Source organism: Adiantum capillus-veneris, chromosome 14, assembly GCF_014529385.1.
Source record: "Adiantum capillus-veneris isolate H3 chromosome 14, ASM1452938v2, whole genome shotgun sequence".
Taxonomy (NCBI): domain Eukaryota; kingdom Viridiplantae; phylum Streptophyta; class Polypodiopsida; order Polypodiales; family Pteridaceae; genus Adiantum; species Adiantum capillus-veneris.
In genome coordinates, this window is record NC_140944.1 from 61,278,490 (window position 1) to 61,350,578 (window position 72,089).

The 72,089-nt window shown below is 44.5% G+C and overlaps 1 protein-coding gene across 1 annotated transcript; it reads right to left on the reverse strand.

The window, feature by feature from the left end:
- Positions 1–7,431: 7,431 nt before the first annotated feature.
- Positions 7,432–52,747, reverse strand: LOC147442474 (thiamine pyrophosphokinase 1-like). Its single transcript, XM_086528634.1, has 7 exons — positions 52,168–52,747; positions 10,645–10,803; positions 10,439–10,535; positions 9,152–9,224; positions 8,937–9,038; positions 8,454–8,703; positions 7,432–8,102 (listed from the first exon to the last, which is right to left on the reverse strand). Exons 1-7 carry the CDS (start codon positions 52,529–52,531, stop codon positions 7,939–7,941), a joined length of 1,209 nt encoding a protein of 402 aa, XP_086384760.1. The 5' UTR covers positions 52,532–52,747; the 3' UTR covers positions 7,432–7,938.
- Between the last annotated feature and the right edge of the window lie 19,342 nt (positions 52,748–72,089).

The following is a 72,089-nucleotide window of genomic DNA, read 5'->3' on the forward strand; positions in this document are numbered from 1 at the left end:
TTGTGGTATTGGTTCTAGTCTCCATTGTCTCGACTGAATCTGAATCATCCTCGAGGTCATTCATATACACGGGGTCATCTCCTGTTCCTATGTTTGTTTTGGAACTTGGCTTTGAATTTTCCGTATTCTGCGACTTCTTCCTTCGTGTCTTCTTTTTCTTTGCTTGGATAACTGACGCGGTATCTCTCTCTTCGAGGATATGTCCTGGCCCTTGAAGCATGGACCGTGTAATCGCATAAGCGGGTGCGACGGGTGGTATTGGCGATGTCACACTAGCAATTTCGACCAAATTTAGGGGTGTGATTTTAGGCGCATTTGGGTTATAGGGGCATTGGGCAATCAAGTGATCTATGCCACAACGATTACATGTGAGTATTGGCATTGCAGACGTGCTCCCTTGATTCACTTGCATCTGTGCAGCATTCTTTTGCAGCCTAATAGGGCACTCCGCTACTCGATGTGGTCCACCACACTCGTAGCATTGAAGAGGTGGCCTCCTAGCCTGGGTGTTGATATTTTGACCTCTGGATGCGAGAGCAGCAGCTTGATAAACCGGCTTGACTTGCCCCCAACAATCTTCCATGTAGTATATAGGACACTCTTCCAATGTATCAAGTCCGTAGGCAATACTAGTGTCTATTTCCTCCTCACAGCCATCTGCATAAGCATTTGATGGCTCGCAACCCACTTGGTTCATAGGGGCGACTCTTGGATGCGGGGGCTGCGGTCCTAGCACAGGAGGTGGTAGCGGTGTAGCTTGTACAACATTTTGAGATCTAGGGACCATGTGTTGCGGTAGTTGCTCAACAGGTGGAGTAGGCATCAATACAGGAGCTCGAGGCGCATCCGTCCAGGCTACAGGTGGTCTATTTGCCATCATACGTTTGATCATTAAACAATCCTTAGCTTGGTGACCATACCTACCACATGCGTTGCAAGTTCCATTAAATTTTACTCTAAACGTAGGGCACTCACTAGTGCTATGTGGACCTAAGCAAATGGAACACCATTGTTGCTCCCTTCTTGGATACATGTGACTATTTTGAGGGGGTCGATTATCCTTAAGAGACTCTTGGATTGCCTTGGTGAGGTCTGTCAAGAATGTCTCAAATACCTTTGGCTCATTGGCAATGGGCTTTGCAGTCATGGGTTCATACTCAATGGCTTGTGAGCTAGTGGATCTCGTGTCAGTAGACACCCTCATGCCTGCTATCATCAAGTTGTCCTCTAATTGGATTGCATTGGCAGTGACATCTTCCCAGGTTGTGATACCTCTAATCACTAGTCCATTATAGATTCCTTCATTCCTCAACCCTCGAATGAATCGATCAAGCAGTTGGTTATTGTTGAAGCGCTCATTTACAGGGCAGCGAGAGTTTAAGTGCTTTAGACGACTAATGAAGTCCCTTACTGACTCTCCTTCCTTACGTTCGGCCTTCTGTAGCTGAGATGCTACACCCCAAAGCACACCTTCTCGTATGTACTCCTTTAGAAACAACCTTCGAAGGGTAGGGTAGATTGTTTTCTCGTCCACCCTTAGGGTTCTATACCAATCTCCAGCCTTCCCACTTAATGTCAGGCTTAAGGCATTGCACTTATGTAGTTCGTTGCGTTCCCCTAAGGAATCACATACTTGTTCAAACACTTCAATGTGTTTTCTAGCATCTTCCTCCCCATTGAATTTTTGCGTGAGTTTGGCAATTTGTACTGCCTTACTTCTAAGCTCTCTATCAGATGCGTGACGCATATTTTCCGCGATAGATCGACCTATGGTTTGAGCAAACGCTGCCAAGTCACCTATGTGAGGAGGCAGGGCCGGTGGAGGTACTCTTGGAATCATATGTGGGAGAGGAACGGGTACCGGTCTTGGCATATGTGTGGATGATGCAGGATATGGAACATAACCGGGCATAGGTCCACTCGGATAAGAGCTAGGGAGCGGCACTCGAGGAGCATAAGCAAGTGGTACAATTGGAGGTGTGGGGGCCATGTGTGCATAAGGGGCTAGAGGCACATATGGTCGAGGCCCCATATTAGGTACTACAACACTAAGTAGTGGCACTGCGCTAAACGTAGATGTCATCGGTACATTCTCTGTTAGGCTTATCCCTGGAGTGAACACTGGGTTTTCCTTAATAGAGGGTTGAGCCAAGTTAGGGAAGCTAAAGTTGTCGCTCGGAGGCTCAGATTGCATAGAGACCCCATGTGAAATGATGTAAGATGGGTCCATGGGGCTCATTAGAGGAGTCTCCATTTGTGATAGAGTAGGCTGTTGAGCCTTGCTCGTATCCAGAAATCTCATGGGGCCAGTTGAGAGTATATTTACCCCTCGGTTTTGCCTTTCTGATTGAATAATGCCATGGATAACATTACAGATCATTTTCTGTTGATCTTCGATGCTCGTGGCACTAGAGGTGGATTGTACAATCTCTATCCATCCTACATGGTAGGCGTGGCCAGAGTGTAGATCCGTCAACACCTCAGTGTGGAGGTCGTATGTCCAATGATTATTAATGAACAATCCTTCTAGAGTCGACGTGTTAATGGTTTCTTGTGAGGTAGAAGCAATGTTGCTCCCCGTGGTTTTACTTGTCACCAACGGTACTCTAGAGGGAACTTCTGAAGGAGGCAGCTCAACAGGGCCTTCTTGGAAAGAAGTTGGTAGGATATCCACATGGACACTCTTTGGGGGTGTGGGGTCCACGTGCGATGTGAAAGGAGATTCCACTTCCCCACCCCCTTCGTGTGCTTCATTTGCATCAGGTTCCGAGCGAGTAGCTCTACCTAATGTTTCCATGAAACGGCTAAACATACTAGTACTAGGCTGTGGAGCTTCGGGAGGTGCATGGCCTTCTCTCTCAGTGTTTTGGTTAGGGTATGCTTCCATGATTTCTGAGTCGGAAGAGGAATCACTAGCGGCTATTTTAGGGTCTTGGGTGGTGCTACCTTGTGTCCCCGCTGAGGGTCTAGAGCTTATCGTGGATGGGTAATGGATGTCCGTATGAACAGAGGCACTACCAATGTGATCGTGCTCTAACACTCGTCCAGAGCGTAAGTGCATGTGCTTTTGATACCCTACGGTGTCAAAAAGCTGCTCTAGGAGGCCTTGTGACTAGTTTTTAGCGTGCTTTTTGTTTGTTTTTTTGCTAGATTTTTTAGAGCGTGTCGTGGAATGGGCCGTGTGATAGCTCGAAACGAGCGTATCGGTCAGAGGGTCGTGCCATGCTTTACAGCCCTCCGTTTGGTCACTCTATGCCCTCGGAATCCCTAAAACTGTCAATTTCCAGTAGGGAACTAGGCCCAAACTAGAAAGTCTAAGGGTGCAAGTGGGAAGAGAAAGGAGGAGAGTGGAGGACTTGTCCCACATGCTCTCATTCTCTCTTGAGGGAGTATGGTATATATATAAGAGTGAGTATAGTATATATCATAGAACTGAGGCTTGGGCTTGGGCTTGGGCTTGGGAAAATGATCCCGATCCCGATCTATCTTTTATACAAACCAACCCGTCCGTTTTAAGAGTCACGTTTTTTATTTTCAAAAAATTTCGCCGCCCGCTCACTCGCGTTTTTAATTTCCGATTTTTTTTTCTTTTTTTTTAAAATTAAAAATAAAAAAAATTCCTTTTTTTTTTTGGGTGCAGAAAATACAGGAATTGAAAACGCAGATATGCAAAAATTGCAGAAAGCGCAGATATGCAGAAATTTCAGAAAACGCAGAAATTGAAAAAACGCAGATACGCAGAAAATTGAAAAACGCAGAAATGCAGAAATTGCAGAAATCGCAGAAATGCAGGAATTGCAGAAAATGCAAAAATTGCAGAAAATTAAAAAAACGCAGAAATGCAAAAAATTGCAGAAATTGAAAACGCCGAACTTGAAAATGCAAAAATTGCAGAAATTGAAACTTGACAGCAATTGCAGAAAACGCAAAAAACAGAAATCTCCACACACTCCTTCCCTGTCTTTCCTATGATAGAAATTGCACCACAAGGAAGCGTAAAGTGCTAACCGAGCTTAGTGCAGTGCATATCCCCGGCAGCGGCGCCAAAAATGTGCGCTCCTTGCCGCACTGTCGAAGCAAGGGACTTGCCAATACACCGTGTGCGAGCCACAAACGGCTCCAAGCACACAACAAGCCTAAACTAGCAAGCTCAAGAGAACAAAGGGTGTGTCACTCACCGCTCTACGCTCGCCTTCGTGGTGGATTCCTCGCCGCGATGAAGAAGAAGCTGCAGTCGTGCCGCGCTCAACCGCCTCGCCGCCGCCGTGCCTTCGTAATGCTCGATCGTACACACACTCTCCCTCTCTCTCTCTCTCTCTCACACATACACACACACAAGGAGGTGAAGAAGAAGAAGATGGAGATGGAGCAAGAGCACTCTTCTATTGCACAAATGAGAGAATGAGTAAAAATTAGGTTTAGTTGGCTTTTATAGGAGCTCATCCCATTCACACTTGGGCGCCCATGCTTAGCCAACTAATCCCTTGAATGTCCAAGTTAAAGTGCGCCTCTCATCGACGATCACTCTACCTTTCCTTATTGGACCGACAAGCCCGATACCTGACTCTACCAAATACATAATACACGTCCGTCGTAGGTGATGGGTGTCCGTGTGCCGTGAGGGTTAACAATGCAGCGTGACCCACCGGATTTCTCCCAAGCCGTAATACATTGGCGTTGTAGAAAAGCTTCATTCACTTGAGAGTCAATTGAAGCATCATGTAGCAAGTGTAATGCATCCCATCTCCCAAACCACTTCTTTATGTCTTGCATCCATCCCGTGCTCAAGATCTTGCTTTTATGCGTCTTTTGAACTTTTTTGCTTGCTTCCCATGCAATTGTAGGAAGTCGATGTGAGGGGTTTTGACGCATCTTTATCATGTACTCCACAACCCTTTCCATGCCCATAACCTCAATTGGAAGAGATCCCGACTCAAGAAGTAGGAGCATATATGGTGTTTGTGTCTTAACTTGGAGAAAGTTTGTAAGAAAACGCTTTTGGACATTCTCAAACTCTTTCCAAGTAGACTTTGAGATGCTCCCGCCCCACACTTCAACTCCATAAAGAAGAACCGGTGTCACCAATGCATCAAAAAGATACTTCTTGAGAACCCAACACTTGATGTTTCCCGCATTACACATGTTCTCAAATGGATAATATGCTCTCTTTTCCGCTTTCAAACGACGCATAGCACATTCATGCCACTTGTGATTGGATGGAACCTCAAGGCCAAGGTACTTAAAGCTCTCAACAACTTCAAGTGTCGTTGTTGTACACAATGCATGGCTTCTTCTTATGGTTGGTTTTCACAAGCATAACCTTTGTTTTGGATTCATTTACAATCAGCCCACTATGCAAGCAAAAGTTCTCAAGGACAACCATAAGCTTTTGTGCATCTTCTAAAGTGTGTGCTAGAAGCACTACATCATCCGCATACAACAAAAGCATGATTACCGCATTGCAAATAGTGACCTCTTCAATGCCTTCTTCTTGCATAAAGTCAAGTACCATTTGTTCCAATTGATCGATGCATAGACCAAAGAGAGTTGGTGACAATGGACATCCTTGTTTAACCCCAATAGTGCTTACAAAAATTTCTGAAATTTCTCTTCTCATGCGCAATTGACAAATCACCTTCTCATAGATTCGAGAAACCGCAAGCATAAACTCACTTGGCACTTGGAGTTCTTCTATCCTTCTCCACAAATTGTTACGTGGAATCATATCAAAGGCTTTCTTAAAGTCCACAAAACAACAATACAATCGCTTGCCTTTCAACCGACTTTCCTCCATGAGAACACGAAGAGTGACAAGATGATCAATGGTGTTATGGCATCGACGAAAACCCGCTTGTCCCTTTGCACGCTTGTCATTCTCTTCAGCCCAATCACTCAATTTCATCTCCATTATGCACCCAAACAACTTTACCATAAGAGACCCAATCATTATAGTCTGGTAGTTGCTTACATTCTTTGCATCCGCTCCTTTATGCAAAGGCTTAACCCAATTAGTACTCCAATCATAAAACATACCATGTTGAAGTGCAAGGTTGAACATATCACACATTCACTCATGGGTAAAATCTCCCGTCCATTTGATCATCTCCGGCTTGATACCTTGAAGATCTCCCGCTTTGCGAGTGGCCAACTTTTCAAGCCCACCGCATACATCCTCAATAGTAAAAAAAGATGGCATACATGGGAGTGAACCATAAAATGGCATTTTTTCAGTATTTTCTTGCTCATATAATTGCCTACAATGTGTGTACATATCCACTAGACTCAAGTTACCAAAATTCTCAACCCGCTTACCTCTCAAGTTTCTCCAAAATCTTCCATATGCATGTGCCTTTTCTTAGACTTGAAATTCTTGTTGCTTTACTTCCCATCTTCTTCTCTTCTTTTGAATCAATGCCTTGTATGTATGCAAATGACTTCGATAGTTGTCTTTGTCCATAGAAGGGGGGGAGGGGGGGGGGCGTGCGGGGTGGGACGGCGGGAGGGACAACGCATGGGGTAGGGGAGAGAGAGAGAGAGAGAGAGAGAGAGAGAGAGAGAAGCAGCACAATAGAGTTAAAAACGATAGAGTTAGAAATTTAAAGGTTAAAATTAGAGAGAGCTATAGAGAGAGAGAGAGAATCAGCGCGATAGAGAGAGGGAGCGGGAGGGGGGGTAGGGGAGAGAGAGAGAGAGAGAGAGAGAGAGAGAGGGAGCGCAGGGGCAAGGGGTGCGGGTGCGCAAGGGCAACGGGTGCGGGGCGGGAGAGGGAGAGATTCACCTACGAATGTGGGTGGCGGGTGCGGAGCGAGAGGAAGCGGGAGCGCAAGGGCAACAACGGGGGAGAGAGAGAGAAGAAGAAGCAGAAGAAGATTGTTTTAACCTCGTAGGAAACTATCCCGAGAGAGAGAGAGAGAGAGAGAGAGAGAGAGAGAGAGAGAGAGAGACCCATATGAAGTATTTCAGGAATAAGTATGGATCTTCTCATAACAATTGTCATCAATTAAGAGTCTCCTCATGTGGCTAACATCCCTCATTGGTCTCCACACATAAGGAGATCACTCATCTCTCTGTATTACCAACACAAGGTGAAGGACATGGAGAGTGTCCTCAAATAATTTGTGAAAAGAGGTGATTGCAATGCTACGCAAAGTAGCTCCAAGTTATGCCCCCCAATTCAACTTCAGCTTATTTCCGGCTCTTACGGTCCACCCTTGAGGATGGGGATTCTATTCACAATTAATTAACCTTAATGGCATATATATGGTAACTAGTCATTCTAAGATGGACCCTAGCTTTCAAATGGGAGAATGTGGGCTTCCACATGCATTTTGAGATAATAGTAAAAGCAAAAATAATTTTGGCAATGACAGTCATATGATTTTGTTGTTTCCAACAGTGAATAAAAAGCAACACTCAAGGTGCACGCAAACGTCCGAACAGAACTGATGTCTTTCATGGCTATTAAAATCAGTAGAAAAGATAGACAAGGTATGGTATATATCCAGTCTTTAAGAATATTTTCTACAATTTGTATGTAGCCAATATGGCCGTGTATTGCAGGCATGAGAGTGAGATGGGTGTTTCTCATGACCGAATGACATGGCAATAGAGATTATTGTTCATGTATACCCACTCTAATTGATCTCCACTAATTTTCCAGCTCTTTTTTGAGGCCACAATTTCACTGTAAAAGGGTAATCTTCTGTTTGCAAATGTCTCCGCCAGTTGGCCTCGTCTCCACTTGGCATAACAATGTTGAATTCGGCAAGGTGTTCCTCAATCATGAAAGAATTTACAAATGCTTTGCATAAAACAACCCAAAAAAAAGGCTGCTTTGTATTAATCATGAAATGGTGAGCAATTTACTTCGATGGTGAATGTACTGGGTCTTTTTTCCACAGATGAATGCTTGAGACTCAGAGGCGGTAAAGTACATCACTAGGGAGCCAGGTTTGCGGAGCCCACATGCTCTTTCAATCGGGAATGTAATAGTCGAAGACTAACTGTCCACACCAAATCTGTATCTGATGATACCGTAACGCAATCACCCACAGGCATGTTCGATGTGCTGATGAGGCCTCCAAACTGCAGTGAAGTCTTATCTGCACATTCAAAAGGCAAATCAAGAAAACCATCATGATTTCAAGCATATTGTAGCTAAGTCTCCACGATCTACTTTTTTGAAACAATTTAGTATGCAAACGCTATGTCAGCGTTCCTTTGTGTGCATTGAGACTTTCCTAAATGTAATGATCTTGGACAAAAATCAGGTAACTCTGAGACTCTCTTCCACACACATGTATATGCATTGTAGCTTGAGCATAATCAAGCATATGCACATGAGGTGTTGTGTGACATAGTCCCACTCATTCTTAACTGTGCCCTTGTGACTTGAACTGCCCAACCCCAGTTTCTATCATGCACAAAGATACAAGAAGTGAGGCAAAACATACTTAAATCCCACTTCAGACCAGTTGTTGTTGTACATGAAGATGGCCCCCCCAATGGTAGAAGGCCACAGTAGGGACCTTCCACAGAAGAATTGATCGATATTTCGTGTCTGTACCCTTTAGCAAGAAGAAAGGCCATGCTTTCATCACTTAAGAGGACGATCCGCACTTCCCTGAACAAGTAGAGGGCGTTCAAATTTGCAAAAGTATGGTCTAACCTTCCTCCTATGGCTCCAAGGACAAGAAGCTTCATCTGTGCAATAACAAACAAATCCATCACTAATTAGAGGATCAACAAACATAAGCATGTACCAGAAGTACGAAAAAGTCGTGCAATTATTACAGAAAAACGAAGGACCCTTTCTTGCCCTGAATACAGTTCAAACAAAAGGGCTGTTTCCGTAACAATATTCAACTGCAATCCTTCGCTTTTAAGTAATGGCCTACAAGGATGAATTTGACAAAATCATGATCATAAAAGCCTACATGTCCTCTCTTGATGTCATGCAAGATATCAACAGCATAAGCAACACATTTCCATAGGTCAGTGGTGTCTTGATCTTCAGAATTATCCAGAATCGTAGTGCCCTGAACAACAAGTGGAAGATGTCAGTTATGATTGATAGCAGGATGCTCCGGGCATTACAGGTAAAATGTAATCGATTGAGAGGAAAAGAGAGTCGACATCCTCTAGTACATACAAGACTGAAGTAAAACTCCTTAACCTCCGGACGGATAGAGTCCAGATCTCCTTTGATGACATCTGGTTTGTATCTGGCATGCAGTCAGGAAAACACATGTCAATAGTAGCTTCTAAAACAAATCACCTAAAATTGACATTCTCGAAATGTAGAAACAAGACTTTAAAACTGACATCGACTTATTCTAGCATAAGGGTCTGCAAATGTTGGCCTCTATGACTTTATAGTGCATCCTGAGCTACACCTTTACAATCTTTTCTCAGATACGAAAATTCTTTTTGAAACTTAAGTACACTGCCAGAAACCTTGAAAATGATTGAAATAAATCAACAAATATATTTCTCTTTCTTTTTCCTTTCACCTCTTACACTACTATTTGGGGCTCGTGTAAATGACTTTGACATTATCACTAATCTATAAGAGTATATAGAACAATTGAATGTCCCTTTCATTCTACTTTGAAGTCTTTGCCACCCCGGAGCACAACACATATAGGGCTGATCTTGCCCTCCCCTCCCCTCATCCCAAGATGTCTTCGTGAAATGTGCATCTAGCACTCCGGTTTCTTCAAGAGAGAATCGGTAAGGCCATAGCTGTCTTCAACCACCTGAAAATGCGTACTTTAACCTAACCCCTGCCCCCCTGAATTTGAAGCCCTACTCTTTATGTGGAAAAAGAATCATCAAAGAAGAGGCTGCAAGCTTAAAAATTTGCCTCTTAAAATGTCATGCAGAACCTTGAATATATGCATTAAGCCCTCCCTTTTTCCCTCTCCATTTATAGATACATGCATGCTTTGGCACACATGTAAGCACACAGCTGCAGAAACGAATTTAAATGTATATGCACGTGTGGATGTATGTGTTTATCCATGTGCGCATGTGCCTGTACGCCACTCCAAGCGTGCGCAGATGCATGCTTGTGCGCGTGCAGACGTAAACCCAACTATGCATTCAACTCGTGTCATGTCCAAGGTGAATTATCCTGTCCAAAGGCATCTGCATACATACGCAAACTGACACCGAGAATGAATCAAACATGGATATCACCCCTTCCCTTTTCAAAGAACAATGCATCGGAAAGAATTGATGCATCTGATTTAAAGAGCTATTTTTGACCCAGGAAACCAGCAGTGCCACCAAAGACATGCCAGAAGCCAGATCAATTGCCACCTGTTATCCAACAGGTAATAAAGCAACTTTCTACCAATCATATTCGATCACTAGAAAAGCTAAACACTACCCTCCTTCACAATCACAGAGCATACAATATGTAAACAAACCTCACCGTTCTCGAACTCCGATGGGATCTTCATGTGGAAATAAACTAGGAATACAATCATACAAACGATTTGCTCCTCCATCAGCACATATACGACAGCATGCTGCAAAAACAAGGTTGAATTATTTATGGAAGAAAAAAAAGCACAAGCTACAGTAACCCTGTGTCTGAAGAAATAGCGAGAGCAACAACGCTCTTAGTACGTGGCTAACCTTTGCTCCATAGAAACAATGTCAGCAACGGCAAGTCATGGTTTAAAATCAGCAGTGCATAGGTACTGTTGGTTTCTAGTTTTTCATCTTCTGGCAAAAGCATTTGAAGGAAGGTAGACGAGTGAAGCAAAGTGGGATAAAACACCTCCGAAACATCTCCTGAATGAAAAACTTGGATTAAGACCAGAAAACAACAATGATAGATGGAAAAACAGAAATAACTGCAATCTACACACTCGGCAACACTTTTAGTACTTCAAAACAACTGTGAAAGGGAAAGAGAGAGAATCAATACGAAGACACGGAGTGGCGAAGTTCCACCCCTGGATGGCATTGGCCCCAAAGACTGGCGCCCCTTTCGGCATTACTTTATATTGCTTCCAAAAAGTACAAGCTTTGGGAACTCTGCTCTGCTTCTCCACACGGTAGAAAATGCGAGAGAGAGACCCCTAGTTACATATTTAAAGGCCCTTGGCCCAAACTCAAAAGTTGTAAATGAAAAGCACTGATGTCGAAAAGCATCTGCTTTATTTATGGTTTAGGTCCATCAACCGGCTTCTCTAAGTTGTTAGGGGCTAGGATTACTAATCCTAACCCGGTATTAGTTTGAGCCACTTTGCAAGACTTCATAAGTTCGAAGATCTTCTTCTTCTTCTGCTAGGGTTAGTTCCCTTGGCTGGGATCGATTCCATTGTTCAGAACTTGGTGGTGCCACGTCACTGACTTATCACACCATCCAACCGCCACCCCCGAAAGACGTCCAAGACCTTAAATGATGTCCGTTGGAGAAGAACCCAGCCCTAACAAGAATCTCCTAGACTCAACCGACTCACAAGTCGCATCACCAGCATTTGCAGAAGGTATTGTTGCTTACCGCTCCAAGAGATAGCATTAAAACTAAGGGTAAATATCCATATCATTTCCCGACTCACAAGTGCTCCACCCTCTGGGAAAAGGGTCAGAAACCTGTTCCTCCCGTCACATACCACATGCCGGAATCTCCAAGCTGCCATGGGAAGTCTAAAGAATGCGGACAACCAAGGCTACTGGAAAATCAACTATACAACGACGAAGAACCAAAGAACTGCACCAACCACCATATGCCATGAATGAACTGCGAACTGTGTCTAAAAGAGCTCCATCGAAACTGAGAGTGAAAACTGCAACTGATCTTCCTAAGTCTGAAACACTTCTCGAGAGAACATCACACCACTCTCAGAGTGAATCGGAAGCATACATCCAACAGAAAGGAACGCACATCAATAATGAGACTGTAGCTAATACGCCAAGAGCAAGAGACCCTGCACCCCTTCGCAGGAGAAGAACCAGGCGTTGTAGAACGCCATTGAATAGATTGTCAATCATGTCCATTGCACATGAAACCACTAGAACTGAAAAGGAGTAGTCTCCGAGACTGACTCCCAAGCTGGCTCCACATCCCCCCTCTCAAGAGAGAGCACCCAGACCATCTATAGTGGCCATGACTCTCCAACAGTCCCTATCTGTTGTGCAACTGGAACAGTGAAGGTAGGTGACTTTGAAAGAAAATAAAATACCTCTGGAACCCAAAACCAAAGCTTGGAGAATTGAGAAGATTATCTCCTCACTTTGAAAAATACTCGAGCTAACTCTAACCGGCTCCTAGTCCAACAAGGACCAGTATCCACCTATACAAAACTACATGCCAGTCTAGGGATAAGGGAAGTAGGTGTGTCCTAAGTGGTACAGTCTCCAAATATTAATCTCCAAGGGTCAATCTAGGATATAAAACATAGGAACTACTGCGGTTGCACTCGGAAGAGCAACCATCACAACACAAATCCGAAAGATGAAGCACCCCCCGAAGTGGCTCAAGAAAACATATGCCAAGCGTAGCAAGGCTACACTGTCACTTGCACAAGACAGGCAGTTAGTTACGATTGGTCTAAATTTCAAACTGGACGAACTCTCGCCTGGGCAGAGACACGGGTGGTGGTCTAGTGGACATCGTGGCCAGTTCACCACCACCACAGTTTGCATATATATATATGATTGGTTCTAGATCAAGCGTCTTGAGTCTTGTATATAATTTTATTGGTTCTAGTTCAAGCGTCTTGAGTCTTGTGTCTTGTGTCCAGCACCGCACATCTGCACTCTCCCTGCACATTGGCGCCTCGACACCCCCATTGTACCTGTGAGTCCTGGGCTTGGAGCTGAGTGTGCTGCTAGCTAGAGTCTGCACTGGTTCAATGAGTTAGTCGAGTTCCATGGTGTTTTGAGTCTTTTGTTGTGTCTTTGAGTTGCTCGTTTCATTGCTGTGTTGTGTTTTCTTTCTGTTGGAGTGAGGTTTCACGCATATTGCACCGTAGTAGAGAGCACGACACACTTTCCTGCTACAGGTGCTCTCATTTTTGGCACGCCCGGTGGGACCTCAATTGGACCTCAACTGAAGTCTCACTCCACTCCACTCCACTCCACTAAGCATATATGGTTGAGGTCCAAGGAGCTAGTTGGTTCAGCCCTTGCTTGGTATAGTCTGCTAGTGTGGTCCAACTTGGTCTAGACCAACTTCGCCCTCAACCAGCTTGGTCTAGTCCTTCTCCGTCTGTCTAGTCGGGTCTGGTCCACTGGGTCTAGACTATCCAGCAAGTTCAAGGGTCTTCGCGCCCACAGCTTGGGTGGGTTGTTGCTAATGCATGACACATACAAGGCAGTCTAAAGATCGACAAAGCCCCACTACCCCTACCCTCCAAAGCATCTACCACCATTCCCTCAGTTCTAAAACTTCCGGGTCACCTTCCCCCGTACACTTCTCAGCAGCTATGTTATAGCAAGCTCTTGGGCAACAAGCTCCTAAGCAGGCATCCACGAAGGAGCTGACACGCGTTCTGGCTAAGATGAAAATAGAGTTTCCAACTTTCACTCCATGAGGATGTAGACGACCAGCTAGGAGATTTGTATCCCTCTGCAAGCGTCGTGGCCTCAATAGAGAAGACGCCTACTGTCACAAGGAGCGCACACGAATAATCAATAAGTTGAAAATGAATAAACTCTCGACCAAAAGAGACGAAGTACAATTCTCAAGCACAGATGCAATGCAGACATAGATTCCTCGTGGGAAAGTGTCTACTTTCCCCAAAAGCACTTGAAAAATGTTTTTTTTTGTTTTTTTTTTTGGACAAAGCTTCTCAAAACCCATCTTTATTCTTGTGCTGGCGTCTTTACGCGTATTCCTTTTTCCATTTCAAATTTCCTCCCAGACAAATGGAATATTCCTTGTCCGATGCTCCCGTTACCCACCATGTGATGCATCAGGAATACCCATTTCCCGGTCTCTTCCACCTAACCAACTGTACAACTCTTTCGCGATGCTTAATGTCACCCATCATATGACAAATCAAAGTTGTCCTTCCTAACGGCTTTTATCAATTCCATTAGATCTATAGTTCCTAACTTTTACAATTCACGTGTACACATTTGAATATCCTAATTTCAATAAATAGAAATTACTAAAAAAAAAACAAACGAGTCCATATAGCAACATCCCTCTAGCTTCTAAACAGTTGTCCTCAACTGTAGTGCTTGTACATATCCTTCGAGAATCTCGGGATAAGATGTTAATTCCTGCTCAGTCATCCACTAAGCGTATAGAGTAGAATAATTCTTGAACTTTACCAAATACTTCCATGTAATCTTTCCGAACTTTAGTGGCCGCTCCTAATGATGAATGATTTGCTCCGGATGGAGTTTCTTCCGTTTCCTCAACCTCAAGAGGTTCCCCAACCAATAGGCTGACTTGGAGGCAGTCCCACATATGGCCAGAGTAAACTAGCATGGAAAGCATTATGGATTCTCCAATTAGGCGGTAGCTCATAGACAGTGTCCATATCTCGGACAAATTCATTTGCTGCAAATATCTTATCCTTAGTTAAAAGGATCGGTGGAAACAAAGGCTTACCATGAAGAATCTCAAAGGATGCCTTCCCCGTAGACAAATGTACGGTATTGTTATACATAATACATGTCCTCGACAAGGAGAAAATACTTCTCTCAGTCATATTGTCTGTCCAACACATAGGATTTCAACATATTCAATACTGTAGAGTTGGCAATCTCACTCAGTCCATCCGTTTGGGGATTGTATGCAAAAGCAAAGTTCAACTTCGTGCCAAGATTATTGAACAAGGCACGCCAAAAATTTCCTGTCATGCGAGGATAATGTTTGCCCATCGCATATGCTTTTCGGATAACTTTGACTGTGTCAAGAAGTATCGCAAGGTCTGATGATCTGTTTGGACAACAAAATCAGCACCTAAGAGGTAGTGCTTCCAGCTAGAAAGCGCATGAATCACGGCCAAGAGCTCTTTCTCATAGACTTGCATAGTCCTCTCTGGCCCTTGCAAAATTCAGCTTTCATAAGCGACTACCCGTCCATCTTGCATTAGCACTGCTCCGATGCTACTGCCACACGCGTCACACTGGACCACAAATGACTTCCTGAGATCTGGCAGAACAATAACTGGATCTGAAGTCAACTTTTCCTTTAAGAGACTAAAAGCTGAAATCTCTTTTTGGGTCCATCTGAAAGTGACTTCTTTCTTTTGCAATGCGTGAAGAGGCGATGCTATCTCTGCAAAATTTTTAATAAACCTTCTATAGTAGGAACACAATCCCAAGAAGCTTCTGACATCGTGCACAGCCTTCAAGTCTGGCCATGTCTTGATAGCTTCGACCTTTGCGGGATCCATTCTAACACCATCCTTTGAGACTATGTGGCCCAGAAAGTGGATCTCTTCAAGGAAGAATTCACTTTTCTTAGGATTGACAAGTAACATGTGACTGCGCAGACAAGTAACCTATGACTGCGCAGCTCTTCGAACACAATGGTCAAGTGACGCCTATGCTCCTCTTCATTCTTCGAATACACAATCATGTCATCGAAGAATGTTCCAACAAACTATTGATGCGAGCGGAAAATCCGGTCCATCATTCTGTTGAACGTGGCAGGAGCATTTGTTAGCCCAAACGGCATCACTAGAAACTCATAAAGACCAAATGTCGTTCTAAACGCAGTCTTGTGCACATCCTCTGGCCTTATACGAATCTGATGGTACCCACTCTTCAGGTCTATCCTGCTGAAAATTGCAGCACCCTCTAAACGATCGAGAATATCATCAATGCGAGGAATAGGAAACCTATTCTTGATGGTATTCTTATTCAACGCACGGTAATCAATAGACATGCGCCATGAGCCATCCTTCTTCTGCACTAGGAGCACTGGGGAGCAAAAGGGTGAAGAACTAGGCTGAATCAGCCCCTTCTCTAATAACTCCTCAATTTGGCCCATAATCTCTTTCTGCTGCGTCGCACTAACCCTGTAGGGAGGTCTATTTGGTGGGCTACACCCTGGCACCAAATCTATCCGATGGTCCTCAGGTCTCTCTGGCGGCAATTGCGACGGTAATGAATCAGAAAAACAGTCACTAAACTTTTGCAAAAATGCTGACCTTTCTTTATCTAACACAGATAAATTTGACTGATCACTATCTGAGACATCACGTGCAAAAATCAAGTACACAGAAAGATGATTCTTTATTACAGAAGTGATAGCAGAAGCAGATACAATAGGGACTGACTCTCCTTTAAGCTTTACATCCAAGATGTGAGTTTTGCCCCTATGCTGTACAGTGATCTTTTTGTTGTAGGCATCCAAGACTCCATGCACTCGGAACATCCACGGGATCCCCAACAAGGCGTCACAACCTTCCAGCGGCATGATGTAAAACTCTTCAGTGTCCACATACGACTGAATATGCAGACGCAGTTTTCCAATGATGGGAGTAACACACTCTGAGTGGCCAGGACATGCCAACCCTGCCTCTGTTGTGTACCCCATCTCTTCAGCTTTGATGCCGAGCTTCATAGCTAACTCTGGTGAGATAAAGTTGGCTTTGGCACCTGGATCAAAGAAGATGAGTGCCGTCTGATCCCTAACTTTATCCCATGCCCTGCATAACTCACTGGCATCTGTGCTGGGCTTGTCACCCACCATGTCTGGCACTAAACCTGCCGTGGGTTTTGGCTTCTTGCCTTTCTGGTCTTCTTTATCCTTTGAGTCAGCTGGCCTTTTTCTTTGTGGACAATTGATAGAAATATGACCAGGCTGCTCGCATATAAAGCATTTGTTCTCAGCCATTAGGACCTTCTTTTCCTCGAGCGACTTGCGCACAAAAGGCTTCCTTTTTTGTTTCTTTGCCTGCGCTCCAGAAGTCCCAGCTGAATCCTTGTCTTTGGTGGCCTGTTCTGAGCCCTGTGACGCATCAGGAGCCGTTTTCACAAAGGGCTTCTTCGCCGAATTTTTCTTTTGCTGCCCTCCTTTATCACTGCTCGGAAATCCACTGTCCTCTCCTTTCAACAGGGCAAGACCAGTGTTCGCAACTTCCATAAGCTGAGTAAGGATAGCCACTCTGTTCTTTGTACAGTAATCACGAAGCCCTTTTGGCAGCCCACAACAATACTTCTCTATCTGCTCTGTCAGTGGCACAAATCTGTAGGAGGTCACTGAGAGTAACGCTTTACAAAACCTCCTATTGTACTCCAGCAAGCTCTTGCACGAAGCTGAAGTAAGCTGGTGCCAATCTGTCGGGACATCGGCTTCAAATTCATTTGATAGCCAAGCAGATGCAAACATTTGCTTGAAGTAAACCCAAGTGGCGGGTGCCTGTCCTTGCATTAACAATGTCGTCCACCATGTCAGCGCATTGTCCTTTAAGAAAGTGGCAGCTTTCCTAACCTTCGAGGCCTCTGTAAAATTCCCTCCCGCATAAGCTGTATCAAACTGCTGGAGGAAAGTGAGTGCCTTTGTCTTGTCCTCGAAACCACTGAAGGTACTGAACTTTACCGCTGCACCACCTTTGTAAGCCTTCGGCTTCTCTAGTTCCCCCAAGTTGTCATACGGAATGGTCTGCAACATGGGCACTGTACTAGGCATGATCGGCACGTGTTGGCCATTCACATTTTGCGTCAGAGATGCGATATCTAGCTACTCTCCAGAAAAACCAGCCATGCCAAAATGACCCTGTGGCACCCCAAACTGGCCCTGGTTGCCGTGGAAACCTTGCTGCATGCCGATAGTACCATACATGGGGTTTGGCATGATGCCTTGCATACCCCCGAACACTGTTCCTGGCATGTACGGCTGACTTCCAGACGCATAACCAGCCATACTTTGGAACACTGATCCACCCCCGAAATACCCAGGATGTACCATGGGTGGTGGAAAAACTGAGTGCATAGCCTGGTATCCAGCTCCCTGTCCATTCAAGACAGCATGCTGGCTCTGAAAGGTGGCGGGCTGAACTGGCATAACCTGTGGAATAGGCGTTCTAGCCACCTGTTCAAGCACGGGAGGAACCTGCTTTGGAGCCCCCGACTCCGCAACATGCGAGTGTTCCCTTTCCTCCTGCGCCTCATGAAGTACCTGGGCTTGAGCTTCAACAAGCTCTGTAGGCGGCGTAGGTTGCCTATTTTGCTGTTGCACTGGTAGCGCTTGCAAGAATTCCATAAACCTCGGATTCTGCACCAGCTGCGAAAAGACATTCACCGCGGCAACTAACTGAGTCTTAAACGCATCATCCTCAAGTTGCCCTGTCATAAAGCCCTGTACTACTGGAGGGACATTCACGTTGACAGGAGGTACAGACTGACGTGGCCGTCAGCTCTCGCCAATCTCAAAAACCATAGGAATCTCCTGCCTGTCCTTTGGAGAGGAACCCTCTTCCATAATTCCCTTCCCCTTGTCGGCCATAGTGTAATCCCCGTGTTCTTGCACTGTGTGTCTTTACCCTGAACAATCTAGGCTAACTCTTTAAGGAAAAAGTGATTGATGTCCCGGCAATGGAACCATGAAACCGGCCCGTAGGGCGGTAGGCGTTGGCTTTCACCCGAAATTCTTTACTTTATACACACACAGAGCACTTTGAAAAGAGAACCTGCGACGGGAGTTAACACTTGAATACACACACGGCTCGGAAGCTAGAATGCTCCGAGCAGACGCCGACAACCAGTAGGCCCCAAAATTGGCGCCCCTTTCGGTATTTCTTTATTCTTTAGGAGGGTAAATTACAAGGTAAGATCCTGGGAATCCTTCACGTGTATCCACCTAGATACCATTTGATTTGGCCAAATTTCGGCAGCATAACAGCCCCAAAACTTGCGCGAAACCAATTCCCCTGCTGGAACTCGCTTGCACTGTCGTATACCCTCTGATTCCTGTCCAAAAACAGTAAATTCAGCACGCTGTATTTACTGGTTTTTGCCCTGTTTTCAACCCCAAACAGTCCCCTAACTATCCTCTGCCAGTGGGGCACGATTCCCAATGGTCCTGGAGTCCGTATGGCTGAAAAACAGTGAATTTACAGCGCATACACAGCGCTGATTTTGCACCTGTACGGTGAGGTTATGACCCTCACCAGTGCCTGCTTTGGAGCAGTAGTTAGCTACCCCTGTTCCTGCTCAAGGAGGCTCTTGCCTCAGCACAAAAGCATGAACCCACACAACTGTACATCAGTCAAATGAGTAGCCCTCTTGTGGGGCATCACATAACTGCACGTAGGGGAGAGAGAGAGCAGTGTGTAGTGTGCAGGGCATCACTCCTAGCACCACACTGTACATGAGAGGGAAAGAAAGCACTCCATAGCTCTTAACCTATGACAGGTTGCAAATGAGGCCTCTCCCAACATAAAAATCAGCGCCCATTTTTCTGCATGAGGCAAGTTCATGAGTTTTTGCCACTTGGCGCATTTACAAGCATTTGCCCGTTTCGGGTTTGCCGCTTAAAAATATCCTGATCGGTTGCCCAGTTGACTTCGCGGCAGAGTTGTAAAATGTTCCCCTAGTCATACCGGAGGTAATGACGCGAACACATTTCACGGCCCAAAATAGCAATTCCCTAAATTTTAGGAGATGCTTCCGTTGGGCTCCCATTGGTCTTCTGACCATCTATCCTCATTGGGACCGCATCCAAAATTGCAATGTGGCCCAACTGTCGGATACTTTTTGTTGGTAGTCCCACCTTGACTTTACGCCTTAATTGAGTTCACTTCCTAGTATCCACCAACTTGCTAAGTGCGACGGGGGGACCTATATGATCCTGCTCTGAGCCTAGACATCCTCTTACCATACGAATTCCAGTGCCGACCACTTCCCGTCTGCGGGTGAATCTACCGTTCACACTGGCCATACAATGTCCGACCGTTTGCTACTTCAAAAAGAGGGTCTCAAAACAAATAAAATAAACCCCATTGGAAAGAAACCAACAACCAAGGTTAGCAGTTGCCACATCTCTGTGACATGGTTAATAACTGCCACGTCCTCGTGACACAGACCCACATCACTCTCGCAGGAGATCTAGTGGCCAATCTACCACCGTGAGACCTCTCCCTATCTCATCGTGGTTCATACTTGCAAACCCTAAAAACGCAGCAGAAAATCAGCCCTAATTTGACCACCTTTTGACAGGCGAACATGCGGAATTTCCTGTCTGTCCTGTGAAGAGAAACCCTCTTCCATAACGCCCTTCCCTTTGTCGGCCATAGTATAATCCAGCGTTCCTGTACTCTGTGTCTTTACCCAAAACAACGGAGGCTCACTTCTTTTCTATCCCGGCAATGAAACCTTGCGCCTGTGGGGCGGTAGGCGTTGGCTTTCACCCTCAATTCTTTACTTTAAACACACACAGAGAGAACGTGCAAAGGAAACCTGTAACGGGAATTAACACTTAAGCACACACACGGCTCGAAAGCTAGAATGCTTTGAGCAGACGTCGACAATCTGTAGGCCCCAAAATTGGCGCCCCTTTCGGTACTTCGTTATTCTTTAGGAGGGTAAATTACAAAGAAGAGTCCTGGGAATCCTTCACTTGTATCTAGCTAGATACCATTTGTTTTGGCCAAATTTAGGCAACATAACAACCCCAACACTTGCGCGAAACCAATTCCCTTGCTAGAACTCACTTCTACTGGCGTATACCCTCTGATTCCTGCCCAAAAACAGTAAATTCAGCACGTTGTATTTACTGATTTTTGCCTTGTTTCAGCCCCAAATAGTCCCCTAGCTGTCCTCTGCCAGTGGGGCACGATTCTCAAGGGTTTTGGCGTCCGTATGGCTCAAAAGCAGTCAACACCTGTACGGTGAGGTTATGACCCTCACCGGTGCCTGCTTTGGAGTAGCAGTTAGCTACCCATGTTCCTGCTCAAGGAGGCTCTTGCCTCAGCACAAAAGCATGAACCCACACAGTTGTACATCAGTCAAATGAAGAGCCCTCTTGTGGGGCATCACATAACTGCACGTAGGGGAGAGAGAGCAGTGTGTAGTGTGCAGGGCATCACTCCTAGCACCACATTGTACATGAGAGGGAAAGAAAGCACTCCATAGCTCTTAACTTGTGACAGGTTCTCAATGAAGCATCCCCATAGCATAAATCGAGCGCCCCCTCTTTTGTGCTTGACCTGTAATGCATCTGTGAACAAATAGATGCAAAGAGGGGAAGATTTCCATGGCTGCCAAAACCTGCGTATCGCTGAAAAAGTAGCAAAACAGCCTTGTAAACACGCATTTGATGCCTTCCAATGCTAAAAATGAGCTCCTTAGTCTTAGGTAAAGTCACGGGAAGCTCAAGAATGGACAGAGATGGCTGAAAATCACAGCTATCAGCCTCCAAAACTGCTCCAAAAAGTCAGTTACGAGTTCTGTTCTCCCCCGCATTGGGCTTCCTGCTTAAAAATCTCTCAACCGGTGCATCAGTTGACTTTGAAGCAGAGTAATAAAATGTTCCCCTGGTCATACCGAAGGTAATGTCGCGAACACATTTCACGGCCCAAAATAGCAGTTCCCTAATTTTTACGAGAAGCTTCCGTTGGGCTCCCACTGGTCATCTGACCATCTATCCCCATTGGGCCCGCACCCAAAAGTGCAATGTGGCCCAACAGTCGGATACTTTCTGTTGGTGATCCCACCTTGACTTTATGCCTTTATTGAGTTCACTTCCTAGTATCCACCAACTTGCTAAGTGCGACCGGGGAACCTACATGATCTTGAACTGAGCCTAGACATCCTTTTAATTTACGAGTTCCAATGCCAACCAACTTCCCGTCTGCGGGTGAAACTACCGTTCACATTGACCATATAATGTCCGACCATTTGCAACTTCAAAAAGAGGATCTCAAAAATTAAACAAAAAAGAAACCAACAACTAAGGTTAGCAGTTGCCACGTCCTCGTGACATCGAGGGGCTGAAAACAGAGAAAAAAACGGCAAGTTATAGATGCCAAAATAGTGTCGATTTCGGGGATACCTGACGATAGGTGTAAATCTGCAAGTTCCTGGCAGTCGAAGACACTTCAGGCAAATGAAAGCCACTTCCTCAGGTGCACAAGCTCGGCGTTGTACTGAAAATGCAGCAGGTCTTCAAAAAACACAAGCAAGTCCAAAACGCCAGCAGGTCCAAAAAACAGAGATGATGCCAGAGAACGTAAGGCTGTTCTGGGGCTAGTTTGCTGCGATCTGCTGCTCAGGAGGAAGTGCTGCCCGTAGGGGATGCAGATCAAGGCTGCAAGAGTAAAAACACTGGCTGAATCTGCAAAAATGCAATGGTTCCAAAAAACGCTAGGCTGATTTTGCAGTTTTCTGCAATGGTAAGGGCCAGAGATGCAGGCGCTAGGCCTTGGTTGGGAGATCGATGCAAATAATCCAAGTTCTGGCAACTGATACCATGTGAGAGTGAGCAGCGGAGAGGGTGTGAGCCACGCGCGCTGAAAACACTTGAGAGAGAGAGAGAGAGAGAGAGAGAGAGAGAGAGAGAGAGAGAGAGAGAGAACACAAGTGCTCTGCAAAATGATGCTCTCAATACACAATGTATGACTACAAGACCCTAACCATTCTATATATAGAATGTTAGGTTGAGGTAGGGCAAAATGTGTACGTGGTGCAAAAAACATAAAAGCCCAAAAATGACTAAAAATGTGTGCACCCAGCCAGGCTCAGAAAATGACCGGCTAGACACATGCTAAAAGTGTCCGCCCATGCAATCTACATGATGTGTGATGGCTGGCCAACCCGGGACAATCACTAGCCGTACAAAATGGCGAAGCAACGATGGTGTAACTCTAACAAGGGTAAGCTTCATTAAGCCTCCAAAGGATAGTGCAAAAGTCTTACAAGAAAAGCTATACTAGGTTGAGCAAGCCGGTAGCAGGCCTACTAGCTCAAGCGGGTAGGGTGTCTACTAGCTTACCCAAGTTTTACTATGAGCTTAAGAAAATTACTCTCATCATCCTTGACCCAGTAACTAAAGCAGCTTAGCTTTAGGAGAATATTGTCCCAAGTAATTGTCACAAACTGTTGGCATGTCACGCCACTAAACAGCCAAAGGGTTAGGGCTCCCCGAGCCTAACACTAGCCAACCTGCAGATCCGCCGGAGGGACCGAACTCCTAACAGAAGCAAAAAAACCAAGACTTATAGCTTTTCATGTAGCTGCTTTTCATAGGCCAAGGGCCTTTAAATATGTGTTCATGGGCTCATGCGTGAAGGTGCAGAGGATGGAGTACTAGCAATGTACTAAGTTCAAGCAATATAAAGAAATACCGAAAGGGGTGCCAAGGTTTGGGGCAGTGCTCTCTTGGGTGGAACTCCGCCACTCCCCGTCTCCTGGCATGCATCTCTTTCAGTTCAATTGTTATTTGCAGTGCTTAAAGTTGTTCAGTCTGTTCTTTTCTGTTGGCACGTGGTGCCCGTCTTGTTACAACTCTATACAATTGTGCATAGCTTTCTTAGCTTACTTTTTCCCGTCTTTTTTAAAGCTTTAAAGTGAGTTTTTCTTTAAAAACTTACGAAAAATGGAAAAGAACCAAAATCAAAAGCAACCTGAAACCGACACCAATCAAGATCAAAACATGTATTGGATTGAGGATATAGGGAAAGAGTGGGATGTGCCATCCCGTAAGCAGCATATACTGAAAGCACACAGTAGAAAACATTGAAATACAATTGCAGACTTCCTTGTAGAGTACATGCAGAAAGAAAGCAGCCGATGACGAAGTTTTTTGTGCCATCTGATCCAAATATGCCTTCCGCGTCGAGACCTAGAGAAAACCCTATCCTCAAAAGACATGAAACCTCCTCAAATCAATGGTGAAAAAAAGGATAGAAATAAAGATGCTATCTATACCTTCCTACAGAAATGGTAAAACCTTCTTAGGTTAAAAAATACCCCACCTGAGTACCAACCACGTGACGCTAGTCTGTCATTGGAGCCAAAAGCCTACAAATGGTGGACGAGTCTCAAGGCATTAGGCAAGATTCAAGGGGATTGGGCTCAATTTGAGAATATTGTTGTGAAAGAATTTCTCCCTGAAAATAAACCAGAAAGAAACTCGGAAGATTGGAACAAAGCTATGCAACAAGGTAGGCTTTTGCTTACTTACATTGCAGAGTATAGAGAAATAATCCTCAGGCTTCAGTGAATAGATGATTTTCACAAAACAAGAGGGTTTATACGGGAATAATATAGACATTTTAAGCGAAAGGTGAAAAGAAGTGCACCTAAAACGTTGCAAGAAGCAATTAAATTTGCACAAATTTATGAAGATCATATTCGCTTGACGGCTTTTAATCCCACTCCGACTAAGCCCAAGTCCACAGAAACGAGGGTACAATGGCCTTTTCTAAAAGAGAAAAGGAAATTTCCATTTAACGAGGGCAAACCACTATTTTAAAGGAGGGTTGCACCAAGACTTAGGCTGAACCAAGAGGACTTTGCAAAGGCTAAAAAAGAAAACTTGTGCTTCACTTGTTTGTCATCCGACCATTCTCAATGGAAGTGTCCAAAAAACTAAAGAAAAAAAGACGATGACAAGGGTAAAGGTCCCGATATTATTCATAAAAATAGGCAAATCCATGTGGTCCAAACACTTCCGATAAATGGTAACGAAAAGTATAAATCCATAAAAGTGTTGCGTGAGGACAGAGAGCATCACTGTTGTTTATCAACCAGCATGTGGAAATCGAGCTTTGGTCCACACAAACTGGTGAAAATGCATGGGTTTGTAGATGGGAAAAGGGTTTTCATCATGATAGATGACTTTGCCACACATAACTTTGTGAACTATGCTCTTGTCAAGAATTTAAAACTTTCTCAACAACCAAGTGCTCACCAATATGTTGTCTCCATGATGCATGGTGAATACAAAACAATATGGGATACACTGGTATCCAATTTGGAAGTTGAGATACAAGGGTATAAAGACATGCTTGACTTCCAAATTATGAATATGGATAATGGAGACTTGGTTTTGAAAAGGGAATGGTTGTGGAGACTCTGACCTTCTTTGAAGCAAAGTTGCCAGCAAAACTCACTAAAATTTGAAAAAGAAGGTAAATGAAACCGGCCTGTTCAATCCAAAAAGGGCGGTAGACTTTACTTTAAACCTTGATTTAGCTTTCACCCATTATTAGTCGTCTATTTTACCTGTACTTTCAAGACACAACAAAGGGGAGAGGGATACAGGCTGCTAGATTGCACCTGTATGAGTAGACAGACACCAGATTGGCCCCTAACTTAGGCGCCCCTTTCGGTATTTCTTTATTGTTCAAAAGAGGGAATAAACGCTGTGGTTCCTACAAGCTGCCCCGCACAAACTCGGCTGAATTTCCACTGTTCCAGCCCGATTTCGGTAGCATAACTGTACTAGAACCCTTCACGGTCAGTATTCCCACGCATTGACTGACTTTCCCGACGCATACGAGCACTTTCCAAAACCTGGCGAGAATCTGCAGCACGCTGAATTCTCTGTTTTCAGCCCTGAAAATGCGCCAGATCGCCTGTACAACGGTCCCCTTGCGTCCCCGAACCTCCTGGGGGTATTAGGGTCCGTTTAGGGCCAAAACCCTAAACCTGCAAAAATACACAGCAGGCTGTAATTCACTGTTTCGGGCTCCGTTTCGCGTGCCGGTCGCATCCCTAGCAAGTCCTCGAGCTCCCGCACCTGTAGGGCTACTTGCCCTTTGAATCGGACGAGATTTCTGGCGTGAAACCTCTCCGAATTCACCTGTACCTGCGGGGGGATTAGCCGCTAGCTAATCCAGTACCTGTGCAAGAGGCTCTTGCCTCGGCAATCGCGCATGAACCCACACAACTGTACATTGGTCAAATGAAGAGCCCACTAGAGGGGCATAACATACTGCCAAAGGGGAGAGAGAGGGCAGTGCGTAGCGTGCAGGGCATCACTCCTGGCACCGCACTGTGCATAAGAGGGAAAGCAAGCACTCCATAGCTCTTAACCTGTGACAGAGACTTGCAAAATGAGCCTCCCAACTATAAATCACGTTTTTGCCTTCTCTATAAGTAGTAAACTGGCCTCAAAGTGCCAAGTGTCACTCATTTGTGCATTTTCCCGCTTTAGACCCTCGGGTCTAAAAATATCTCACCTGCAGCCTCTGTTGACTTGGCCACAGAGTAACAAAATGATCCCCATGTCAAACTGCACGTAATGACGCGAAGACATTTTCAGGTCCCAAAATAGCAGTTCCCTAAATTTTAGGAGATGCTGCCATTGTATCTTTCTAGGTCATCCGACCCTCTTTGTACACTGCGGCCACATCCAAAACTGAAATGTAGCCTCTGTAGCAAAGGATTCCACTTTGGCTAGTCAATGACCCCACTTGGCTAACCATAGTCCTTGTCCAACCTTAGTGCTCTCTTGCCCTCAGGCCCGGACTCCCTCTGGACAGTTCCACACTAGCTATGCAATGCAGGGCAGTTAGATTTCCCGAGGGGTGTTTCCAAAAAGTGAAAGTAAATAGATAATAAGAAAGAAATCAACAAAAAGGATAGATAGTAGTCACACACTGGTGACATACCCCCCTCCTGAAATCTCAAACGTCCTCGTTTGCATCTATGTCGTACATGCTTACTGTCAACACTGATGTATTCAACACCTGTCGACACATATACGACACATACATGCTCATTGTCAACCCTGGTGTATTCAACACCTCGTCGACTCATGTATTGCCTGCGTGTGAACCCTGTCCCAATGACATAGTGGTAGCTTCGCACTCTGCCATTGCTTTGAGTCACGAACTTTCCAATGACAAAATGGTAGCTGCACATTTTGCCACTGTCTTATAGTACACGTTGGATCCCGTAACACTTTCGAGCATATCCAAACCGACAGTTTAAGAATGCAGTTACACATGTACTCTTCAATAGAAGCAATCACTGTATCCTTGACAAACTGACAAGAAATACTCACTTCTATAGCACTAATCAAACTTTTGGACATTCCATAAGAGCAATTGCCAAACTGACAATCTGTACAGCTCTAACATTCATGTAACAGGTATTTGATTTGAGCTCACTTTAAATACCATGTACATCATTTGTTTCAAAAGCCATTGTCACACTGACAATCCATGTAGCTCTGAAACTCAAGGGGTCAAGGTAGGTTGCAAATCGAAGGCTTCCAGGTAAAGTGATAACACAGTTGGTGACTCTGCAAGTTCACCTTCTTCCATCCATTTAGCATCCATTGGTGGATAGTTTCTGAACTTTACCAAGTAACGCCTAGCAACCTTGCCTTTTACTTTCCTTTCTTTGTGTGCCAAAATCTGTTCAGGGACCAAGATCTCGTCAAGTTCCTCGACTTCCGGCTGATCTTCAGCTGGCATATCTTCTGGCACATCACCCACATAGGGTCTGAGAAGACTCACATGAAACGCATTGTGAATCTTCCAACTGTCAGGCAATTTCAGCCTATATGCAACATCACTGATTATGTCGCACACTTGAAAAGGCCCATAGTAACGCATGCTGAGCTTTGGAAACAGTCTTTCCTTGCCCTTCATCTTCTTTAACCTTGCCTTTTCAAACCGTAGAAGCACCCAATCACCAAGTGAATATACCACTTCACGACGGTGACGATCAGCTGCTTTCTTTTGCTTTGCCTGAGTCCTTTCTAAGGCCACTTTGACCTTCTTGTACATTTCATCCATGTCCTGAACATACTTATCTGCTTCAAATATCTTGTCCTTTGTATGCAGTATGGGAGGAACTTTCTTGCCACCTTCAACTATCTCAAAGGGTGCCTTGCCAGTTGATGAATGCACTGTATTATTGTATGCATACTCCACCAATGGCAAATACTGCTCCCACTTTCCTTTATGCTCTGACACGTAGCAGTTCAACAGATCTAGGACAGTAGAATTTGCCTCTTCTGACTGCCCATCTGTTTGAGGATGAAATGACGAAGAGAATTTGAGCGTGGTACCCATATTCTCAAACAAGCCTCTCCAGAACAAACTAGTCATGCGTGGATCACGGTCGCTAATAATCGACTGTGGCATGCCATGATACTTGAAAATATTGCTCATAAACAAGCGTGCCATCTGATCTGGTTTTATCTTCTTCCTGACAGGAATAAAATGAGCCTGTTTGCTGAATCTGCAAATAATGGTCCAAATACCATCGTTTCCTGTCTGCGTTTTCGGAAGATCAAAGATAAAATCCATAGCAATACTTTCCCATGGTTTATATGGAATAGGTAGTGGTTGCAATAGCCCTGGTGCCTTTTGCCTGTCAAACTTGACCTTTTGGCATATTAGGCATTCTCGCACAAAGGCATCCACATCCCTTCTCAATGTAGGCCAATAGAAGAATGTCTCTACCGCTTTAACTGTAGCATCGATACCACGATGCCCTGCATACGGTGGGACATGACTCTCTTCCATAACTTTGCGTCGCAATGGCTTTGTGACACACAATCTGCCATGCATCATCATGAACCCGTCTTTAAGAAGATAGTGTTCATGACGTTGTCCATCCATTAGTTGCTCGAAGACCCTTGCAAAATCTTCATCATTTGCATACTGTTCTCTCATATCATCAAGTTCATGATGATAAGGAATCGACACAGCTGAAATTTGTGGCTTTCTTGACAAGGCATCAGGCACAACGTTCTTCTTGCCTTCCACATGCACAATCTGAAAATGGAACATGGACAAGATATTTGCCCATCGCATATGCTTCTCAGATAACTTTGTTTGTGTCAAGAAGTATCGCAAGGTCTGATGGTCCGTTTGGACAACGAAATCTGCACCTAGCAGGTAGTGTTTCCAACTTAAGAGCGCATGAATCACAGCCAGTAACTCTTTCTCATAGACCTGCATGGTCATCTCTGGCCCTTGCAAAATTCTGCTCTCATAGGCTACTACCCTGCCATCTTGCATTAGCACAGCACCAATGCTACTACCACAGGCATCACATTGGACCACAAATGACTTCCTAAGATCTGGCAACACAATGACTGGATCCGAAGTCATCTTTTCCTTTAAGAGATTAAAAGCTGAAATCTCTTTTCCATTTCTTTGCTAGTCCTTTTTCTGATTCAGCCGTAGCTTTGTCTTTCCCTGCGTTGGCCGACTCCTGAGTCCCTTTAGGAGCCTCATTGGGAACGTGCTTCTTGGCTGAATTTTTCTTGCCTGATCCTGCCTTGACGCCAGTGTTAAATTCACAATCTTCTCCCTTGAGCAAACCATTGCCAGTGTTTGCTACCTCGATGAGCTGCGTCAAAGTAGTGACTTTTGTCTTCGTACAGTACTTTCTCAATCCTTTAGGTAGGCCACAACAGTATTTTTCAATCTGTTCTGTCAATGGCACAAACCTATAGGAAGTTACTGGAAGTAGAGCTTTCCAAAACTTCCGATTGTAATCATCCAGATTTCTGCAAGTGGCAGCATTTAGCTGGTGCCATTCTGTCATGACATCTGCTTCGAAATCATCAGATAACCATGCTGCTGCAAAAATCTGCTTGAAGTAAATCCATGTGGACGGAGCTTGCCCTTGAAGCAATAAAGTTGTCCACCATTGTCCCGCATTCCCTGTCAAGAAAGTGGCTGCCTTGCGGACCTTTGAAGCCTCTGTAAAGTTTCCCCCTGCATAGGCCTTGTCAAACTGCTGGAGGAATGAGAGAGCCTTCTTCCTGTCATCAAACCCTGTAAAGGTCGTGAATGACACTCCTTTGCCACCTTCTTTGTACGGAGTTGGCCTCTCCAGCGGCGTTAAATTGTCATATGGAAGTGACTGAAACATGGGAACACTAATAGGGTTCATCTGTGTTCCTTGGCCGCTATTAACTTGACCTGGAAATGCCATATTTGGCTGCTGATTTGTAATTCCAGCCATACCAAAATTTGCTTGTGGCATCCCAAATTGTCCCTGAGTGCTTTGAAACCCTGGTTGCATACCCATGACACTGTACATGGGGTTAGGCATCATCGTTTGAGCACCCCCAAACACTGTTCCTGGCGTATAAAACTGATTTCCAGGTGCATGACCAGCCATGCTCTGAAATACCGATCCACCTCCAAAATAGCCAGGGTGTACTGAAGGTGGTGGGAAGACCTGATGCATAGCCTGTAAGTTGCTTCCCTGCCCATTAGAACCAGCTATAGGCGGTTGAAAGGTGGCGGGCTGAATTGGTACAGCTTGAAAAACTGGCATCTCAGCCACCTGTTCTTGCACCTTAGGCATACGTTGTGGAGACTGCATGTTCTCCGTCAAGTGTACAGGTGTTTCCATTGACTGTGCGGTATGAATCACCTGTGTTCGAGCCTTAACAGGCTTTTGAATATGATCCAGTGACCCAACTTGCTGAGACGGAACCGGAGGTTGCAGAAAGGCTAAAAACCTCGGATTCTGCATTACTTGTGTGAACATAGCCACAGCAGTAGCCAACTGGGTCCTGAATATATCATCATCAGTCTGTGGTGGTCTTGAGGACTCACCCACTTCATGTGTCTGTTGACCCTGTGAAGAGGAAACCTCTTCAGTCACATCATCTGGTCTGTCAGCCATAATTGCAATTCCCTGTGTCTGGTCTATGATCCCCTGTGTGTTCAAGTCCAAAACTGACCAAGGCTCACTTCTATAGGAAAAAGTGATTTAATCCCGTCGATGGAACCATGTAACCGGCCTGTTCAATCCAAAAAGGGCGGTAGACTTTACTTTAAACCTTGATTTAGCTTTCACCCATTATTAGTCGTCTATTTTACCTGTACTTTCAAGACACAACAAAGGGGAGAGGGATACAGGCTGCTAGATTGCACCTGTATGAGTAGACAGACACCAGATTGGCCCCTAACTTAGGCGCCCCTTTCGGTATTTCTTTATTGTTCAAAAGAGGGAATAAACGCTGTGGTTCCTACAAGCTGCCCCGCACAAACTCGGCTGAATTTCCACTGTTCCAGCCCGATTTCGGTAGCATAACTGTACTAGAACCCTTCACGGTCAGTATTCCCACGCATTGACTGACTTTCCCGACGCATACGAGCACTTTCCAAAACCTGGCGAGAATCTGCAGCACGCTGAATTCTCTGTTTTCAGCCCTGAAAATGCGCCAGATCGCCTGTACAACGGTCCCCTTGCGTCCCCGAACCTCCTGGGGGTATTAGGGTCCGTTTAGGGCCAAAACCCTAAACCTGCAAAAATACACAGCAGGCTGTAATTCACTGTTTCGGGCTCCGTTTCGCGTGCCGGTCGCATCCCTAGCAAGTCCTCGAGCTCCCGCACCTGTAGGGCTACTTGCCCTTTGAATCGGACGAGATTTCTGGCGTGAAACCTCTCCGAATTCACCTGTACCTGCGGGGGGATTAGCCGCTAGCTAATCCAGTACCTGTGCAAGAGGCTCTTGCCTCGGCAATCGCGCATGAACCCACACAACTGTACATTGGTCAAATGAAGAGCCCACTAGAGGGGCATAACATACTGCCAAAGGGGAGAGAGAGGGCAGTGCGTAGCGTGCAGGGCATCACTCCTGGCACCGCACTGTGCATAAGAGGGAAAGCAAGCACTCCATAGCTCTTAACCTGTGACAGAGACTTGCAAAATGAGCCTCCCAACTATAAATCACGTTTTTGCCTTCTCTATAAGTAGTAAACTGGCCTCAAAGTGCCAAGTGTCACTCATTTGTGCATTTTCCCGCTTTAGACCCTCGGGTCTAAAAATATCTCACCTGCAGCCTCTGTTGACTTGGCCACAGAGTAACAAAATGATCCCCATGTCAAACTGCACGTAATGACGCGAAGACATTTTCAGGTCCCAAAATAGCAGTTCCCTAAATTTTAGGAGATGCTGCCATTGTATCTTTCTAGGTCATCCGACCCTCTTTGTACACTGCGGCCACATCCAAAACTGAAATGTAGCCTCTGTAGCAAAGGATTCCACTTTGGCTAGTCAATGACCCCACTTGGCTAACCATAGTCCTTGTCCAACCTTAGTGCTCTCTTGCCCTCAGGCCCGGACTCCCTCTGGACAGTTCCACACTAGCTATGCAATGCAGGGCAGTTAGATTTCCCGAGGGGTGTTTCCAAAAAGTGAAAGTAAATAGATAATAAGAAAGAAATCAACAAAAAGGATAGATAGTAGTCACACACTGGTGACAGTAAAAGTTTGTTATACAAGGTTAGATGTATAGAATAGTCCTTTGATATGTTCTCTTGAGTTACAAAAGCTTGTAAATAAAAGGTCTTGAGATGTATATATTCCTTAGTGTTGATCTGTTGTAAATAAGGACTCTGATGTGGAAATGAAAGATCACGTTTCCTATTCGTCTTTGTCTTCCCATAATGATTATGAAAGTGATTTGAAAGTCTTGCTAGAAGAAATTAAAGATGTTTTTCCTATTGATTTACCAAAGGGTTTACCTCTTGAAAGGAGGTGATGTTATTGATTTAGTTAAAGATGCAAAGCCTGTCTACAAACCACCTTATAGATTAGGCCAAGCACAACAGTAATCCTCCATGGGGAGTTGGCTTGAGCAAGAGACTGGAGGATCGCTTCGCTGTGAGTTTCCTCCGATCTTGGGAGCAACTGCGGCGAGGCCTAGAGCAGCGTCAGCCTACTTGCACGGAGGAGCGCCTGAGACAGCCCCTTGTTTGGAACCCCATGGTTAGCACTCAGAGAGGCCACTTGGTTGGTAGTCGGCCACATGTTTCTTGGGGTCCCATGACAGAGGGTCCAACACACTCTTTAGGTGACTGATATTAGTTTTCACGCTTGTCAGAGGAGCTTCAGGGCTTTCAGCTCCGGGGCATGAGAGGGGTGCAGAGCATGTGAAGTACCAGCTGAGTGGCTCACACCTCTCGAGTCAGCAGCGCCCAGATGGATGGGAGCCTTCACGCGACTGGAGGTTCTCATCTCAGTTCGGGCTTGCTTAGAGACTGTACCCTCCTTTTTTTTCGAGCTACAAGGTGAGGGACGCTTACACCGAGTTGCAGTAGAGGCCCCGCAGGTAGCAGAGTGCTGTTTTCAAAGGATCCGAGTGGTGGGCATCTGTGGGAGGACTTGTGTCATAGACCCCGACCCAGCAGCTCTTGAGTCTAGCCACTGGAGACTGTGGGCTTGGGAGAGCTCTCCACTGGCACGTGTACAGTGGGGTCTTGGAGAATGGCTTTGGAGGGACCCTTTCTCCTCTGCACACCACCCAGGCGTCCCTTTCTTTCAGTACACTGTTCGACTCGGACGTCACATACTGGCAGCATAGAGAGAGGCTCATCCTGCTGCAACACCTCATTGGGAGGAGGAGAGTCTCATAGCTGAGTTCTTGGCAGCTTTTTGGGAGAGGTTGTGACTCTCCAGACAGCCGAGACGAGTCACTTTGTTCCAGTGGCTGGTTGCACACAGAGCTACAGCAATTGGGAGCTGGTTGGTACATAGTGGTCTCTCGGTAGCATGTGCAGCTTGTGACCATCTTGTGGAGAGTCAACGCCATTGCCTTTGGGACTGTCCTTTGGCACAGCAGGTGTGGCTTTGGGTTCTTCGGCTGATGCCAGCTCTCTCCACAACTCGGCATTACACTTGGGGGGGCAGCTTCTTGGTCCACTCTCACGGACCTAGCACTTCAGTTTGAGCTATCTTCCACCAGTAGGATGATAGTGATGCAGGGGGGTCGACCTACACTCCAGCCTACCACAGAGCTTACTCCACAGGAGTGGTGCAGTGAGAGAGAGGAGTGCTAGGAGCTCATCAATGGCCTGACACTTTGGTTCATCTAGCGGGCCCGCTGCTTCCGCATCTTCGAGGCTCGCCTTGTACCACCGATAGAGACTGTTCGCGATCTTTGGCTAGAGCTGATCCATACTCTCAGAGGACAACTCGAGAGGCTCCACGGCAGCTCCGACCACATGCGGGAGCGCAGAGAGGCTTTCCTTCAACTCTGGCGTCCTGGGCCTTTTTTCACCATGGTCCAGGGTGTACTCAGATGGCATTACCGTCCACCTGTGTGGCTTTTCCCTCCTCCCATTTCTTGATTTAGCCTCAGTACATATGTTGTTTTTTCATTGGGAGAGTCCCCATCATGATTGTTGTAGCCCTGTCTTGTAGAGGTGGTTGTAGCCCTATGGGTAGTTTCATTAACTAATAGAAGGATCTTTTTCTCGGAAAAAGAAAAAAAATCTCCATGGGCTTCACCAATCTTATTGGTGAAGAAAAAAGATGGTTCTGGGCGACTTTGCGTCGATTATAGAGCACTGAACAATCTCACAATCAAGAATAGGTTCCCTATGCCTAGAATGGAAGATCTTTTTGATCAATTACAGGGAGCCAAGTATTTTACAAAGATCGACTTACAATCTGGTTATCATCAAGTCGGAATAAGAGCTGAAGATGTTGCAAAAAAAGCCTTTAGGACTCGATAAGGACATTTTAAGATTTTGGTAATGCCCTTTGGGCTTACCAATGCACCAGCTACCTTTATGAAGCTAATGAACAGTGTTCAACGGCCCTATCTAGGTAAATTTGTATTAGTCTTTATCGATGATATCCTCATCTATAGTCGTATTCGAGAGGAGCATTTAGAACATCTCAGAAAAGTGTTCCAATTTCTCAGAGAAAATTCCCTTTATGCAAAGGAGTTCAAATGTGAATTCTTTGTTGAAGAAGTCAAATATCTTGGTCGTATCATTTCTAAAGATAGAATCGGGATGGATTCAGAGAAAGTTCAAGCTATTTTGCAAGACACCTGATGGGGTCCCAACCGACCCTCTCAAGGGGCCCCCATACCGTTGTCGATGTGATTCGCTTTTAATTGCGTAAATGGAATGTACACACATGCAATACTTCAATTCAGACTCTACTTACTCGAATGGGAATGTCACCGTGGTAACTCTTCAAAATAAAGCACCTCCAGGGCTAATTTGATGCACCTTCGGATCCGTCTCGATGGGGGGTTGTTGATGGCGACCATGTCAAAGTCGACGACGCGGAAGCGTGGAGACCAAGGAGAGTGAGCAAGAGAGAGAGAGAGAGAGAGAGAGAGAGAGAGAGAGAGAGAGAGAGAGAGAGAGAGAGAGAGAGAGAGTCTCCTGAACCAATCAACCTTGGCAATGAATAACTGAATGTGTATACAATGGAGGCAAGGGGTTGCTTATAACACATCAACCAAGGCATTGCTAAGCATGGCATTTGTGTCCCATTAGCCGATTGGCAAGCAAATTTAACTAAAGCACTGTCAAGCATGATATCTTTCTCTTATCGGTCCCCTCTTAATCAATTGAGTGCTCTTTGTTGTGGCCCTTATGAGCAGCTATCTTGAAAGTAGCTCATATTTGTCTAATGTTGCTAAATTGGCTTTATCTGACATAAAAAAACAATTCTAAATGAATTATTGGATTTATAAGTGACAGGGTTTTCTCGCTTGGAAAACCAAGGAAAAATAATTCTAAATGAATTACTGGAATAATAAGTGAGGGTTTTTCTCACTGGAGACATCCGAGTACAGAGTATTCCTAGTGCGTCATTCAAAGTAATGACGGGAGCATTGAGAATGGGAATATCTATAAGGCCACCAAGAACAGGTACTTCTGATGCGTCACATCGGATGGGTGGCAGGGAGCATCGGGAAGAAGTATCCGACCATCCGGGAGCGGACATCTCTGATGCGTCATAGGAAGGGTGACATAGAGCATCACGAAGGAGATTGTACCGTAAGTTCGGCAAGAAAGGACTAGGTGATGGGTATTCCTGATGCGTCACAAGGTGGGTGACGAATGCATTGGAAAGGGGATATCCATAGTCAAGAGGAAATTCCAAACTGTGTTAGAATTGTGCACAAGGAAAAAGCAAGCACTTGAATGAAGATGGGTTCAAAGGAAACTTTGAGGAAAAATAGATGCTTTCTGAGAAAGCGGGGTTGCTTTTCGGGAAAGCAGATGCTTTCCTGCGAGGAAGTCTATGTCTGCATTGCAACTATGCATGTGATTGCATCCAGGAACGCTTGGAAAGTGCTGTCAAAGCATTGTTTTTAACTTATAAGGTTTTATTGAGTTTTTGGACAGATTTAGACCATTTTTAAAGGTGACAAACCGCCCACTTAATAAGGTGGCAGCCTATGATTAAATAAAGCAATATAAACCAGCCAATGATTTTTCTCTCTTTTCCTGGCAGAATAGAAGGAAAAAAAAAAACATAAAACAGCCGCTATCTCTACGCGAGCAGCCAATGCTCTGCTATCTTTGCCGTGGCCAAGGAGCTATAAAAGCATCACACACCCTCTCCCAGAGGGAAGATCAGTTTTCGCAAGGAGGAGATGCTGCTGCAGATTTCAGCCGCAAAGAAGACGTTTGCCGGTGATGCCCATGGCTGCCCCAAGTGTACCCGATGTCGCCGGGACCCAGTGCACGAGTTCCCTCGCGAAGAAGTGCCTACGGAGCGTGTTTCCATCGCGACAAGTTGCTGTTTTTCTCTGTTTTCAGCCCATAAACGTTGTAGATGGGGCTGATTTACGAGAAGGAACCCGAGAACACGCCTCCTTTGTGTGTAGGATTGGAAGAGAGGATTTTCTATGTAGAGATCTCTTCTGGGGAATTGTTTTTTCGAAAACAGAGTTGCGTTTCGAGCGTCGAGACTTTGAAGGTAACGATTTTCATGTTATGATCTTTAAGTATTTGTTTGCAGGTGTACTTCCTCTTAGTGAGGGAGTAGGAGCAGAGGAAGGCTGAGCCTCTACTAGAAAAAGCGCTCTAAGGAACTAGAGCCAAATCAGCCCAAGGGTTTCATACCCAAGTTTGGGAAGCAGATTCACGGATCGAAGAGAGGTAGACTCTAGAGATGTGATCCAGAAGTTGAAATTCCCAAGGGAGGAGTTCGTGTCCAGGAAAGCGGAGTTATTCTGCAGGAAGAGGACTCTGGAAACAGAGTTAGAAAAGAGTTGCAGGGATGCCATGCTCGGAGTCTCGAAGGAGAGATCCAAAGGCAAGAACCTTGATTCTCGAGGATTTGGAATAAGAAACGGAAGTTCCTTGGAATAGGGTTTTGCCCTAGGAATAGGAAGCCGAGGCTTCCGAGAACCATCAAGTCTTATTCTAGAACGAACGTGGTGATACGTTCGGTTCTTACCACGTTCGGTTCAAGTGCTTGTATAGACTTCTTCTCGGTAATAAAGATACTATTACGGGGGGAACCAGCCCATCTTCTGGTCCCCAGTACTGTGTCGATCTTCTCACTCTATCTCTCTTCCTCCCTCTATCTATTTCCCTCTATATCCTTTGGCTTCAGCATTAAGTGAAAATTCTATTTATCCAAGTATATTCTATATTGGTATGCGCTCCCGGTGTCAGGAGTTTTTTGGAGCAAGGGATTGCGCATATGTGCATACACATGCATGGTGCATCGAATAAAGGATTGCCCATTTTCCAGAGCCAGGTGGTTACGTGGGGCCCACATGTGTACAGGTAGGACAGCATGTACATAGTGCATCGATTTTCACTGTTACCAGTACCAGTGTGTTTTTTCTACAATAATGAGGAGTTGGTAGCGCGTAAAACTTCTCGAGGAAGCTATCCGCGGGCCGACGACATGAGGTAAGCAGGTGCGTCAGATGGCATCTAGTGGCATCAGGAGGCCGAATGGGATCAGTACTTGAACGCAGAGAAGTATGGACACAACGTGGGTGTTTGCTTGTGAGAATTATGCAGAAAGGTCATAATGAGGACCTTTTTTTGGGGCCACTTCACGTGGTGGCGAGATGCATTATTGGAAAAAAGCTGAGTGTCAGGTGTGCGAATGATGCAAAAAGGTGACAACTATGCACTGCGACGTCAGTTTTTGGCTTGTTCGAGGTCCGTTTGAGGTCATCTAAAAGGCCAAGGGTGCCCAACTAATAAAACTAAGTGTGGGAATTGAAAAAACAGAGAGAAGACCAGAAAAAACGTGGAGAAGAGAGGAGGAACAGCCGCAACTGTGTTTTTGGGGTTTTTGGAGCCTGTTTTGGCCGTAACTGCTCATCCGAGGTCGGATTTGAGCACTTTGACATTGTAGACTGGGGTTTTGGGCCGTTCCGGACGCGATGGCGCTGTCCATTTTGCCAAATTCCTCACTCTTTTTCTACTGTTTTTGCTGTGTAAGTTTCTCCTATGAGCGAAGCTTCTGCTCCAATTTGTGATTGTATCTAGTGTATTTTACCCATTTTGTGTGAGCTATTTGCCCCATTGGTGTTGGCCTAAGCTCATTTGTATCTAAACATCAGAATTTCTCCTCTTTTGAGCTGAGTTTTTTGGGTGTGTGTGTGTGTGTGTCTCTGTGTGGAGTGGGCAAGTGGATAGTTTCTCTCCTCTCACTCCATAGGTGTGTTTCCTATCTCGGCCAGGTGTGTTGTGTAAGCCGAGTGGTGTCCCCTAGTGTATGTGTGTATCTTCCCAAGAGTGTGTGTCGGGTCGTTATAGAGGCGCTGTGTGTGTTTCCATCCCGCTCACATTCTTTTGGTGCCCCCACTGAGGATCTTCTTCGAGTACCTTCTGCTTCGAGCTTCAAGCTTCGAGATTCGGGATTACAGGTTGCAGGTTGCAGATTACAGGTTACAGGGACAGGTACAGGTACAGGTGATTCACACAGGTACAGGTAGCTGGAGTACAGTGATATACTAGCAGTGATGTCACTTGCAGTTGTTGTGAGTATGCATCACTTGGCGCCTGTTTGAGCGCATTTTCTGTTGGATTGTACGTTACTTGTGGAAACTGCCATGGTACGCCTTTGTGGAGCCATATATGGTTTTATTTGGCAGTCCCAACCATTTCTGAGACTTGGTTTGGAAGATAGTGATTTCTGAGACTTGACCATACGCAATGTGCATTAGCCTTCGTGTGAGGGTCGATAGCGTGAGGTTTTATTGAGCTGGGGGATTCTCAAATGTGGAGATCCTTTCGGTGATAGAGGTAGCTGGAGCACCCTTTTCGTGACCTCGCCATAGGCTATGTACTAGTGATTCCTATTTGATGCTCGGGTTCTATTGTTGACAGTTTATGCATACATATATGGTCTATATTTTGGGTTCCTACTGCTCTACTTCTGGGGAAACTTTGTCAAAATTTTTCCAAGTTATGATGGCTGGTTTCTTGGTCTTTTGAGCCATTTATGATGTTATGCTGCTGAAATTTTGGCAAAATCAGAGGTTAAGACAGGTGTGCCTTCTTGGGAGCTTCATGGTTGGCTTTAATGGATGATCAAAATGGCCCTCAATTCACTCCTTTTCATTTAACTCAAAGAATCCAGATAAATGTTCATGTGTCCAGGAAGATTTTTTTCCAACAACGCATAGTCTTTATGTTCGGGCAAGAAGATTACGAGAGATCCTGGAATGTCGTTTGCCTGTTGTAATTCCGATGATCAACTATGAAAACTCATTTGATGTGCATGTGTTTGTCCTTATTTAAAGCTGAGCTCCATTGAAGTTTCTGGGGATTGGGTAGTCAAAAGTCTTGGATTCTTGCACGTGTGTTCGAAGGGGTTCTCAAAGCATTGTAACTTGGGTAGCCATGGCTTTCTCTTATCCGGAATTTCATGGAGGAAGTGGTGAAGATGCGGAAGACTTTCTGGAGCAAGTCGAGGTGGCATGCATAAGCAACAATATGTGTGATGAGGAGAAGATTTTGAGGCTATTTGGATTGCTTTTGAAAGATGAGGCCCGTGTTTGGTTCATGGATTTGAGAGCTAAAGAAGCAGTGACTTCTTCTTATGGTTTGAGTCTTGACAAGTTTATAGAAGCTTTTTTAGAGCGTTTCCAGGTTGTGGAAGATGCAAATGCAGTATGGAATGAGCTCAATGCTCTTAAGCAAGGTTCTTGTCAAGGTGTTGATGCCTATGTACAAGGTTTTACAGATTTATGGACTCGTTGGTGTGTTGCTCTTAAGGATGAGACCCCCCCTTGTTCATTGAAGAAAAGTTCTTTTCTTGATGGTTTGTCACCTTGGTTGCGGTTCGAGGTTGAGTTGAAGAGGCCCGAGTCTTTTGAAGATGCAGTATGCATTGCAAAGCACAAGGAATGGAAGTTTAAGCGTCTTGAGGAACATGGTATCAGTACAGGTACGCATCAAGATGGATTTGACATGGAAGATGAAGTTAAGCCTAAGCAGGTGAAAAGTAGCCTAGCCTATGATGTTTCTCGTTTCTTCCCAAGGTCTATTGTGAAGCGTAAAGCGGTCTTGCAGGTTGACAGGTTTATGGAAGAGCCTAAAGAGGTGAGTAACGCTTTGGATACAAGATTGAAAAGTCTTGAAGAGGATGCATTGGCTACTTGTGTACCTTGTGATTCTGGGTGTGAGTGTGAGGTTGAGGTTATTGATGATGAGCACATATCTTTGGATACTAGTTCCTTGGAAATTAGGGAAGAGGGCAAGGTTGAGAGCCATTTTGTGGATTTGTTGGATGTGGAGCCTGTTTTGAAGCCATATTTTGATGTATGTGCAGTGATTGAACTTATTTGTGAGCATGATTGTGGTTTAGAGCAAGGATCTGTATTCTTGGAGACTGATGAACCCATGCTAGAAGCTATGGATAGTGGTGCTAGCCATGATTATGATGTGGATAAAGTTATGTGTGATGATGAGTATGCTTATGATGATGAGAAGGGGTTTGGCATATATAAGTCCAACCTCAGCTATCTGGATGCCTATGCTAGGGATATGTGTGCTGCGGGGATACTTTTGTGCTTTGGATATCAACAACTTTACCTTCACACAATGCTTTTAGCTACTTTGGTGCATGATTTGCAAGTTGTTGCTATGGCTGGTGAAGCCAAGATGCCAGGTGATGAGTCACTAGAGTTGTCTCTATCGGTTGGGTTGAATGTGGCATGCAATATTTATGCTTTTGGAACTCCAGACAGGGCGGATGTGTTAGTTGGATATGCCTATGGTGCATTTTGGTTGATTGTTGACAAATGTAGGTGTGGTGTTATGATGCTTCTTGTGAATCACGCGATATGCCTTTGGCCTTTTGATCCAGGTGGAATGAGCATCTACTAGTGCTGTTGCTGCTGAGCATGAATGCTCTAGCAGGCTAGGGGGTGGGCAAATTATGTCAGGAGTTTTTTGAAGCAAGGGATTGCGCATATGTACATACACATGCATGGTGCATCGAATAAAGGATTGCCCATTTTCCAGAGCCAGGTGGTTACGTGGGGCCCACATGTGTACAGGTAGGACAGCATGTACATAGTGCATCGATTTTCATTGTTACCAGTACCAGTGTGTTTTTTCTACAATAATGAGGAGTTGATAGCGTGTAAAACTTCTCGAGGAAGCTATCCACGGGCCGACGACATGAGGTAAGCAGGTGCGTCAGATGGCATCTAGTGGCGTCAGGAGGCCGAATGGGATCAGTACTTGCACGCGGAGAAGTATGGACACAACGTGGGTGTTTGCTTGTGAGAATTATGCAAAAAGGTCATCATGAGGACCTTTTTTTGGGGCCACTTCACATGGTGGCGAGATGCATTATTGGAAAAAAGCTGAGTGCCAGGTGTGCGAATGATGCAAAAAGGTGACAACTATGCACTGCGACGTCAGTTTTTTGCTTGTTCGGGGTCCGTTTGAGGTCATCTAAAAGGCCAAGGGTGCCCAACTAATAAAGCTAAGTGTGGGAACTGAAAAAACAGAGAGAAGACCAGAAAAAACGTGGAGAAGAGAGGAGGAACAGCCACAACTGTGTTTTTGGGGTTTTTGGAGCCTGTTTTGGCCGTAAACTGCTCATCTGAGGTCGGATTTGAGCACTTTGACATTGTAGACTGAGGTTTTGGGCCGTTCTGGACGCGATGGCGCTGTCCATTTTGCCAAATTCCTTACTCTTTTTCTACTGTTTTTGCTGTGTAAGTTTCTCCTATGAGCGAAGCTTCTGCTCCAATTTGTGATTGTATCTGGTGTATTTTACCCATTTTGTGTGAGCTATTTGCCCCATTGGTGTTGGCCCAAGCTCATTTGTATCTAAACATCAGAATTTCTCCTCTTTTGAGCTGAGTTTTTTGGGTGTGTGTGTGTGTGTGTCTCTGTGTGGAGTGGGCAAGTGGATAGTTTCTCTCCTCTCACTCCATAGGTGTGTTTCCTGTCTCGGCCAGGTGTGTTGTGTAAGCCGAGTGGTGCCCCCTAGTGTGTGTGTGTATCTTCCCAAGAGTGTGTGTCGGGTCGTTATAGAGGCGCTGTGTGTGTTTCCATCCCGCTCACACCGGTTGTGACATCTAAAGCTTCACCGAGCATATAGCAACCTCAGTAAATTGCCCTACCCAAACTTTGACAAATAAGTAAAATAAATACTTAAAAGCTAGAATAAATAATGCGATCACGTTGGGCAGTTCACTTGAGATGCCAAAACTCTAACACCCTCTTTGCAACTCATAGTGGACATAAATAGTGAGACCAAGTTGATGAAGAAGCTACCATGAACATCCTAGAAGTGGCCACCAATTGGATACACCTTAGTTTTGCTACCCTCAACTTTGTACCTAAGAATAATGCCATCTTGAGCATCAATTTTGTGGGCACCTTTTGGCAGCAAGTTGGCTGGCCACTTGGGGAGTGAAAGTGTTTATTGGAGTACTTCTTGGGCTACAGAGAGGGAGAAGGTGGCATTGCCTTGGTGGCATGTGAGAGGTGGATTTTGGAGTGGTTTGGAGTTCCGAACTTCAAAGAGGGATAGCAAACTATGTGGAGCCGCTTGGGAATAGCTGAGGACTGGATCAGCTTGAAGATTTTTGAGGCTTGGTTCGTGCGGCCACCTTTGGAGTGCGAGAAGGTTCCCGGATTACCGAATCTTGCAACTTCAACATGGTCCCCCCTTGCTCGAGCGCCAGTGACAAATTGAACGGTAATAACTGCGCTCATTGGAATTTGATCATGTGACTCTGGTTCTCACGGAAAGGCTTATGGGATATTGTCGACGGCTCGGAGCCCCGTCCCATGAGGGATCCCAACAAAAAGATGACGAATATCTCAAATCGTGTCAATTGGGCTGCGGCTAATGCGAAGGCAATGTCGGTCATTGTGGAAATTTTTACAAAGGACCTTTCTCCAACCATTCAGACTTTGAAGACTGCCAACGATATGTGGTTCAAGCTCGTTGGAATGTTTGATCGGGATTCTACGATGCGAGCAGTCAGCCTTCTTGGACAGTTATTTGCCATCCAGTTTCCATGAGGAAGTTCCATGCAATCATTTCTTATGAAGACTAAAGTTATTCATGATCAACTATCAACTATGAAAAGTGCATTGACGAGTACTCAGTTAGCTGTTTTGGTTCTCACGAAGCTGCCTAAGGAGTATGGAACGGTGTCTAGGACAGTTTGGCTACAAGTTATCAAGGAAAAGCTGGAATTTGATGAGCTCAGCTCTTTTCTCATCGAGGAGGAAGCCGTGCTGATAACTAAAGGCACAATTCAGATTTTTGAGGCAGGTGGGGAAGCACTTGCTGCTTCGGATTCCAGAAAGAGGACCAAGAACCGTTGTTACAATGGTGGAAAGCGTGGCCAAGGATTGCAGATCCAAAGGCAAAGACAGAGATGCTACGAAGGACAAAGGTAAAAGCAAGCACAAGGAGGAAAGCAATGATAGTGACTTAGGGAAGGACATCAAAGCGGCTTCAGGTGTAGTGAGTCTACACTGGCAAGATCTCTCGCCTTCTAGTCACATGGAGATCAGTGTCGCCACTGAGTCTACACTGGCAAGGTCTCCTGCCTTTTAGTCACATGGAGATCAGTGTCGCTACTAGCTTCAGCCAGAGAGAGGCTTGTGAGTGGCAGAGAGGGGCAAACAGTGCTCCGTGTAATTATCTTGGACCCTTGTGTTGGAGTTCAAGTTATTGGTGTTTGGACCCGTAGGTCGGAGTTCAAGGCACATGCATCTGGAAGGGAACCAATCAAACAGATCTAAAACACTATGGATGAGTGCACCAATTCATTTTTGTTGGTTGGACCATGGTCAGCAGGATGTGTTCCACAATTCATTATCTTGGAGTATTATTCTTTTGGACGTGATGTGTTCACAATTCACAAATGGGGATTCTTGGATGAAGTGTGGTCTACACTTCAGAACACTGCAAGGAAAGAGAGTCACCGTCGCCAAGGCAGGGCCACTATTTGCTGACAGCATTTTAAAACGCACAGCGGGCAGTGCTGCAAAGGGGAAGTTGGTCGCCGCCAAAGGGCAGGGTTTTAAAACGCTGCCGGCAGAGAGATGTTAGACTTACACCACTCTGCTGTTTCACAGGTCTAGGGCATGCATGTACGGCTAGTGTGCCTCCGCGCTGGCCACCCTTTGCATACGCATACAGACTACATTGTCCGGCCACCCGCTTTGTCCGGGTGCCCTCATATTTCATTTACTTCTTGTTGGTCGTGACCTCCCCTTGGGCACCTATTTATAGGGGCAGGGGGGGTACCCACTTCCATCATATACTGATTGTACTCAGGGTCTTCTGCTCATGGTAGTCATGGGGGCTGATCACCCCCTCTTCCACCATACCTTGCGTTTATGTTCCTCTCTCTCTCTCTCTCTCTCTCTCTCTCTCTCTCTCTCTCTCTCTCTCTCTCTCTCTCTCTCTCTCTCTCTCTCTCTCTTCCGCTTCCGCACGCGCACTTTCGCATGGTATCAGTAGCTTCAGGCTTTCGATGATCCACGGCGCATCTCCGCATCAGGCTTTCCTCCCAAGCGACCAGATCAGCCAACGATCTCTGCACAACATCCATCACGAAGATGTTCAGCCACACCTGCGTTTTGTCTTCTTCCCTGCAGGCCAACCATCCCCACCCTCAGTGCCAGCAGCAGAAGGGGTTTCCTTGCCGTAAGTACCCTACATTCCCTCAACTTCACACGCTGCTCTTGCATTTTTTTAGAAAGGGGGGGCTTGCGTTTTTGGACAGTTGCTGCGTTTTTTTGCAGCAAGAGGGAAGCGCTAGCTTTCCACACATTAGATCTTGCCTACGACACACGGCCTTGCATCCAGTGCATTGCTAGTCCAATTCCTCTTCAGAATTTGCAGATTTCAGCCATACAAACCTGCTGTTTTTCCTCTGTTTTCAGCCCTCCGACGGCTGTGCACACAGAGATAAACCCTCCCTACACCCTCTGCACTGCTCCAGACCATACCGGGAGCGTACGAGCACGCCGAAAATCGCTGGACAGCAGCATTTTCATCACCTCGCAGTTGCGTTTTTGGGTGGACAGCAGTCACTTGGCTTGTGTTTTTCACAGAGGATGAAGTTACCTCCTGCCAGGACACCATCCAGTGGTGGTCCGTGCGGTCTCTCAGTGATTGCTACAGTACACGGTATCTTCGACATCGGCTTGATCATCTACGGGCATACGATCCTTGGGAGATGCATTCATTCCAGCCATCATTCGGCGGTTGCGCACTCCAGAGGGGGTGGTGACTTGTGGTTTGCTATGGACACACCTATGCACTCATCAGAAGAGTTCACACAAGATATGGCCATGCTCATGGCATATGGATCACGACATTCCCAGAGAGGACACCACCATCTTTGGTGGACAGACACTTACCATTTGACCTCGACACCTCAGATCACTTGCTTACACACGAGCATCTACATGGATTTAGGGAGAGGATCTTGGATCTCTTCTTGGACAGGTTCATTGCTTGGATCTACAGACTGGAGTGGGACTTCAGTGCTTTGGACTCTCTTGAAGAGTCACCCACGAGATGCGGGAGATCGGGCATCATTCCGTGACTACATTCGGAGTCACCCGGAGCTTGGCTTGGATGGTAGTGCAGTTGCTTCTCTACACTCCTGATCATTTGGATTGCTACCTTCAGAGTTGCTTAGACTCACCCTCGTTAACCTTACAACAGGCTTATCCCCCGACCAGGGCAATAGGCCACTCCCAGCTCATTCACATTGAGAGCCACACCAACATGCCGTTTGGTGGCGTTGGAGCGGATTCTGTTTTGGTTGACACTGTAGGATTGGAGACAGGAGATAAACACAAGACGGTGCAAACAGATTGGTCTGGCCTCTCTCTTCTCAGATGATCTTCACAACGCAAACTTCTAAGTGTGGCTTCCCTACTTCTACAAGATGATTACGGTGCAGACAGCTTGGTTTGACCACACCTCTTCTCAGAGGCCCTTCACAGTGCAGACTGTTGAGTCTGGCTTTCCCCTCATCGGATTACCCTGCCTACTGACAGGACATCATCCGGTGGTGGTCCGTGCGGTTTATCGGTGATTGCTGCAGCTTACAATAGCTTCTACGGTGCAGACGTTTACGGCGCAGATTACTACATCTGGCCTTCCTGGAGTTTTACACAGCTTAGCCACCTGGCCACACTGAGTTACAGGTTCATGCATTGACAGGCTTCCGGTCATTCTCATGACGTTTCTTGGGCTTCCCCATTTTCTCCAGACGGTTTAACTACAGACACCACACATCCTATTGGGCAAGACACTTGCAGGTCTATTGGCACTTCTTTCACGACAAGGAGTTGTTCACACTCAGTTCGGGACCTTCATGCACTATCTTCACTCTGTATCGACGGAGTACAACAGTTTGCTACACTGCTCGTGACGGCACTTTACCATGGATCTCTCAGTGGTCGGGACACCCCAGACTCCTGCTACACTCACGGAGTTCGCCGGAGTATTGTCCTTCGGTGGACATTGCACCAGACATCTTCATCAATTGCCTCACATCTTCGGCTTCATACGATTTGTTCAGCATCACGTGTTGAGAGAGGGTGTTAGACTTACACCACTCTGCTGCTTCACAGGTCTAGGGCATGCATGTACGGCTAGTGTGCCTCCGGGCTGGCCACCCAATACACAATAACCAGATAGTATATTGGGTCTTCTGCTCATGGTAGTCATGGGGGGCTGATCGCCCCCTCTTCCTACGCATAGCATTTTGGTGTCTCCTCTCTCTCTTTTTTTTTTTTTAGACCAAAGGGGGGGGGGGGGGAGGGAGAGAGAGAGAGAGAGTCTCCTGAACCAATCAACCTTGGCAATGAATAACTGAATGTGTACACAATGGAGGGAAGAGGTTGCTTATATAGCAACCTCAGTAAATTGCCCTACCCAGACTTTGACAAATAGGTAAAATAAATACCTAAAAGCCAAAATAAATAATGGGATCACATTGGGCAGTTCACTTGAGATGCCAAAACTCTAACAGACCAAGGGGTAGATCTGCGGCTGATTTGCGCTCCCAATGTGAGAGGAATCAAGGCCTACAGGCTGGCTACAAAAAAGCAGATCTGGCTACGAAAATGCAGCAAATCCGTTGCAGGAATGAGCGCTGAAAACGCAGCTGATAATGGATCAGTTGATGGGTAGCAATGTGAGCACTCGATGCGGTGAAGGAATGGCCGGGAGAGAGGCTCGATGGCTGCCGATTGTCCAAAGGGCTGCAGATGGCATTAGTGTTAGCAGATTTACCATACTTCCAGCGAAAGAATGGGCTGAAAACTGAAAATGCTGGCTGCTAGGGCTGATCAGGCGCGTTGGTCTACAATGGAGAAGCAAAGTGCCGGCTGATATTCTGGCGATAGGGCAACAAAACGCCAGGGGCTGATCTCTGCAAAACGTTGGGCCTCTTACAAGCGCTAGCTAATCTGATGAAAAACGCTAGCTAAGCTACTCCTTTCATAGGGTGAAAAACTGCTTATTATGAACTTTTTAAGATTTTTAAGACTTAGATAGGGCAAATTTGGGAGACAAAGTTAAAATGAATCATTTGAAATGATTTACTAATAAACTTGTCCAAGCCAAGTTTCTAGGTGAAACCATTGCACATCTGCCCACCTGGGAATCCAATTGACGTAGAGAATCCAACCTAATCTAATGGACGAGTCCAGACATGCAGGTTTTGCGAGCAGGCTCACAAAATAAGTGATACTAATCCTCCACGATTCTAGACACTCCTATCTAGGGATAGGTGGAAAACTGGCTCTGGAAGTCGATGAAGCATGTCCATGTGGCACATAGAGCCATGTGCACGTGGCATAGATGAACCCATGCGAGAGTTGGTCCTCCAAGTGGTCTCTTCGTGTTAGGTGCAACGGAATGATTGCGCTTTGCTCAAGATGAGTGCTCCGAACTGTGCTCAAGGTTCCTTTTAGTTCTTATGGAAGGTAGAGCCTTCCGTTCTTAATGGAAAGTGCTATGATCACAAACAAAGTGAAGGGACATTGTGCGTGCAAAGTGTATGAGACTGAGAGATAGAGAGAGAAGAGAGATACGACACCAGAGACGTTGTAAAACCCTCCTCCGAAGGCCCCACTCTCGTCCGCGAGAGTGGTCTACTTATTGATTGCACAAAGTGGTACAATGCGTATGCAATGGACTGATGCAACTTGGGACTATGCCGATGACGACGACGGTGATGACAACGACAACTTTAGGGCTGAAATCTGTGATCTTTTACTCTACTGAATTTCGGGGTTGTTTTGGTGGCTGAAAATGACTGTTTTGGCTGCGTTTTCGAGGGCTGAAAATGGGGGTCTTCTGCAATGCTTCGAGGGCTGAATCTGCTACTGTGGAGATTGCTGAAAACGCTGCTGCATCTGCTTCGGAATGGCTGAAAACCAAAAACGCTGATGCCTTCCTAGCGTTAGTGAAAACGCTATGCAATCTGATGTGCTGGCGAAGACGGGGAGGCTGAAAACGCCAGGGATCTGGTGCTGATGATGGTATGCAAAAACGCTATGCAATCTGGTGATGATGGCGATGATGCAACTGGAAAACGCTGGGGCTGATGTGTCTATGGCAAGGATGGAGGAACCAAAAACGCCAAGGGGGTACTGCTGGGGTTCTGCTGAGAAGGTGCCTATTGAGCATGTGCTCCTGCTGCCTCTTCTGCTAGAAAGTGCTAACTTGGGTTTGCTTATATACTAACTTAGCAAAATTGCCCTACCTATTTTGTTGGAAAGTCACTTAAAAATAATAAGTGAAAATAACAAAAAATAGGGAAAATAGGCTAAATGCACTGGAAAATTCCCCTGACTGAGTCTGATGGATTCAGAAGGGAATAATGATGATCATGCTGTGTGCAACCAGAGGATATGCATCTACACTAAGTGACTGGGCATGCACGGTCTACGAATAGACTCACAAAAGTGCCAGATCACTCCTAATCTAGACTGACTGGACGGACTGAACCCTGTTATGCTGTAGCTTGTCCACGGACACATAGGGTTGGATGTGTCACGTGACACTTCGAAGGACGGTCCTCTCAAAGAGGTTGGCGAGTCATCATGTAGATCAGGAAGAGACGGCAATTCCAACAATCCACTCCCTGAAAAGTTAACTTTCAATAAGTATGATGGTAAGATGGATGCATCTTTGATTTACTCTTGGTTGCATCAATTTAACGCTTACTTTGCTACAACCAAGAAAAGCAGTAAAAGTAAACTTTCGATGTTGCCATGTAGTTGTCGGGTAATACTTGGCAAGAGACACAGTTTGGCCAAGCATCTTTAGTACGCCGCAACTGGCAACCTTTGTCTTACACTTGGGTCGACTTCCAACACAAGCTCAAGGCCCGCTCTATACCATCGCAGTACCTTGATCAGTTGAAAGAGGATTGGCAAGGCCTCAAGCGGAACGGGAATCCCGTTATGTCTTTTTCTAACCGTATTTTGCAGATTGGTGTTCAATTGCGTAAGTCGGATGAGGATCTCAAGGAGGCTTTCCTCTTTGGTTTGGACGAGTACATCAAATACAATGTGCAAGTCTTCAACCCTAAGGACTGCAATGACGCCGTCAGGATAGCTCTCAAGCAAGAAGTAAAGCACAACAAAGATAAGCCTAAGGAGAGCAAGTCATCCCACTTGACCCTCAGAACCAACATAATGGTAAGTACATGTAATTCTTCTTCGTCTCAATCTTCCTCTATACCTAAAGCTCAGCACTCTTCACCTAACAGTGATAATAAAGGAAAGGCTAAAACTCAAGAAACCCCAAAGTTAACAGCTGATGAAAAACCTCCTAAAGGAATCGTAGGAGGTTGGTTAAGTCTTGAAGAAAGAACCGTTTATGGAAAAGAAGGAAGATGTTCTAAGTGTCACTCAAAGAAACAAGCACACCATTACTTTTTGAAGTTCAAGGATCGTAGAACCTACGAGGCAGTGTAGGCCGACGAGGATTTCTTCACAGATTACTTAGAGTTGTTGGCGGACTACAAGGAAGCAATGCAGCTCGATACCAGTCCCTCACCGTAAAAAGGGGGATGTCACTGCACATCTAACCCTATGTGCATGTGAACAACTTCTAGGGTTTCGGACAGCCTAGGAAGTGTCCTGGCACCCTTGTGAGCTTGTACACAAGATATGCATGTCCGCATGTCAGGCACTTTAGAGTAGTTGCATACCCTCTAATTGCACATGAGCATGGCCACTATCTGCTAGGTGTAGGCACGGGGGAGTGTTTCCAAACATAACCATTAGTACCAAGCCTAGGTAAAAACTGCATACTAAGCACCTCTTATTGATGGGTTCTAACTTATTAATAATTGACATTAGCATCATTTTAATTACATATCATGGGGCTGTCCAGAAGACTGTTGAATCCTGCATATAATCCCTATATAGAAGGCCCTAGGGGTCACCTCTACAGCAAGTTCAGTACCTGCAATACCAGTACCCGCATCCACAAGCACCCTAGCGTTCTCAATAGCACCTTCAAGCAGCCTTGTGTTTTTTCATTCTCAGCATTTTCAGCCATCGCCCTCATTCCCAGCAACATCAGCCTGGTATTTGCTATAGCAGATCAGCCTTTCAATATTCATCCATCAGCCTCGTAGATCAAACCCGCATCCCTACAGACCCAAGCCACATCACCAACGTTTTCAGTCTTCAGCCTTTAACTTCGCAGATCCAAGTATCTATAGCAAGATTCCATCAGGATCTAGGACTAACATATGCATTTGTGCAATCTAAAGCAAATATCGCTCTAGCAATAGAGAGGGGAACTCTTGAAGGGGGCTTTGGGACCCCATGCCGTGTTATTCTTCTTTCTCTCTCTTCACTCACAGAACCTTCACTCACACTATCATTCTCTCCTCTCTCTCTAGTCTATTGCGCATCTCTCTCATGAAGTAAAGAATCCTCGAGTACACTTACCTACCAGCACCTCAATGGTCTGATACCATGTAAAGGTTCAAAAGAGAAAGTAGGATCTAAGTAGCATATAAACAGAACCTTCACTCACAGTATCATTCTCTCTTCTCTCTTCTCTCTCTAGTCTATTGCACATCTCTCTCATGAAGTAAAAGGAACTCTCTCATGAACTAAAGAATTCTTGAGTACACACTAGGCACTCATCCTGAGCATTCACCATCAATCACTTCCGCTGCCATTAGTGCATTCTTACCTACCAACACCTCAATGGTCTGATACCATGTAAACGTTCAAAAGAAAAAGTAGGATCTAATTGTAGCCAATAAAGTAGAGAAACTTTGCAAATAGCACAACCAATATATCCCGGACATTCACCATCAATCACTTCGCTGACATTAGTACACTCTTACCTACCAGCACTTTGAAAATAGCACAACCAATATATCCCAAGCATTCACCATCAATCACTTCCGCTGACATTAGTACACTCTTACCTACCAGCACCTCAATGGTCTGATATCATGTAAAGGTTCAAAAGAGACAAGTAGGATCTAAGTAGCATATAAACAGAACCTTCACTCACAGTATCATTCTCTCTTCTCTCTCTAGTCTATTGTACATCTCTCTCATGAAGTAAAAGAAACTCTCTCGTGAACTAAAGAATTCTTGAGTACACACTAAGCACCCATCCTGAGCATTCACCATCAATCACTTCCACTGCCATTAGTGCATTCTTACCCACCAGCACCTCAATGGTCTGATACCATGTAAAAGTTCAAAAGAAAAAGTAGGATCTAAGTAGCCGATAAAGTAGAGAAACTTTGCAAATAGCACAACCGATATACTTCTTTACTATTAGAAGCAAGGTTCAATGACCACCTTATCCACTATGTATTTTCAATGTAGAGCGTCGATGGCAATCTAGACAACTCTAGAGCAGTTATTTAACTAGTGTTTGCAACCCGTATGCATAAAACACATACCAATACTACAATCATGGTTGTAAAAAATAAAGTACTTCTTCACGTCTCTCTGCTTCTAATGGTAAAGTCGATTCCCAACAAGGATAAAAACAAAGAAGAGCAGATTAGAGAGTAACCAGTAGGATTTGGCGAAGGGAGTCCAAATTGATTGACAACATCATGATCCATAAGCTCGTCTAGAGGTCTGTGATTTTCCGAGCTCTTGGCCAATGAGAACGAATTGTGTTGAAACAAGGGCCCAGATGGAGTACACAGAGTTGCTGGGTTTGAAAGGCCCCTTGGTCTATGGAGAGAAGAAATATGAGGGAACAAGAAAGGGCTCTCTCTAAGATCAAGAGTCTTCGGCATGAGATATTGAACAGCTTTCATAGCTCCTTTCGACTCCCCGCCACAAGCCGGTTGAAAGGAAGGGGAGAGCCGAGTGCTGTTGAGAAAGGGGGGTAGAAGTCTTCTGAAAGACTGCAGCTGCCTCCATAACATTCTCTACGTCTGGACGGCCTCAAAAGGCCGAGTGAAGTACAACCCACGTTGTATCACCTTCGACTCAGAAAATCTAACTCCCCAGAAAGGATGGTGCGTCCTGAAAGACGCAAATGCGCATGACGCTTGAGTGGAATTCATTCTGGTCTTCTACGCCGCCTCCTGTTTTCGTACTGTCGAGTTGTCAACCTTTTGTGGTCCAACAACTAGCCTGAAACATGGAGCCGTATTGTTGATGTGGCCAGATACCTCGTCATTGAGTTTGGTTGGTTGAGTCGTTGAGAGTCATGGGTTCAAAAGCGGCCAGGCAAACCTGTGCACTCATAAGGACGTTTGCTTCGACATGCGCGAGATTTGTGCGATTGGAAAAAAAAAAACACTCTACATGGTTTGGACCCACCAATGTCATAGGCAACCTTTAATTGTCGAAACAAAAGGAGGTCCATGGAGTACTTTGCAAAGGGAAATACTCATGCAAGTTGATTCTTTGACCTCACATTTGTGGCATAAATCGCGAAACTAACTGCTTCACCTCTTTTGTAGCTTTATAATTTAGTTGCATGTTTAGAAGTGTGAATGAGTTGCAGACTGGAAGAGGGGCGACAAGGTTCCTTTTATGCGCAATCTGAACGAACCCTAAATCCCTCTCGTTTCTTCTTCCTATCCCCACTCGGTCCCCCCCCCCCCCCCCCCCCCCCCCCCCGCCCCCCTCTCTCCCCTCTCCGAAGTCCCTTTCTTGAAAGCCCTACCATATGGCCAACTACCACATTGGCAACTATGGTACTTCAATTAAGAGACAAGATTACCATGGTTGCTACGAGCCACATGTGAGCAATTACAAAGTGAATTAGGTCGGGTTTAGACAAACTAGTGAAAACAATCTCGAAATTCATTCTTATCAAATCGAGATAACTTCACAAGGGGCGAAGGAAAATGCAACCATGGCAAGTGGCTCACTCGCTTAAAGCAATGGTTTAGCTTCTTTATTGGCAAAGTGTGAGAGTGAATCCTAGTTGGCTTGCAATTGCAGCTTTTAGGGGCAACAATTTTCTCTTCGGGGGTGGATTTGGAAGAAGATGGAGAAGAACGATAGCTTTTTTGTCAAATGGTGTGAGGACATGTGGTGTATACTCGGCATCTTTTCGAGTTTATTAGAGAGAATCTAATGAGATCCCTTTCCTAGCCACTCGATGTGAACCAAAATTCTCACCAAAATCGCCACGCAATGATGCACACTCGAACAAGGCACCTTCAAAACCAAACAAAGTGTTCCGCCTAAGCCATGTGGGTGAACGTCAACACTGTTAGCAGCATGCAAAGATGGAAGCTCTCCTCTCTCTATCACGCGCTCGCTTCGTAGCCTGCTGCTCATACCAGCCCCTCCTCCTGCCAGGTGTTTACAATCGTTTGTGACTCCGGCTTGGCTGCCAAAAGATGACCATGCACCATCGACTATCATATTAGGCCCTGCTCCATCCCTCCTCCTGCCTCGCGTGCCCAAGTTTTCTTCTCCTATTCGACTTTCGGTTTTAGGGCATCTCAGATTGATACCCACTAATATTGACGACATACTCAACTTTCTTTTAGTACCTCTGCCCCGTCTTTTGAACAAAACTAGCCTTACCATGCAATTGAACGGGAGGTTGTACCATTAACACAACTTTTACCCGTGGTTAGGGAAAGAGGTTAGGCTATTAAAGATTTCACACCATGTCAGCAGAAGTGGTGTTTTAAAGTACCACATTTATTCATGTGCGAGGGGTTTGAAGGATGATCCAAATCATTCATTTGAAGGGCAATGTTCAATCCACCCTTCATTAAGCTATATTCAAGCTAAGTTTAAAAAGGCTACTAAGAGATTTATGAAACTCATATTCTTCTTGTGAAGGAAAATAATTTTTTTCTCCCTTCTCTGAAGAGTAAAAATGCCTCCAAACCACATGAAAGGCTTTAAAAATGCCCCTCGTTGGCAATCTATCTCATTTCCTCTCTCTCTCTCTCTCTCTCTCTCTCTCTCTCTCTCTCACAACAACAATCGTAATGGCCCTATGGCACGCCCATTGTGATCTCTGCTTGTCTATGTATGTGTATATGTAGACACACACATGTGCACACAAGTAAAACAATTCAAACACATGCACATAAGATTCAAATTCATGTTAGTGATGTCGGCACACCCATTGAAATCTATTATTGGTTTCCTTATATTGGACTGTCATGAAAATTAATTTTTAACCTTCTAAAAGTATTTTCCATCTTAAATTGGCCATTTAAGTCCGGGGAAAATAAAAGAGAGCAAGTGAAGTTGATTTAAGTGTGTATGGACTAGCCCGTTTAAAGGCTTGAGACCAAAAGGAGAGAAGTCCATAAAAGAGCAAGGGTAATTGCTATTTAGTTATCTTAGTCATAGGTACATGTTAAGGAAGGATGAATATATCTTGAGAAGCTTTGATAAAAGGTAAAGGGCAAAGGAGATGAACTAGATCAATTACATTAGTTTAAAAATAGAAAGTAGTTGTGCTAAGTTCAACTCATTAAAATAACTCTTTAGAGTCCAAATATGAAGTCTCGGAAACCTTATGGAAAATTTTCAACTTGAGAAGCTTGGTGGCACCTCCAAAGCATTGTGCTAAGGCTTCCCACAAGAGATGAAGTTTTAGAGCCCAAGGGTGAGTTTCACTTTTTATCAAAGTCTGTCCTAATTTAGCAGGTCCTAAATTAGCAGGTAGACTGTAGCTCGGGTCAGATTCATAAAGCCTGTAAGGTTTGTGCAAAGGTCTTACACCCGAGCTAATTAAATTAAAGGGTAAGTTTATGGTTTTTAAAAAATAATTGAAAGGGAAAGGCTAAAGTCTAAGGTTAGATTAGCCCTTCCTCTTAAGAAAGATGACTCTAGTCCTTTCTTTCTAAGCTTGGCTAGGACCACATATCCAAAGCAGCACCAACTTGCTTTATGTGAAGTTAGCAAGTGTGTGTGTGAGTATGTGGTGTGTACACTTGCCAAGAAGAGTCCAAGGAAGGAGGGGGCAAGTTTTTCAAGTAGGAAATGATGTACAAGTATCCAAGCATGCACCGAGTTGCCTTAGGTCCTTTCATTTGATTGGTCCATGCACTAGGCACCCAATTTTGGGCTTTTGGTAAGTGGCGAAAGGGATAAAAGAGACTAGCTCTTAGGAAATTGGGTTCTTTGCTCTCTCTTTCAAGTGCCCAAGTTGGAAAAGCAAGCTCCCTCTCTCATGGGAGCTCAAAAGGTGACCATCATGCTCAAGCACTTGGCTATGGATGCAAATCCAAGCAAGTGAAAGCTTCCTCTTCATCTTCATCATCATCTTCTACCACTCTATTATGTTAAGCTATGTTGAGAGCTTGCCCATGGAGTAAGCAACCACTCTGTTATACTAAGTTATGTTAAGAGCTAGCCCATGGAGTAAGCGTATACAAAGTAAAAATTCTCTTTCTTGAAAAATACTTCTTTCACACTCATCTACCTCTTACCCTACAGTTCTTTCTCCCCACTAGGGTGTTTGGGGCTTGGGAAAGAGGGTTACACTATGGAATCTTCAAGAACGCCATCTTCTTGGTTCGAGCAAAGCTCCGCAAGAGCACAAGTTGTGTTGTGATCAAAGATCTCTTCGAGAGAGAATTATATTACAAAGACCTTTTGGAGGGGGCACCAACTCTAAGCAAATCTGTTCCTCATTAAGTTTTCAATCTTAATTGTTGTATTCTCTTTGAATTGTGGGCATGATTTTAGTGTTCTAATGTGTAAATGTGTAAAGAAATCAACCCAACATAACCTCTACTATTCTCTAAAGAATTCTCTTAAGGATAACTCTCTCCTTTCATAAAGTTAAAATTACACTAAATCTAAAGTAAGTAAATATTAGATTGTATGACATCGGTATCAAAGCTAAGGTTCTCTTTTCTTGCCTAAGAAGAGAGGTCCTTGAGTAATCCATGAAAAGTTGGAGTTATTCATTGCAATAGGATAAGTGGGATTGGATTTATTATCTCAGTTGGTATGTTTTTTTATAGGATACATGGGAAACCATCGAGAACTATGGTCTTAATAATGGAGTCTTTTGGGATTTGCCTCTGGCTTAACCATTATTGAGCATTTAGTCGCTTGATAAGAGCTGGTGCCAGATTCACACTGCTAAACCCACTCCACTACTCTTTGCAATTAACAATATTCTAAAGCACATGTACAATTACTCGAGTGCTTATTTTCGAGGGATAGGAGATGTAGTAGAAGTTTGGGGGTGTCAAGGAAAGAGGTAGCATACACATAAAAGGAATTTAATCATGGCACAATATAATCAAGATAATGTAAGTGATATTTTTTTAACTTAGATCTGGCTCATGGTATAACCTTTGATAATGGTTGCAGAGTTGTCAACTATCTCGTTGACAAGTTATAAGAAGCACTAGAAAACCCTATTTTGCAAGCAAAGGTTCAAAGCCAAATTCAAGCCCTTCAAGTACCCCAAGTGCCCAAGAAGAGAGAGTTCTTGCAAAGCCTCTTAGTGAGACCTCCAAAAGAAGAGTCTCTTTGGGTGGAAGGACCTCCAAGGCAAATTGTTCAAAAGAAGAAGTGTGTCTTGAACTTTCAAGGGAGAGGTATGAAACTTGTTGGGGTGGTAAAGCCCACATGTGCCGCACCTAAGTGTTGGGCAGTCGGAGACTAACCGGGAATTAACACTGACCATTCATTCGACATTAAGCATTATGGACTCATAACCCTAACACTATTGTGTTTGGAGTCCACCCAAACATGTATCTCCTCTCTTCTTCTCTCTTCTCCATTGTTACACACACAAGCACGCTCTCACACGCGCACTTCAACTGGTATTACAGCTCAGGGATTGGGAGCACCATTGGAGCTCAGTGGGGAAGCAAGCGGAGAAGCAACAAAAACTGCAGCACGTTTTTGCAATCTGTTTTGGCCTATCAAAAAGTTTTCATTTAGGCTGATCCCTATCAATCTTGATTGGTTTTTTGTCCTCTTCAACTTTGCGGAAGAAATTTTTCTCAAAATCTTCACCAATTTGGAGATACCTCACTCAAATAGCCTGTAGGTCGTGAAGTAAAAGCTATAGATTTTTCTAGATTTGTTTTGACCTGTAAAAACAACTCATTTCATGTCAAGAGAATCCCAACCGTTTTTGTGTGGTCTACAACTTTGTGAAAGAAAGTTTCTACAAATTTTACACGGTTTGAGAGATATTTAGTTCAGCCTACAGGGTGGTCTACCTTCGTCGGTTCTTCTGCGTACATGTTTTCGTTGCAGACTCTTTCAGTAGTCTCTATCACATACATATTTGATGTCTGTTAAATCAGAAAAAATGCTTCAGCGATTACAGAAAAGGGTTTTTGTGGTTGATGTAAGATCTTATGTGGTTTATGTATTGTGATGGAAATATGCAAAGCCTATTGTTGAGGGTCATGGTAAGGTTTTATTGAGCTGGGTGATTCTCAAATGTAGAGATCCTTTCGGTGATACAGGTTTTGGAGCAAGCCCTCGACATCCCCAGAGTTTCGGCATCGACATAGGATATATGTTTACGTGGTTAGAGTAGTATTGATGTGCATTTGCTGACCCGCCATTGTTGGCATTGTTGTCATCTTTATGCGTATGCATTTGATAGTGTTCAGTTGATCAGAGACACTCTTCTAGAGTTAGAGACACTGACAGTGATAGTTATTTGAGATTCTATCTTGTCAGTTTAGCCACTTTGATCAATGTTTCAATCATTGTACACATTTGTTTTGGGTTCACAAGTTAGTTTTTCAAGGGAGACTGTCGAAATTTTTCAAGTTTTCTATGATCTTCTTCAGTGCAGCGGATCTATCACTTTTTTTTGTTCCTTGTTGCATGATGGCTTCATCATCGAAGAACTCTTTGTTCAACATTGAGAAGCTAGATGGCACTAACTTCCCATTTTGGAAGGAACAAATTTATAATGTCTTAATACAGAAGAAAGCAAATCCGGCCAATAAAGATGAAGGGGATAAAGCCTGAAAATATGGATGAGTATGATTGGAAGGAGTTGATGAGCTTGCCAGGTCCACCATAATGACTTTGTCAAAGAATGTGTACTTATGAACATGGAAAAGACTAGCTATGAGTTGTGGAAGAAGCTATGTGACTTGTATGAGAAGCAAAGTGCAGCATCACAGGTTTATTAGTTGAAAAATTTAGTTGATTTGAAGATGGATGAGAGCACACCCATGTGCAACCATCTCAATGAGTTCAACACCATTTTCAATCAGCTTTCTGTGTAGGGAGTCAATTTCGACAATTCGATCAAAGCAATGTTCTTGCTAGTTACATTGCCAGGAAGTTAGGATAATTTTCGCACACCCATAAGTAACTTAGCGCCGCTAACTTCCTTAATGTCTTTTCGGCCATGAGATTTGCTAACCTCCTCAGCCATAAGTAACTTAGCTTACTGAAGAGGTTAACTGGAAGAATCTTGATGCTTGTTGTGGTACTAGCAATGCTCTCGTTGTTCGTGGTCGATCACAGGAAAAGGGCAACCGGAATCAGAAAGGAAAATCTTGTAGAAATCTCGTGGCCAAAAAGACATTGAGTGCTATCATTGTCACAAAAAGAGTCATATGAACAAAGACCGTCAAAAGTGGAAACAAGAGAAAGGTAAAGACAAGAAGTAGGAAGAAGGCAAGACTAAGGAAAGCATTATAAGGATTGAAGAGATCAACAATGTTTTTGTTGAAGATTCTGATGGAGACTTTTATCTCACATCTGCCATGGATTCATCATTTTTGGTTTCCACTGATGACTATGCTTTATCTCACATCTGCCATGGATTCATCATTTTTGGTTTCCACTATGCTTTACAAGATTGGGTTCTTGACTTAGGTGCATCGTTTCATGTGACTCCTCACAAGGAGTGGTTCAGTACATATGATGTAACCCGTAAAGGTCGTGTTCGTCTTGGCAATGATTTTGCTTGCGACATAGTTGGTGTGGGTGATGTGCAGCTGAAATTTCAGAATTGTTCTTCATTCATTCTCAAGAATGTGAGACATGTGTCAAAGCTACTAAAAGCTTGATTAGTATACAACAATTGGATGAAGCACGATATTACTACGTTATTTGGTAATAGTTCATGGAAGATCACCAAAGGTTCTTTAGTGGTAGCACATGGTTCAAGTCTGGGACTTTGTACACTACATGTATCCAATGTTAAAAACCATGTAATTAGTGCAATCGAGCAGCAAGTGTTTCTTTGTGGCATCGCCGGTTAGGACATATGTCTCAAAAGGGAAGGAAAATATTGTCTCGTTTTGCTTATGTTCCTAGCTTCAATTTCTCAGACTTTTTAGTTTGTGAGCATTGTCTTTATGGTAAACAAACACCGTCACCACACAAAAGGGGAAGCACTCAAAAAAGTGAGCCATTAGAGTTAGTGCATAGTGATGTGTGTGCACCTATGCCTAATGTATCCATGGGAGGTTCATTATACTTTGTTACATTCAGTGTGGATATACCCTCTCAAGAAGAAGGATGAAGTTCTTTCAAAAATTCAAAATTGTGTGGCATTAGTGAAGTTTTAGTTTGGAAAGAAAGTCAAGTGTTTAAGGTCAGACAATGGTGGTGAGTATGTCAAGCCTTTCAGAATTTTGTGATTCCAAAGGCATCAATAGAGAGTTGACTGCTCCATATAACCCTCCACAATATGGTGTTGTTGAGAGGACGAACCGTATCATACAAGAGAAGTTACGTAGCATGTTGTCTAATGCAGAGTTGCCTAATGGATTTTGGGCGTAAGCGTTAGCAATTGTTGTCCATCTTATTAATAGATCTCCTAACAAGGATTTAGATGAGAAGGCACATGAAGAGCTTTGGTCTGGGAAGCCACCTTCTTACAAGCATCTTAGATTCTTTGGCTATGAAGCGTATTACCAGGAGTTTCGAAGCAAGTTGGCTCCTAAGTCAAAGAAATGCATATTTCTTGGCTATGGAAATCCTGGCAAGATGGGATTTTGGCTATAAGATACTGAAGCTAAAAAGATAGCTCGCAGCACTGATGTATACTTCAATGAAGAAAAATAAGAAGTCTATGCATACAGTGGAGGTGAGGAGAGTTATCTTCCAAGAAGATGGAGTTGTCCACAATAGGGTTGGTGGCTAATGTCAGACAACAAGGATAGAATCCTCCTATTACAAGATGTTGTTGAAGGACGACCGTCTCAAGGAGTTATTAGAAGGTCTACAAGAGTTTCAAGGCCTCTTGATAGATTTACTTCCTCATTGGACTACATTATGTTGACAGATTGCGGAGAGCCTTCTTGCTATAAGGAAGCCATGTCAATGGATGACAAGGCAAAGTGGGAGAAAGTTATACAATAAAAAATGGACTCGTTGCATAAGAATCAAACTTGGAAGTTGGCTTGGTTGCCTAAAGGTAAAAATGCATTACCATGCAAATGGGTGTATAAACATAAAATTACACCTCATGATAATAAACCCAAGTACAAGGTACGACTTGTTGCTAAAGGATTTAAGCAGTAGTAGCAGGGTATTTATTTTGATGAGATATTTTCTCTGGTTGTGAAGATAACTGCTGTGTGATGTGAACTTGTGTTGGTTGCTAAAGAGGATATGGAACTTGACCAGATGGATGTCAAGATGGCATTCTTATATGGTGATCTTCAAGAAGAAGTTTATATGCAGCATCCAAAAGGTTTTGTTGGGAAGGGTAATGAAGACTTGGTGTGTCAGTTAGAAAAGACTCTTTATGGCCTAAAACAATCATAAAGGGAGTGGTATCGTAAATTCTACCTTGGCATGCTCTCTCAAGGCTACAAACATAGCGATATAGACCATTGCCTCTACACCAAGCGAGCTAAAGACGGTAGTTTGTTGATTTTGGTCCTTTATGTGTATGATATGTTAATTGCCAGGAAACGCAAGATGAGATTTCAGCCTTGAAGTTAGAGTTACATGCAAACTTTGAAATGAAAGACATGGGTGAAACAAGCCATATCCTTGGCATGCGCATTAGGCGAGACAGATGCAAGAAATTGGTCTATCTGTCACAATATGAGTACATTGCTAAAGTGCTCAAGCATTTCAATATGGAAAGGGGGAAGGCATTGAGCACTCCATTATGTCAAATCTAGGAAAGAAACATTGGGAGGCAGTGAAAGGGGATATGCAATATTTGAATGGTACAAAAGACATGTGCATTTGCTTTGGAAGAAAGGAAGCATGTGTAATGGGTTACACGGATGCACATTCTATAGGAGACTTGGACAAGAGAAGGTCCACTTTAGGTAATGTCTTTGAATTCACTAGAGGTGCAGTTTCATGGCGACTCGTTTGTAAGATTGTGTTACCTTGTCTACTACAGAGGCTGAATATATTGCAGCTTCAAAAGCTTGCAAGGAAGCTATATGGCTTGGTCGGGTAGTGGGAAACTTGGGAATCAATGTTGAGATGCCTGTGTTACATTGTGATAGCCAAAGTGCTATATAGTTGGCAAAGAATCCAGTGTTTCATGCAAAGACAAAGCATGTGGATGTGAAGTATCACTTCATTCGTGAGGTGCTTGAGGACAAGCAGTTGCAGCTTACCAAGATTCACACCAATAAGAATCCTGTTGACCTTCTAACAAAGGGCTTACCTTCAGAGCGATTTGTACATTGTCGGGCACTCATGGGCATTGGGTAGATGATCATGGTCATTGTCTACCTATATCGTATGTATATATACATTGTGACCCCAGCTTAAAGGCACATTGTCCTTTAAGTGGGAGTTTTGTTGGGGTGGTAAAGCCCAAATGTGTCGCGCCTGTGTTGGGCGGCCAGAGACTAAATCGTGAACTGACACTGGCCATTCATTCTACATTAAGCAATAAGAACTCATAACCCTAATATTATTGTGTTTGGAGTCCACCCAAACCTGTCTCCTTTATTCTCCATTGCTGCACACACACACACACACACACACACACACACACACACACACACTCGCATGCGCACTTCAAAATCGACACCCCTCCTACCTTTAAACGTGATGGTATGCCAAGAAGGCGGAAAGCACCTAGCCCTCCCAAAAGAAAGAGGAAATAATCAATAACTCCCTCCCATGCAGATCCGAAGAAGAGAGAAAGAAATCCAAGCAAGAGGAAGCAAAGAAGGCGGTTATCATCCTAGTCTTCCTCTTCATCTTCATCTTCATCTTCATCATCACCATCTTTTGACACACAGAACATTTACTTGTCACCCAAGAGAGAGAAGAGGTGAACAGAGGAGTTATGCGGCATGTAAGACGTCATGTAAGTTGAAAAATTTCAAACAGGGAGAAAAGAACATCACTTTCCTTACCTATGATGGAACCTTTGAAGCAGCTGATAAAGTGCTGGCTTGTATTCAACAATTTGACACGGCTTTGGAGATGAAGATTTCTTGGAATCTTCAAAGCTCTAAAATTATTCCATGCATTTCCAAAAGTCAGCTTGTCAATGGTGGGCAAGCCTATAAGGTGAAGCCCCAAAGATATGGAAAGATCTGAGGATTGCTTTTATGAAGCAATTCCCTGGCAGCACTTGCAATTCCTTGCAGGTGCTGCCAAAGATAAAGACCTAAAACTATCTTGGCAGTCATACATCACACTATGGTCGCCTCGAGGATTCATTTTCAACAAGGGAGTAAGAAGGGCTCCAAGCCAACAAAAGCTAAGGAACCAGCTAGCCAAAGGGGAAGAACAATGTGACGCAAAATTTGCCCAAGACTAAATACAACAATAAAGGAAAGGCAAAGGAAAAAGGCTACAAAGGTAAAAACAATTTTTTCCTGAAGAGATTGACTGTTATCATAAAGATCGTAAATTTTTGGGGAGCAAGGTCATGTTTCCTGGGCATGTCCTAAGAGAAGTGAACGTAATGACCCTCCTAGAGCCACCATGGTGGAAGCTTTAAAAGAGAAAGGCTATTGCAAAGGAGCACCGCTCTCTTATGCTTAGGAAAAAGTAAGCGATCATGATGCTTTTATATTTTTTGATCCTAGCTCTACCCACAAATTTATTTCTGTTGAGCTAGCAAACTAAGCTAGAAATTCATGACTTTGAGATGGGTGATATAGCAAAAGTTGATGGACTTTCAAAGGGCAAGAGGCCTCAATCACTCCATTGATTGGGAATCTAAGCTCCATGTGCAGAGCCATGTTGACAAAGAATATTTCTTCATCTCTCCACTCAAGCATGAAGATATTATCCTAGGGCACCATGGTTTGATTGCATGGCTACCACTATGAAGTTTCTTGAGAGCAAAGTCCTCTTTTCCTATAGAGACAAGGATGTTGCACTTGATGTAAATAGTGTGGACAACACATACCACTTGTACATACTCAAATTTTAGACAAAGTAATAAAATTCTCTCTTTCTTGTTACATGGTTTTTGAGAAGGAGTCTAAGAAAGATGCATGACTTCCTAATAAAGTTAAAAATGAAACTAAAGAGGAGTTAGAATCCTAAGAAAAAGGAGTGTGTTTCTAATGCGTGAGTTTTGTCAAGGAGTTTAAGAAAAATGCATGTGTTCCTAATGTTCTTAATGAAGTTAAGAATGAAACTAAAGAGGAGTTAGAATTCTCTAATTTCCTAAATGAGTTTCAAGGTGTGTTTACGGATGACAACTGTTGGGAGCTACTTTCCAAAAGGGGACATAATGGTCATTCCATAAAACTCCTACCTGGTAGCTCACCTCCTAATAAGCCTCCTTTTTGAGTCCTCCGGGGTGGGCGGTGGGGGGGTGTCACCTGATAATTATGTGATTATCACGTGAGTGCAGTAGAAGGGGTTATTAATTATTTTTTTTCTCACATTTTCACATATAGAAGGATACCATAAAATGGAATTGGAAAAAAAATTACAGATTGAACAGGAAAAGAGTGTTTTTTATTTGTCAAAAATTTACAAATAAAGAGTTTTCGAAATAGTCTAATGCACGTGATATATCCAATTTATACATAGTCACCCCCCTCCCCCCCCCCCCCCCCCCCTCTGGTGGCAATAGTGAGTCTCATAGCCTCAACAACAGGAGATTATGAAGCAAGTGAACAAACTTGTGGAAAAAGGGATGGTCATGCATAGTTCATCTCCATTTTGTTCATCGAACCACCAGTTCTACTAGTATAAAAGAAAGATGGTACTTATAGAATGTGTGTGGATTATTGGGCTCTTAATCAAATAACAAGAAAGAATAGATTTCTTGTTCCGAGATAGAATGTCTATTTAATAAGTCACAAGGATTGACCTACTTTAGTAGAATATGAGGGAGGCAAATTGATCCCGGTGGCCTCTACACCAACACGATGCACAAAAGCCTCATCAAAGGGGATATGCAATGGGACACCACCTAGCTTAGAATGTGGCTAGGATGCATGGTAAGGGGTCAACACATAATAAACACACAAGTGCTAGAATGCTCGCTATCTTTGTCATCAAACAAAGCCAAGAAAGTGATACACGCCATCCACATAATAACGATGTTCCCTACATAATAACGGTAATAGAAACACGTTGTTGGGAAACAAGAAAACTAGAATACCTCTATAGCGATTTCACCCAAGAGCATTGAAAGAGCACTACAAGAATACCAAAAGATTTGGTAAACCCCTTTGAAACACCACTAATCCAACAAGAGTAGTCCCCTTGGGAATTTACTGGCCGTCGCCCACCTAAGAGACTATGTCACATAGGAGCAAAACCCTGTCAAAGCATGGGTTTACAGCACACGCCGACCAATGCATATGAAGACAAGGGCCTCCCCTTTCACAATTGAACATCACAAACCCACAACTTCAACATAAATTCCACAATTCATAGGTACATGCCCTCCCAATCTATCTGCACACAGTTTGCCATTAGGCTTCCATAGCCATAACCCTGCAGAGAAGTAGTCGTAACCTGAAGAGCACTACTCCAATTGGGGTACTTTAAAGCTTGAGAGAAAGCTTAAAAAATGACTGGCAAGAAAGGTAAAGATGTCCAAAATTGAATCTACACCCCGCAACATGCAAAATTGATGCAAACAGAGAGCTGTTCTGACACGATTACACGTAGAGTAGGCAAGGCGAGGGCGAAAACTGCAATAGAAGCCATCAAGGAGGCACAACAAGCTCAAACCTACAATTTTTTGGAGTTTGGTTTAACTTTTTTAATTTTTTACATGAGTTTAAGTTATATACAAGTCTCCCGTCAAAATACTCACTCATGGGCACTTACAACTGCCCAACAGTTGGCGCTATACTAGTGACTTGCCTTGGATGTACATGTGCTTGCTAAAGCAAGCTAAAAACCCCACAAAAAAAAATCCCACACACACTTTTGACATCGGGCGTCATGTCCGTATGTACAAATTTATGAAAAATGGGGCTCTCAAAATGCGCACAACATAGTTTGCCAAACCCCCAGTCTGCTAGAGCATTCATGCTCAGCAGTAGACTATGCAAAAGCTTATATACAATGATACATCATGTACAAAGAAATCAACACCATATACCCTTACCACGATCAAATGGAAAAGCATTATCCCTTGCATCTATCATGCACACATAGTGGCATCCTTCAAAGTCATAATGACAATCATCAATCACCAGTGAGCTCCAACCATCAAGGGTCGTGTCATACATATTGGGGTGTAGGCCAGGTGGCCGTGGGAAACCGCCCATGTTTATACTTTCACCTAAATGAATATAGGGAGAGAAAGGGAGAGAGTTGACCACTCTCTCACTTTCCTCTCCACTAACCCAAACTCCCTGCTGTGTATTGTGCTTCATCCCCTTCCCCTTCTCCTCCCCTCTCTTGCACACACTCCGTACACGCACTACATGCGCACAACAATTGGTATCAGAGCTCAGGATCTCGTCGGCATCCCCGGCTATGTCCCTCGTGTGCAGCAGATCTGAAATTGGGAGCTTGGCTTGGAGTTTGATGCTTGCAAGGAGCTAAGAAAAGAACCGGGCAGCATTAAGTTAAGCAAGCTTCAGAGCATTGAGGAAGAACCGAAACCAAGTCGAGAGCAAGCTTTAGGAGCTGAATTCAAGCAGTACGAATCGAAGCAACTGAGCAAAGCTTGGGAGCAAGGCTTGAGAGCTATGCAGCAAGTTCAAACAGGATAGCAGGAAATCGGCACTCATTGCAGTAGGGCAATTTTACTTGCAAATTTCAAAATTATCGAGCAAAAGGAGCTTTGAGCAGCTTGAAATTAAGCAAAGCAAGGTAGTGCTCTCAAAGTTGAAAGCCTGTAACAAAGCAAGTTGACGAGCAGTAAATGGTAAAGGGAGTCGAACTTGGAATCGGCCTTGACCGTTCGATACCGGCTTCGAGCATTGGCATTTTACGGCTACTCGGCTAGCCACTTCCGCCCGGCGGCGGCGAAAGGCGACACCGACATCGACACCGCTCATGCGCACCGGCTCGACACTACTCATTGCAGCAGATCTCCGACATCTGACCCAGACATCGGGCGTTTCCCCAGACGAGCGCGTTCTCGCGATCGACGACCGTGCTTGCGACATGCACGGGTGAGGTACCTCTGTCATAGAGGAGTGACACCCGACATCGGCACCGATCGCACCGATCGCCCTGTACGACACAGTTTACGGATACGACACCTTTGGCGGCTATTCGACTAGCATATTTTTGCCCGAGAAATCGGCACATAGTGACAACGACACACAGGTTACAGGCTACATGGGGGTTTTTCAGCCCATTCACTCACAGATTCTCCAGGTTACCAGACACAGCACTTTCACAGGCGATTTGGCAGTCATTTCGCCAGCAGATTCTCTGCGGACATATGCGTTGACAGATGCATTTTGTTGTGAGCACACCTAGTGCTACTGAGCTCTTTTGAGAGTAGATATCCCCGCAGGGATCACTTTCACTGCATGCAACAGTTCTTGGCGCCTGTTTGAGCGCGGTTTTACTCATGTGCGTTGAGTTGTGGACAATGTCCATTGTACTACGTGTGGAGCCATTTTTGGCTATTTTGGCAGTTTTTCCCGGCCGTTTCTAAGACTCAGACCGGAAGAGCCCTTTCTGAGACTGTGGCTAGTCCATTTGTGTCTGCATTATCCTTTGGAGGGTCGATAGCGTGAGGTTTTCTTTTAGTTGGGGTGTGCTTGAATGTTGAGACACTTTCGGTGATACAGGTAGCTGGAGTTCCCCTTTACGGTACCCTCGCCATAGGATATGTATCTGGACGGTTATTTATGATTTTGATGCCGAGTTGGCACTCACATAGCAGTGGTTTTGTGCAAAAGATGCCCACTTAGTGCAGTTGGCACATTTATATGCATTTTGAGTTTAGTTTTGACTCCTCATACAAAGGAGACTCTACCGGATTTCCTTCCCGCGAGTCGTGACTTTCATTGTTGGCACTTTTGAGTCTATTTCGGTTGAGATTTTACTCCCGATACAAAGGTTACTCTGCCCAAGTTTCTCCAGCTTCTCGCCATAGTTTGGCACCTCTCAAACCCTCTTGTTAGCGATGGATTCTTCTTCAGAAAAGGAGGAGTATTTCATTCGGAAGTTCGATGGCAGCAACTTCACCATGTGGAAAGAGCGCATGAAAGATGTTTTGATAAACAAAGGCCTCTCAGAACCGTTGGAAGAGCGCGTAGAGGATGATGATTATACACAAGCTTAATGGGAGCTTTTGGATGCAAAAGCCATGGCTACGATACGCCTACATCTAGCCGAGTTAGTCTTCTTCACTATCATAGGGAAGAAAACAACCAAGGAACTTTGGGATAGCTTATGTTCAGCATGGGAGAGCAAAAGTGCATCCAACAAAGTTTTTCTCATGAAAAAACTTATGAAGCTCAACATGAAAGAAGGTAGCACAGTTTTTGGTCACTTAAATGAGTTCAACTCCTTGTTCAGTCAGCTGATATCTCAGGGCTTTAAGGAGTTTGACGATGAACTCAAGTCTATCTTCTTGTTATGCTCTCTACCCAGTTCATGGGATATCTTTTGCACAGCCATTAGCAATTCAGCTCCGAATGGCAAGTTAGAGTTCAATGCAGATGCATTGCTCACTGAAGAGATTCGTTGTAAATCTCTCGACAATACTAGTCATGGAGATGCATATATGGCTAGCAGTTCAATAAAGGCAAGAGGCCGTGACAGGAACAAATACAAAAGCAAAAGTAGAGAGCGAAATCCTCGTAGTCCTAGCAGACATAGGAACCAAAGTAGAGACCGCAATGCCAAAAATGTCGAGTGTTACTATTGCCACAAGAAGGGTCATTACAAAAAGGATTGTCGTAGTTTCCTAAGAGATCAGAAAAACATGCAAGAGGATAATTCTGGCAAAGTAAAAAGTACAGTAAAGATTGAGGAGCTCAATATTGTTGAGTCTCCCATACCTACCACTGCAGTAGAGGATGCTCCTCCTCCAATGATGCTCATTATGCCCACAAAGATTCATGTCGAGGTGACAGCAGATGCCTCAAATGTTCTCATTTTCACTTCAGATCTCACTCCAGATGCTTTGGTTGCACTGGATGAGGGTTATGCACAGAATTGGATTCTTGATTTTGGTGCAAGTTTTCATGTCACACCGCATAGAGAGTGGTTTTCCTCTTATGCATCCATGCATAGAATAGTCAAGCTTGGTGATTCCTATGAGCTTGACATTATTGGCATTGGTGATGTGAAACTTCAGATGCATAAGCACTACTTTTGTGCTGCAGAATGTCAGACATGTGCCCAAACTTACAAAAATCTTGCTTTCTATAGGGCAATTGGATGATCTTGGCTACACTACAGTTTTTGGTAATGGTTCTTGGATGATCCGCAAGAACAACCTTATCATGATGAAAGGTAATAAAAACGGATCCCTGTACTCTTTGTTTGTTTTGAGTGTCGACGAACACTCTATCTATGTTGCCGAGCTGCCGTCTCCTGAGTTGTGGCATAGCCGGCTAGGGCATATTAGCCAAAAGGGAATGAAACACTTAAGCGTTTTGGCTACTTACATGTGTTAGATTACACGGACTTTCCATTGTGTGAGCATTGTCTATATGGCAAACAGACTAGATTGATATCTTCGCCATTGAATAAGAAACTAGGCGAACCTCTAGACTTGGTGCACAGTGATTTGTGTGGTCCAATGCCACATAAAACTCTAGGGGGGGCGAACACTTTCTCACGTTCATAGATGACTCTACCAGAAAGGTGTGGGTGTATCTCCTTAAGTGTAAGGAAGAAGTCTTTTTGACATTCCAAAAATTCCTCGCCATGGTTGAGAACCAATCAGGAACAAAGCTCAAAGCTTTTCTCACGGACAATGGTGGAGAATACGTCTCCACAGAGTTCAAGGATTTTTGCAATGGAAGAGGCATTCGGCGGAAATTTACTGCTCCATACACACCTGCACAAAATGGGATAGCTGAAAGAATGAATCGTACGATTCAAGAGCGAGTTGTGTCTATGATGTCTATGGCAAAGCTTACTCCAGAGGTTTGGGGGAAAGCTGTTCTGACAGCAGTGCACATCATCAACAGGTCACCTAGTTCTCCTTTGAATTTCAAAATTCTAGAGGAATTATGGACTGGCAAAAGGCCAAGCTATGAGCATTTACGTGTATTTGGATGTGAGGCATATGCACATGTGCCCAAAGAACTTCATCGAAAGTTAGATCCCAGATCACACAAATACATTTTTATTGGCTATGGTGCAAACGGAGAGATGGGATATCGTCTCTGGCACCCAGAATCAAACAAAGTCATTCGTAGCTCACATGTGATTTTCCATGAATCAAAAAATGCACAAGAAGCCCATCAAAGATTTTGAGTACAGACGTGTTCGTTTTGAGGATGTAGACTCAGAACCAACTCAATTCAGTAGTGTTGCACCTACTCCTCAAGTGCAAGATACTACTATTGCTCTGGAGAGAGCAGAGTCCAGCAGACAGTCAGGCATTGAGACGCTTTGAGAGAGTATCACGTGCGCCCGAGCGGTTTGAGCCGGGTATACACCACATTTTGGTCACTGACATTGGAGAGCCAACCTCCTACAAAGAAGCTATACAAATGGATGATAGCATTAAGTGGGAGTAGGCTATGCAATCAGAATACAATTCGATTGTGGCTAATGAGACATGGGATTTGGTTGAATTACCAAAGGGCAAAAATGCTTTACCTTGCAAGTGGGTATACAAGAAGAAGTATACAGCGGAAGATCCCGAGCCTAGATACAAGGCTCGTCTAGTTGCCAAGGGTTTCAAGCAGCAAAAAGGTGTGGATTTTGATGAGATTTTCTCTCCAGTAGTCAAGATGACTACACTTCGCACCGTGCTTGGCTTGGTTGCTATCCAGGACATGGAACTTGTCCAAATGGATGTGAACACAGCATTTCTTCACGGGGATCTAGATGAAGATGTCTACATGAAACAACCAGAGGGATTCATATGTGAAACCCAAAAACCAACGAGGACAGAATTGGTTTGTAGACTTAAAAAGGCACTCTATGGCCTCAAGCAAGGTTCAAGGCAATCGACAAATTCATGCAATCTCAGGATTACATAAGAAGTCAAGAGGATCACTGCTTATACACAAAAAGACCAGACATTGCACATGCACTGGGAGTGGTTAGTAGGTACATGGCAAACCTTGGCAAGAAGCATTGGGAAGCAGTGAAGAAAATCCTCAGATATTTGAAAGGTACAGCTAGCAAGTGTTTACGCTTCGAAAACAGTGATGCATCTGTTGTAGGTTACACGGATGCGGATTATGCGGGTTGCGTGGATCGTAGAAGATCCACATTTGCCTATGTGTTCATGTTTGCTAGAGCAGCTATCTCTTGGAGATCGTGTCTCCAAGATTGCACGTCTTCATCTACCACTGAGGCAGAATATGTTGTTGCGTTTGACGCCAGCAAGGAAGCCATATGGTTGGCTCGTCTAGTGGGAGATTTGGGCATTCCCGAGGTTCTAGTACTACATTGTGATAGTCACAGTGCCATTGATTTGGCAAAGAATCCGATGTTTCACTCAAAGTCGAAACACATAGAGGTCAAATACCACATCATACGAGATGCATTGGCTGGCAAGCGTATCGAGCTTGTCAAGGTTCACACTGACGACAACCCCGCAGATGCTCTCACAAAGAGCCTAGCCTCGGAGCGATTTACACATTGTATAGAACTTATGGGTGTAGGATGAAGCCTTGGCAATGCTTCATCAACTTTGTATAGACTAACTATACTAATGCCACTATTGGCCACCTTGACCTTCAAGTGGGAGGTTGTTGGGGTGTAGGCCAGGTGGCCGTGGGAAACCGCCCCTATTTATACTTTCACCTAAATGAATATAGGGAGAGAAAGGGAGAGAGTTGACCACTCTCTCACTTTCCTCTCCACTAACCCAAACTCCCTGCTGTGTACTGTGCTTCATCCCCTTCCCCTTCCCCTTCTCCTCCCCTCTCTTGCACACACTCCGTACACGCACTACACACGCACAACAATACAAACCAAAAGACCATGGATCAACATTCTCACTATCATGACATGTACCACTCACAT

Bases quoted from the DNA above. Each gene is read 5' to 3' on its own strand.
- LOC147442474 (XM_086528634.1), bottom strand. From the start codon at position 52,531: ATGTTATGGAGGCAGCTGCAGTCTTTCAGAAGACTTCTACCCCCCTTT. The intron at 9,039-9,151 runs GTATGTACTAGA...CTTGTTGTTCAG, and splicing joins AGGAGTTTTACTTCAGTCTT to GGCACTACGATTCTGGATAA. The intron at 8,103-8,453 runs GTATGTTTTGCC...TTGAATGTGCAG, and splicing joins TGGTCTGAAGTGGGATTTAA to ATAAGACTTCACTGCAGTTT.